At 35.5% G+C, this 72,089-nt stretch overlaps 2 protein-coding genes across 2 annotated transcripts; one reads left to right on the top strand and one right to left on the bottom strand.

The window, feature by feature from the left end:
* Nucleotides 1-32,796: 32,796 nt before the first annotated feature.
* LOC127083400 (DCD domain-containing protein NRP-A) lies at nt 32,797-35,599 on the top strand. The gene is made up of 5 exons (XM_051023713.1): nt 32,797-33,608; nt 34,565-34,665; nt 34,769-34,852; nt 35,055-35,165; nt 35,258-35,599. Exons 1-5 carry the CDS (start codon nt 32,987-32,989, stop codon nt 35,327-35,329), a joined length of 990 nt encoding a protein of 329 aa, XP_050879670.1. The 5' UTR covers nt 32,797-32,986; the 3' UTR covers nt 35,330-35,599.
* Nucleotides 35,600-58,379: 22,780 nt separating this feature from the next.
* On the bottom strand, nt 58,380-62,728 carry LOC127079960 (rRNA (cytosine-C(5))-methyltransferase NOP2C). Its single transcript, XM_051020308.1, has 9 exons — nt 62,567-62,728; nt 61,671-61,772; nt 60,668-60,808; nt 60,522-60,531; nt 60,216-60,244; nt 60,011-60,101; nt 58,995-59,192; nt 58,654-58,883; nt 58,380-58,563 (listed from the first exon to the last, which is right to left on the bottom strand). The coding sequence occupies exons 1-9, from the start codon at nt 62,726-62,728 to the stop codon at nt 58,402-58,404; spliced, it is 1,125 nt and encodes a 374-aa protein (XP_050876265.1). The 3' UTR covers nt 58,380-58,401.
* Nucleotides 62,729-72,089: the final 9,361 nt, after the last annotated feature.

Here is a 72,089-nt window from a genome sequence, read left to right as displayed (position 1 = left end):
TGCAACCAAATATAGGAATCTGAAACTTCTCATAATCAAACACCCAAATGCGCTCGATAACACCAAAATACGACAGATTTGCAAATTTGGGGTTTAAGTCCTTCACACTTGATATGTGCATTGCTTCAGCTACCACGGTGACACCACTATTCTGCATAGTACTTTTATCATCTTGTTCTTTGGTATAAAATGTGTATCCATTAATCGCGTATGCGCTATAAGAAAAAACATGGAAACTTGGACCATATGCTAAGCATCTCAACCTTTCTGTTATTGAAGCGGGATCTGAATAATACTTTGAATAAATATGATCCTTAAACCAAGGTATAAAACATCGATTGTGCTCTCGTACTATCCAATTTTCATTTCTATTGGAATTTAAACCTCGGAGAACATCCTTGTGAATTTCAACATACGGCTCAACCTCATTCTCATTGTGCAGAACATACAAATGCACTTGATCCCGTTCGACCCTTGATACTGCCACGATTTTATTTCCAATTATATTTTTTCCTTCTTTCTTTTCGACAAGCTGAGACTTGGGGAGTCCGATTGACTGAACATTAGACAAATATTCAGTACAAAACTCAATCGCTTCTTCAACAATGTATCTTTCAACCATACAACCTTCTGGTCGACTTCGGTTCTTCACGTACCCTTTTAATATTTTCATATAACGTTCAACAGGGTACATCCATCTCATATAAGCTGGTCCACACAATTGTGTCTCTTTCACAAGATGAACAACTAGATGTACCATTATGTCAAAAAATGATGGAGGAAAAAACATTTCAAGCTCACACAAAGTAATAACGATTTCTTTTTGCAACATTGGTAAGATCGCAGGATTGATCACCTTACTGCAAATTGACTTGAAGAAAGAACACAACTTAGTTATAGAGCTTCTTACTTTTTCTGGAAGAATAGAACGTATACCTATTGGGAGAAAATGTTCCATTATAACATGGCAATCATGGGTCTTTAAACTCTTTAACTTGAGGTCTTTCATAGACACAAGTCTTCTAATATCTGAAGAGTACCCTTCTGGAACTTTAACTTCACTTAGAAACTTACACAATGTTTTTTTCTCCTTTCTAGATAGAGTATAAGCAGCAGGCGGTAGATATGTTCGTTTTCCTTTCTTCAAGGGTCCTAATTCAGTTCTTATTCCCATCGCTATCAAGTCCTTTCTTGCCTTAAGGCCATCCTTAGACTTTCCTTGTATATTGAGTAACGTGCCAATAACACTTTCAAATACATTTTTTTCAATATGCATAACATCAAGAAAATGTCTCACATACAAGGACTTCCAATACGGCAATTCAAAAAAAACTGACCTCTTCTTCCACCCACTTTTGACAAGTGTGTGGGCAAAAGGCTTGCCAAACTGAGTATCCAAATCTTTCACCTTTTCAAAAATTTGATCACCCGTCAATATAGGTGGAGCTCTGCCTTGTTCTGTCTCTCCATTGAACCCCTTTCTCCATCCACGGTAGTGATGATTTGAATTTAAGAATCTCCGATGACCGAGAAAGACATTCTTCTGACCAAACTCCAAGCGCTTCCAATCTGTTTTATCTTCACAAATAGGACACGCACATTGACCTTTTATGCTATACCCTGATAGATTTCCGTATGCTGGAAAATCATTAATTGTGCCAAACAACATCGCCCTCAAGTTGAAACTTTCTTTCCTATATCCATCATAAACCTCCACACCGGTCTCCCACAAAATCTTTAAATCTTCGATTAAGGGCTTCAAGTACACGTCTATGTCATTCCCTGGTTGTTTAGGTCCAGAAATCAACATAGACAACATCATGTACTTACGCTTCATACATAGCCATGGAGGTAGGTTATAAATCATAATAATCACAGGCCATGTACTGTGTGAGATACTCTGGATACCGTGTGGGTTCATTCCATCAGTAGATAATGCCAAGCGAAGGTTTCTTGATTCTTCTCCAAATTCAGGATAATCATTATCAATTTTCAACCACTGTGGTGAATCTGCCGGATGTCGATACTTTCCATCTATAATTCTTTCATCTGCATGCCAGGTCAAGTGTCTTGAATCGGTTTCACTACGAAACATGCGTCTAAATCTCGGAATAACAGGAAAATACCACAAGACCTTTGCTGGAGACAACTTGTTCTTATATCGCGAGACACCGCATTTAGGACACTCATTTAACGATGCATACTCATTTCGAAACAAAACGCAATCGTTTGGACATGCATGTATCTTATCATAGCTCATGCCAATAGAGCACAACATCTTTTTGGTCTCATATGTTCGATTGGGAAGAACATTATCCTCAGGAAGCATATCTTTCAAAAGGGCTAATAACTCTGTGAAACTTTTATCCGACCACCCATTGCCCGCCTTTAAGTTGTACAACTTTAATACCGCAGACAATCTTGTGAATTTAGTGCAACCATCATACAAAGGTTTCTCTGCATCACTTACCAACCTCTCAAACATTTCGGGACAATCCTTAAGATCTCCTTCAAGTGCTTCTGCAATCTCTTCAACTCGATCACAATCGTATGTATCTGCGCCATTATAGTTTGAGGCATAGGTCGTACTATCCCCCGGTTCAACATTCTCGTTACTTTTCTCACCATGCAAATTCCAACATGTATAACTTCGATCAATTCCATGCCTCATTAGATGCGATGTCAACTGAACTGCGTCAACCCGTTTCCCATAACAACAACCCAAGCAAGGACATATCATTCTACTGGGGTCTTCGGCGTGCGCAACGGCAAACTTAACGAATTCTAATACCCCATTCTCGTACTCTCTCGACAATCGATTGGAAGACATCCATGTATTATCCATTACTAATTAGAATAAACAAAAAACAATTTCAGAAGAGTTCAAACACATTCGGACCTAGGTTTCTAATGATACTGGTGTTGACACAAAATCAGATATTCATAGGTCGTATAACCCTAACTACTGGGTAATGTAGTCCCATTGCATGCGCTATCATGGTCACTAAAAACCAACCGTCAATTGCCTAATAAACCCAAACAAACGTAGGGCTTGAAATTTAACGCATGCGCTATCAAATTTAAAATGACTATGAATATTGAAACTTTACAGGTTGAAACAAACGTAGCATAGACAACAATAACATAAAACTGAAATGGGGCAAAGCTAAAACAAAGCAAGAAATAGGGCAAAGCTAAAACGAAACAAACGTACCTTTGGTGCCAGAAGGAGGAAACGTCGTAGATCTAACAGAGGTGGAAGGAGAACGCCTTAGAACCCTAGCGTGAAAAAGAACGAAAATAACAGAGAGTGAAATAACAAAACGCGCAGTATGTTATAATTTTAATGTTTACTAAAGGGGACCTTAGAGGGCGCTTGTGGAAAAAAAGCGCCCTCTAAGGTGCGCTGTCTATTGCTCCTTATTTTTTCGCTTCACTTTAGACAGCGCTTTTGTAATAAAGCGCCCTCTAAAGTGCGCTGTTGTACATGGACTTAGAGAGCGCTTTCTTAGAAGCGCCCTCTAAGGATATCCTTAGAGGGCGCTTTCATAAACGCGCCCTCTATTGTTGTCCCTCCATTTCCTCATTATTTTTTCGCTTCACTTTAGAGGGCGCTTTTGTAATAAAGCGCCCTCTAAAGTGCGCTGTTGTACATGGACTTAGAGAGCGCTTTCTTAGAAGCGCCCTCTAAGGGTATCCTTAGAGGGCGCTTTCATAAACGCGCCCTCTATTGTTGTCCCTCCATTTCCTCATTATTTTTTTGCTTCACTTTAGAGGGCGCTTTGTTACAAAAGCGCTCTCTAAAGTGCGCTGTTGTACATGAACTTAGAGAGCGCTTTCTTAGAAGCGCCCTCTAAGGGTATCCTTAGAGGGCGCTTTCATAAACGCGCCCTCTATTGGTGTCCCTCCATTTCCTCATTATTTTTTTGCTTCACTTTAGAGGGCGCTTTGTTACAAAAGCGCCCTCTAAAGTGCGCTGTTTATTCCTCCTTATTTTTCTCTTCACTTTAGAGTGCGCTTCTTTAAGAAAGCGCCCTCTAAGGTGCGCTGTCTATTCCAGTTTTTGGCGTAGTGTAAGAGGAGGAAAGTCGATGGAGGGGACCAAAATCCCTCGTGAACCATTTTTTTCTTCCCCTGACTCGGTGAATTTGAAGAGGAGGGGAGGGAAGATTTTTCATTTTAATTATAATTATATTTACATATTTACCCTTATTTATTTATTTAAATATAAATTTAATTTTTAAAAATGTTAAGTTCTACTTTGAATAAATTTTATCTTCTTTTTATATTTCTTATACTTTTATATCTTCATTTTATTATCATTATAAGTGTTTAAAAAAACTTATTTAATTTTTTATATTTTAATGTTACATTTTGACTATCATAATGTTTTTGTTTATAATAACTTTTGTTAGATTGTATTATATTTGATAATTTTTTTAAAATTATATAATATAATCGTTATGTTTATATAAAAAAGATTCATGATGTTTTTTGATTGAATGTTTATATTTTGTCTGTATTTGAATTATAAACGTTAATATCATGAGTCTTATGATAAAATTAAAAGAATCAAAATATAAATTAATTTTAAAATATCTTCTCTCTTGTGAACCAAATACTTATTTGTAAATAAAATGTCTCCCATACTATTATATTATTAGAACACCCATAACCACAAAAATGTTGGTTGGTAATGGAAAATATTTAATGAACTGATTGAAAGGATGAAACTCCTCATTTTGCTTCTACCTCCCCGTTCTTCCTTTCATCTATAGAGAGAATACACATTAAATGTGATATTTTATTTTGTTGGCATAAAATAAATATGTATAACCGTTAATATTTACTCATAAATATTATATGTATAATCACATGGCAATAGCTAACTCATGTTAAGAATATATAGGACACAATATATATATATATATATATATATATATATATATATATATATATATATATATATATATATTCACACAAAATGTGATCCTACTAGTAATTATTAGGTTGGATAAAAAATGTATAAATCATGATGTATTTCATATTAGTAAAAAAAGTATGTGATATATGATGCTATTTAAATATTTTCTCATATTAGAATTTTGTATTGAATTTTCTTTGTTAACACTTATATTTGACATAAGTTTTTTAAAAATATATTACTTTTCATCTCAATTCTTTTACATCCTTTTTATTTATTATGAACTTTTGAGAAAAATATAGGAACTAGAAAATACCAATAATTTTTTTTATTATTATTTCTTTAATTTTATGCATTGCGGTGGAGGAGTGAGTAAAATAATTCATGATTTGATTGGTGTTTTATTCATTTTGAAATTAAAAATGAAAGTAATTAGTAATACAAAGTATTGTAAATCAGTCTCTTCTACTTTCAAAGCAAGAGGTTAGAAAAGATAATCAGAGTCTTGTTTTTATGATCATGTTCAGATTAAAAAGTCAAAACTCTTATTTAAATTTATAAAAACATAAGTTTTAGTGTAAATTAATCCTTAAAATACAACTTAAACTTACTAATAACAAATGAAAAGTGTCTTCCATAAATAACAATATTAATACCAGTTTGGTTTTATAATTTTTATTAGAAATAAATTTATTTATAATAATATTTTATATTTAATTTTACACTAAATTTTTGTTAAAATATTCAAATAATATATTAAATAAATTAAATTAGAGTCTAACTATATCCTTCTTATTTTCTATATCATATTATAAAATTCTTGTTCTATTTTAATTTTTAAAAATTATATAAAAAATTATTTTACATTATACAATATGTTTTACCGACTTTAAATCATAATTAAATTTTAAATCATACTATCTTTAACTTTCGAATAGAATAATTATTTAGAAGTTTGTTTGGTTTTTGGGTTTAGTCTAATTTGAACATGCCATTAAAAGTATATTGTTTTATTATTTTTTATATTTTATTACAATGAGAGTGGTTTGGTGATGTGGTTTTCTAACATAAATTTAAATAAATATTATAAATTTAAACAAATTCACTTAAAAGGAATTGATACACCCACCCATCATAACTAATTTCTTTTATCTTTTTTATATATTTATTTATGTAAAAACTCAAACACTTATTTTTAATATGATATTGGGTGGCTCATTAAATCGAATAATGTTTTATGTTGACATTAATACAAAAATTCTCAAGTTTCACTAAATTCAAATTATAAATAAGTGTTTATGCATAATTATGACATTTATAATACAAAATATCATTAGACTAATTGCAAAATATAAATAGATAAGTACATAAATCAAATCAATATGCGGAATTTTACTACTTCCTACCCACAGTATCTCAAATTCAAATTCACATAAAACAGCTTTTCCTTAGTGTGAAAATGAGATAAAAGAGAAAAAAAAGTAGTTGTTAAGAAATTAACACCGCTTTTTATTTGAAATTGAAAAAAAAATTGACAAATCTATGATAATATAAATTGTATAAGAATGATTTGAGTGAATAAAAAATAAGTTAATATATTAATTATTGAAATAAATCAGTGATATTATATATTGCAAATTTGAAAACGATGATAGTATTTTTGCTTTTGAGGTGGTTAGTTGATTGCCAAAAAAAACATTATCATATAAAATAATAATATGTTTCAATAATGACATTTCTTTGAAGTTGGTTATTCAACAAAACCAAAACTCATTTCATCAAATCATTCATTTACCCAAAATTGTACTGATACCTATAATTATTTTTTTTAACATTATTTACACTCTACCTATAAACATTGAGACTTTAAAAATCAAGAAATATTATAAGTATTAACTATTTAGTACATTAACAAATTAATAATAAAAATTTTATTTGAAATTGAAAAAAAATTGACAAATCTATGATAATATAAATTGTATAAGAATGATTTGAGTGAATAAAAAATAAGTTAATATATTAATTATTGAAATAAATCAGTGATATTATATATTGCAAATTTGAAAACGATGATAGCATTTTTGCTTTTGAGGTGGTTAGTTGATTGCCAAAAAAAACATTATCATATAAAATAATAATATGTTTCAATAATGACATTTCTTTGAAGTTGGTTATTCAACCAAACCAAAACTCATCTCATCAACTCATTCATTTACCCAAAATTGTACTGATACCTATAATTATTATTTTTAACATTATTTACACTCTACCTATAAACATTGAGACTAAATATTATAAGTATTAACTATTTAGTACATTAACAAATAATAATAAAAAAAAATTCATTCTTATAAAATTAATATTTCCTAACACCATATTACACCGAGCTTCTTATTAATTTAGATAATAACTCTTTTTTGAATGTTTTTTTTTGTATTAATAACCCATATTACGGTCATAGTTAACAAACCTTATTAAAATGTACCTAGAGTGAAGGAATTTGAATCACTTCACCAATAAGTTTTTTATTTATTGGGACATAATGAGTTTGACCTTTTATGTCACCATAATTCTTATAATCAACCGTGGTGTAAGATACAATCATTTCATCATAGTTCATATTATTAACTGTGGTGAAATGTGTTACATATTTATATATAAGCAAAATTATCTCTCACTTCAGTACATAACAATCGTCTCTCAAAACAAAACTCTAACATCTCTTTCACTTGTTTCTCTCAAAACAAAATCTTAACATCTCTGTCACTCGCCTAGCAAATTGCTACCTTAGAGGTTCGTCTTCACAATAGTTTATGTTTCAAAATTTGTTTATATATTATTCTTTATGTTTCATAATGATTGAACTTTTTGCTTGTTTTGACTTATAGGTAGGGATGGTGAATGAAAAAAATTAACGAGGATGAAGCTAAAGTGAGTGCTGCAAACTTGTGTGAATAATCTAGAATGACATTCATTCAAAATTAACACAAGTTTGCAGCTCTCACTTCAGCTTCATCCTCCTTTCATTGTGGATGCAGTTATTGGACATGTATGTTTCTGAAACATTCTATTAGTTGATATGTTGTTGTTGTTATTAATAAAAGTTATATATTGTATGCAATTTATGCTATGTTTTGATGGTTTTGTTGTTTTTAATAAGAGTTGTTTGTTATATCTTGTATGTTATTTAAGGTTTGTTGTTAATGTTTGTTGAAAAGATGAGTTTATTATATGTTATGTTATTTGAGTGGTTTTCCAACCCCTTATCAAATATATTACTTTTAAAATTGCATCAAAAAATTATAATATAATAAATAAAGTTATATTATGCATTAAATAATATCACAATGGTTGTTTGAAATAACCGTTGTGATGACTAGCGCGCTACATAGCTTATAATCACAGTCGCACGACCGTGGTGGAAAATATTATACATACAACCACCCCTTATCTCACAACAATTGATCATGCATGATGGTATCTCTTTTCCAACCATTGTGAAATGACTTTTACGCAGTAATATTTCGTTTAAAAAATCTTAAAATTTCAAACTTACCATCGTCATCACTTCTTATCATTTTCTTTCTAACACTTCACAATAAACAAATATGCATCGTAACATATCTGATTATCCACCATTATAAACATAATCAATGTTATAAACATCAAATTCCAAACACAAGTTATTGGATTTTGGTATGTTGGTATCTTCAAATTCAATGATAAACATATTGACATCCAAAGGTTTCAATGTCAATATATTTCTAAACTTTAATTACATGTTTCTATCAAATTAATAAACTAAAACTTTTTTCCTTTACCTTCTTGTGTCCTTCAAGTTGAGTCAATAAAGAAAAAGCATCCCCTTCTTATGTCCTTCATCCCCTGAATTGAAATTGGGATTGAAATGTGGTTATAGTAGCATGTTGACAAGAACTTTCGATTTTCTGTAAATCAAATATGGCACAATTTGTATTTGTTGTGAAAATTATATTGGAATTACAAAGTAGAATTGATTTCTTGGTAGATAAGAAACCCATAAGGGTAGAAAATGAGAAAACAATAAGAACACAATGAAATTGGTTATAAAATGTTATTCTTTACTCTCTCTCTCTAAAACAAGACTACAAGTGTTACAGGATAGCAAATAACATTTATCACCCTAATTAGGATTTTCCTTATTCAATCATGAAAGACTAGTATGATATTTATAAAAAAAAAACTAACATACTAAGCTAATGAGCATTTACACACAGACCCATTACGCAAGTTAACTTAGAGAACACGCTAACTTAAACAATTGGGCATAACGAACAGGTCCAATTCGACATGCTAACAATCCTAGCATACTTCGACTACAACATGTGAGCAGACTTTGACGACATGCTAAGGTCCTATCGAATTGTAGAACCAAGAAGCTACCATTCGATCATAATAGAGTTCGATCCAATATCTCACAAATCTCCACCTTGGAACAAACTCTATAATATCAAGGGAATAAACTAGATTTCTTCATGCAACTTTATCAACTACATACAGTGGATATCATGAAGTGACTTTATCTCATCATCCATGGCCTTTAACCATTCAGTCTTATTTCGACTCCTCATAACTTCCTTATAGTCTTTAGATTCTTCATCTAGAACCTCACTTGCAGAGATTAAGGCATAAGCAATGAGTCTGCTGACCCAAGTCTTTGAGGTGGCTTTATGACTCTTCTCGACCTATCTCTTGCCAATAGGTAGTCATTGACAGTTTCCTCATCTTCCTCAGTATCTTCAGCATCTTGTGCTTCTTCTTCAACTTGATCTAGGATATGTAATTCAGCACCGACATGCTCCACCTCAACAGGAATTTCTTCTTGCTCCATCTCTTCTTAAGACATTTGTGCACTTCGACTAACATCATCAGTTTTCTTGAAAGCCATCTTAGCCTCATTGAAAACTACATCTTGACTGGTGATACACCTCATGTGACCTAGATCTATGAACCATAACCTATAAGCTTTGACTCCTTCAGGGTATCCCATGAACATGTATCTCAGAGCTTTAGGTTCGACCTTGTCCTGCCTAATGTGAGCATAGGCTATGCAGCCAAATACTCTAAGTTTGTTGAGATCTGGTGGATGTCCTGACCAAATTTCTTCAGGTGTCTTCATATCTAACACAGTCGAAGGACATATGTTTATCAGATATGTTGATGTCGAAACAACCTTGCCCAAAACACCTTCTTTAACCCAACACTAGTCAACATACATCTAACTCTTTCTAAAATGGTTCGATTAAACCTTTCAGTCAAACCACTTTGTTGGGGAGAAGTTTCAGTAGTTATGTGGCTTGCAATACCAGAGGTTGCATAAAAATTGTCGAATGCGACATTGAAAAATTCAAAGCCATTGTCGGTTCTCAATCTCTTGACATTCCTGCCAGTCTGATTTTCGACCAGAGTCTTCCAACTTTTGAAGATCTCAAAAGTTTCATCCTTAGCTTTCTGGATGAATATCCATAACTTTATGGAATAATCATCAACTATGGATAGAAAATACCTTACTCCTGAATGTGATGGACACCTCGCAGGCCCCTAAAGATCAGCATGGATGTAATCAAGTGATCCATGTGTTCTTTATTTTCCTTTGTTGAACTTCACTCTGCAACATTTTCCAAGTACATAGGGTTCACAAAACTTCAGCTTTTCGACTTTGTCTCCACCAAGTAGATTTTTGATTCCCCAATTCGACCAAACCCATTTCACTAACATGGCCCAATCTCATGTGCCAAATTTCTGTCTTCGACAAAGGTTTTGTGGATGTAACATCTGCAGAACCACTGACAACTTCAGCCTCAAGGGTATACAAGCCTTGTTTCTTCACGCCTCTTAAGACTTCCTTCAACGCCTTCATGACTTTTAGAATACTTTTCTCTCCTAGGAAAACATATCCTTTCTTGTCGAATTCACCAAGAGAAAATTAAATTTCTCTTCAAATCAGATACATTCCTGACTTCAGTCAACAACCTTATTGACTAATCATGGAGCTTGAATCTCACAGATCCAACACCTACAATCTTCCAAGCTTTATTGTTTCCAAGCAATACAGATCCACCATCTTGATCACATAGTTCCTCGAACAAGTCTTTGTTTGGAGTCATGTGCCAAGTGCAACCCGAAACCATAATCCACTTTTTACTTGAGTCGCTGTTTTAAACCACAAGAACATCATATGAGTCAAAATCATCTTGAACAATGGTTGCATTGCCATTATCGTTACCTCTATGATCTTTCAAGCATTCAAGGCACACTTTTCTTGTATGACCCTCCTTCTTACAATGATAACACCGAATACCATATGCATCAGCACTATAAGACTTCTATTGACTTTTACCCTTCTTCTTTTCAAACTTCACATCTCTCTTTGTGAATTTCTCCTTAACCTACAGACCTTCACCCCTTGGAGATGGCATGTGCTCCTTTCGTTCTTTTAAATCCTTAGAGTACAAGGCTGATTGAAATTCTTCAAAGGTCAGAGACTTTCTGCCATACAAGAGAGTTTCTTTACAGTGAGTATGTGTTATGGGTAAAGCATACAACAGTAACAGTGCTTGATATTCATCCTTGCTTTTTACATCGATATTTTCAAGATCAAGAATCAACTTATTGAACATATCCAACTGCTCGGCCAAAACTTTTTCTTCACTCATCTTGAATGAATACATAGCTTGCTTCAGGTAGAGGCGATTGACCAATGATTTGGTCATGTATAAACTTTCAAGTTTCTCCCAAAGACCCGACGTCGCCGTCTCCTTCGAAACATGTCGAAGAACCTTATCACCAAGGCTCAATAAGATGGCATTGTAGGCTTTCTCTACCATAGTCAATTTTTCTTTATTCTTTAACGCAACGTCCATGGATGCGGCTCCCTTAAACGCTTCTGATCCGCTGTCGCGCGCGGATCAAAAACGAGTATTTTTGACAAAACGTAGTTAACGACAAATTGACTCGGATTATCGTTCTCACAAGGATTCTTGAATGAATTAACCAATGATAGTAACGATTAATGGGGTTTTGGTTGGTTTAGGATTCAATTAAAAAAATAGATTAAATTAAGTGATTATTGAAATAAGTTGTAGTAACAATTTACTGATTCGGTCTTTGCCTATCATCGACTATCTTAATTCCAACCGCAGATTAAATATTCCTATTCGATTATAATATCAACTGACAAGCGCAATTGATAGTATAAGTTGTATGTTCCTATCATCCGAATTAAGCAAACGGGATTAAGTTTCATGAATTAAGCAAACATGAATTAAACGGACTCGATAACGAATTAAGCAAACGAAATCGTGAATATAGTTAGGATCACACAATCAATCGGATTAAATCAATATAACATATGTAAATCGGATTAAGCAAACCAAATACATATATTAATATTGAAAGGAATAAAAAACCTGAATAAGAATTACTAAAATCTCAAGGTATCGGAACCCGAATACAGTAAATTGTTTGGATCGATTAGTTCTTCATGAGAATTCTTGCCAAAGCTTTCAAGTATTTCGTGAATATTCATTATCCTAATGTTATGCGGCTGCTAGGTATATGGAAAACAAGGAATTTGGTTTACAACCCAACTGGATCGAAAACATAACCCAAGCCCAAAACTAATGACCCAAAAATTAAATAAAACTAATGTTGCAACTTCAACGAATTTTCTGGCCCTGCTACTGTCTGATTCAGCTCTCGACTTCTGAACAAAAGTTGTAGATTTTTTTCTTCGCTTTCCATCGACTGGTAACACGTCTCAATTTGATACTCCTAGCTCAAGATATGATTTTTCTCACGAAAGCTGCTAATGCTGAAAATTAAATACGAAAATTAAATAAGTGCAAAAATAAAATAAATTATGAAAACACATCAAAACATAAAAATAATCAAAGCAAAGCGAAGAAATGCTTAAGTACACACATGGAAGAACGTGCATCAAAATGCACTGATCAAATTCCCCCACACTTGAACTTTTGCACTCCGAGCAAAATGAAAAACAAAACAAAACACAGACACATCAACGGTTACTCATTCTAGACTACAAGTCATCTTCAGTTAACTTTGCTTCGATAGGTACTAATCTTGCACACTAAGGACATTGTAAGAACACTAATCCACAGTTATGCAGACATAAACCTTCTGAATACACAAATCAACTCGAATCATGTTATTATATTAAAGCCTAACTTACTCATCCTTCTTTGGCTCTTTTTCATTCAGGCGCAATCACATTAAACCTGTTATCTCCACACACTCATAGCAAGACGACCGGTTAGTGACTCTGATCCTTTTCTGCACGGGGTTCTAGTACTTAAGTGGCATAACCCTTTGCTTATTCAGTTGTAGTTGCGGGGGATCGGACCGTAATCCGCCCTACCAAGTTCAGTACCAGAAACCGCTGAACCAACTGACAACTAGTCTTATTTTCAAATTTTTTTGAAGGTTCTACATCCGTTGGGTTAAGTGACCGGGTGAGGGTCACCAAACTTAGAAGGTGCATTCCTTTATTTTTTTTCTTTTTTTTTCTTTTTCGGAGCACTCACTTATATTCCTCGGCTTCCCTGTGTAGAGTATGTGTGAGATGGTGCTGACTGCTGAAATAAACTACTCAAGAGCTATAAGAAAAATGAGAACTCAAGGCTATGTCATAACAAGTATTCAAAATGATTTTCATATTCAGGAGATTTAAGGTGTTAAAACGATACCGATCTTGTGAACTTTTCCCAAGTCTCTACAAACCAACCTCAAATTATTCTATAGCCTAAAACTTTCAACAAAAATGCAATTTTTTTTAGAAAGAAAACAAAAACAAAACAAAACAAAGAACAGAAACAAAGAAAATAAAGTATTCCCTCCCCCACACTTAAAATATGCATTGTCCTCAATGAAAGAAACAAACATAAAATAAGAGAGAGAAGAGAGAGGAAAGAACACACCCGAGTGGTCAAGGAGGATAGGTGATCACATAAGCAGCCTTTCCCAAAGAGATATATTCTACATTTTCTTCTTCCAAAGTGGGGCTGTCATGGAATAGCTTTGGGTAATGTCCATTGAACTTGAAATTTTTATTAGTATCTTCGCCTTTTATTCCAGGATCAAAGAATCTTCTAAAAGTAAAAGTGTCAAATGGACATGTGAAGGTGATCTGATCTGGAATGTCAGCCAATGTCCAACCAAATGCCTTTTTATGCTTCCTTAAAACCTGCAAAAGCTTATTTTCTTGATCGAAATCAAGGTTAGAAGAAATTATAGCCGGTAGTTTTTCATTCATCTCTAAATAAGCATATTTCATATTTTCAGGAAGTTGCTTCAGCTCGAGGGAAGGTGGCTGCTCAATAGAAGGAGTATTTGGGGCATTCGGGATGTCAAGAGCTTTATCTACATGAACAACTTTATTTGCAACCTCATCTGCAGTAAGAATATCAACTTGCAAGGCAACCTCAATTTCAGCACAAACAGAGCAAATTTTAGTTTTAGTACAAATATCACAAGAATAAACATCATCAAAACCAGACAATGATGGAAAATCAGATGCAAACAAATCACTACAAGTATCATCAACAATTTCAGAAATCAAATCTATTTGAAAAACAGAATGTTCTTCCAAGGGTTGTTGGTTTGATCCTTGAGCTTGCTGCATGACATTCACCAAAGTGGCAAGCTGCTCAATCTGTGTTTGCAAAGTCTTTAAGGTAGAATCTACTTGTTGTTGAAACTGGAGATTATTTGCAGCCATTTGTTTGACAATATCTTCTAGTGAAGGTCCAGAAGGTGCAGAGCACACAACCTCAAATTCCTTCATATGCTCATGCGGATCCTCACCTGCAAGACCACTAAACCTTGGAAACAAGTGTATTAAACCAGATTTCAATTCAAAAGAAACTGAAACATCAGAATATTCAATATAAAAGTCATTATAATTAACATCAGGAGCAGCAAACTGCCTTAATGTTCTTTGATCCTCCATGTAATAAAAAAAACCACAGAAATACCAACTATGTCCGAAATAGACAAAAACAAATAGAAAGAAGAAAAACGATTAAAATAAATTCAGAAAAATACAAAAGCACCAAACTTAATCTAATGACGTGAAATAAAAATTTTGAGATTTTTTTTGGATTTTTTCGACACTATGAAAACAGTAAAAAATTAATTAAAATTAGAAAAACAGGGAATTTGGCAAATTTGGCGTCAGAGTCCCCTACTCTTTTAGAGTAAGGTAGTATTGATCGCACGATTTTTATGCTTCCAGTAGGCAAAAAACTTATACAATCAAACACAAATTTTCCAAAAACCGATTTTTTCTGACTCTAGACGCAACTCCGAACGCGAAACTGTAGAAAAATTCGGAAAAATAATAGGAAATTGCAGAACAACAAAACACACAATACTTAAAACTAAACTATTGGCTAATTCGACAAGAATCCCGGCAACGACGCCAATTTTGATCCGCTGTCGCGCGCGGATCAAAAACGAGTATTTTTGACAAAACGTAGTTAACGACAAATTGACTCGGATTATCGTTCTCACAAGGATTCTTGAATGAATTAACCAATGATAGTAATGATTAATGGGGTTTTGGTTGGTTTAGGATTCAATTAAAAAAAATAGATTAAAATAAGTGATTATTGAAATAAGCTGTAGTAACAATTTACTGATTCGGTCTTTGCCTATCATCGACTATCGTAATTCCAACCGCAGATTAACTATTCCTATTCGATTATAATATCAACTAACAAGCGCAATTGATAGTATAAGTTGTATGTTCCTATCATCCAAATTAAGTAAACGGGATTAAGTTTCATGAATTAAGCAAACATGAATTAAACAGACTCGATAACGAATTAAGCAAACGAAATCGTGACTATAGTTAGGATCACACAATCAATCGGATTAAATCAATATAACATATGTAAATCGGATTAAGCAAACAAAATACATATATTAATGTTGAAAGGAATAAAAAACCTGAATAAGAATTACTAAAATCTCATGGTATCGGAACCCGAATATAGTAAATTGTTTGGATCGATTAGTTCTTCATGAGAATTCTTGCCAAAGCTTTCAAGTATTTCGTGAATAGTCATCATCCTAATGTTATGCGGCTGCTAGGTATATGGAAAACAAAGAATTTGGTTTACAACCCAACTGGATCGAAAACATAACTCAAGCCCAAAATTAATGACCCAAAACTTAAATAAAACTAATGTTGCAACTTCAACGAATTTTCTGGCCCTGCTACCGTCTGATTCAACTCTCGACTTCTGAACAAAAGTTGTAGATGTTTTTCTTAGCTTTCCATCGACTGGTAGCACGTCTCAATTCGATACTCCTAGCTCAAGATATGATTTTTCTCACGAAAGCTATTAATGCTGAAAATTAAATACGAAAATTAAATAAGTGTAAAAATAAAATAAATTATGAAAACACATCAAAACATAAAAATAATCAAAGCAAAGCGAAGAAATGCTTAAGTACACACATGGAAGAACGTGCATCAATATTTCTTTATTCTTTAACGCAACATCCATGGATGCGGCTCCCTTAAGCGCTTCTAAACAACCTTGTTGAACCCGTAGGGCTTTCATCTTCAAGCGCCACATACCAAAATCATTCACTCCGATTAACTTTCCAATCTCATATTTGTTGACGGCATCTTCTCCAAGCTCACCATACCATTTTGTTGTGAAAATGATGTTAGAATTACAATGTACAATTGATTTCTTGATAGGTAAGAAACCCACAAAGTTATAAAAGGAGAAAATAATAAGAACATAACAAAATTGATTATAAACTGATATTCTTTACTTTCTCTTTGAAACAAGATTACAAGTGTTACAAAATAGCAAATAACCTCTCTCACCCTATTTAGGATTTTCCTTTTTCAATGATAAGAGACTAGTATGATATTTATAAGAAAACTAACATATTAAACTAATGGGCTTTTACACACATGCCTATTACACAAGTTAACTTAGAGAACAAGCTAACCTAAACAATTGGGCATACCAAACATACCCAATTCGACATGCTAATAATCCTAGCATACTTCGACTATATCATGTGAACAGACTTCGACGACATGCTATGGTCCTGTCGAATTGTCGAACCATAGAAACTAATCTTTGACCATACTAGAATTTGATCAAATATATCACAGTATCAAATATGGAATTTGAGTAAACAAACAAAGATTATGAAAAAAAAATATTTTCCATGGATTTAAAAAATGAAACTTATATAAAGTGAATGAAAATAAATATAATAAAAAGTGTGACCTAACCAAAAATCCTTGAAACACATCAACAAGAATTCACATAGGGCATCAAGTATTGCAATTACATATGTGCATTTATTAAGTAAAACATAATTCTTATTGCTTAGGACGAAAAGCAGACGTCTGTTTCATTGACACCGAGAAAGGCCAACTCCAATATATCTCCTTGTCTTTTCATTCAAATTTTTGGACAAACATCCATTAATTAAAATACTACTACAGAAAACATATAATGACGATTTCACGTCTGTTGTTAGGTAGCGTCTGATTGTATGTATGATGGTTTTCACAATGGACGAGTAGTCGTGGTTATAAGTTAGGTAGCGCGCTACTTATAACAACGGGTAAAGAAAACAATGATTGTCAAATATTTTATAGGTCCTGGGTTCAAATTCCAACAACACCATTCTTGCGTTTTATTATTCTGGATAGTACTCTACTTATAACAACGGTTGAATTAAAAATTATTGTGATATTATTTATTTTTTTAATATATATTTTTCAATTTTACAATATTTCCAAAATTTTAACCTGAATATTTTTGAATCGCATCAGACCTGAAACCACAATACAACCATTTATGAATTGATTTAGATAAAAAAAAGTGTATTACATCAATGACACAATTTCATTAGGAACCAAAAATTGTATATTACATTAAAACCAAAATGGCACAAAACAACTTACAATGTACACATCGTTACATTAAATAATAGTATCTTGTTATCTTGGTGTTATGACTTTAAACACCTATAACTTTAAATAATAATAGTTGTTAAAAAATAACATCATTAGAAATTATAACATACAATAAATTATGAATGCAGAATATAAAATACTTACTTGTTAATTTTCCCATATGCCTTCTTGATGATCGTTATCTCTATCAACTTCTTCATGTGATGTAAGCACTTGTGTTTCATAAGAATGAGTGTAAGGGATATTAAAATTTTCATCATCACCATTGTTGCTACCGAGGTTTCGGGTAACAACCGGATGAACTGAAAAAAAGAATGCCTTCTCTCAAAGAGAAGAGAGAAGAAGGAAAAACAGAAGAGTCACCACCAAATTTTATTTTATCCCAAAGAACGAAAGGGGAAATAATCGATAAAACCCTTAAGAAAAAGGAATGCACAAAGAGTGGGTATATGGATATGGATTGCTCTTGCAACAAAGAATGGATTCGGAAGTCGATTACGCAAGTGGGAGGTATTATCACCCCTCACGTCCATGGTACTCCATGGGAACCATTTAAGTTTTCAGCGTATGTGGGTATTTATCTATAAATTTGCTTTATTTTCAAAAGAGTGAGAAAAAGTTTGAGATTTGGGGTTTTTTTATTATTATGCTCGCCAAGGATTGTGGTCTTTGTGCCTACGTATCATTCATCGGGTGATGAAGAATAAGAGTTCCGTAGTTCGACGTAGAAAATGTTTGTGGGTTTGATTGATTTTACCTTTGAAAAAAGGGTTTTTTGTGTGAAGCCCTAAGGCGTAAAAGAATAGGTTTTATGAGTTGATGTTGATTTTACCTTGAAAAGGGGTTTATAAAAAGATTGTTTGTGATTAGATTGTACTAAAGACTTGTGGGCGGAGGCGAATATTTTAGACAAACAAGCCAAGCATCTTGTGTCCAAAATAATCAGAGTAAGGGTAGGACAGTTCCATCCTTACTCATTCCCCCACCAATTAAGGCTCGTGGCGCACAATACTAATCATTTTTTTTAGTTTTATTATGAAAATGCCGTTTGACGTTATATAGGGTTTATTGCTTGATTATGAAATGGTGACGTACAATGAATATACAAAGTAACCAAGCAAGAAAATAAAGGGTCTCATTGTAAGGTAGCCCAAAAGAAAGTTTTGTGTGTGCAAAAGTGACCTAAGCTAACGATGGATAATGGGCTTACAGACATGTCTCCCTGTGGTAGTGCCATGATGCCATTCTTACAATATGATTGTAAGTTACAGATGAAATTTGAGTTAGCGTCAAGTGTCAAAAGATTAGGGTAAGGTCTCCAATCAAGGGTCCTAAATGAAATCCTCTAAGTCCAATGGTTGGTTACAAATGAAATGCATCTTTTTGGTCTTATAATTTTATCATGTTTTTGTCGTTTTTGATTGTATGATGACAATAAATAAATGACAATGATAAATATGCATGAGAGATATATACAATGATGATGATGATTACTTGAAAGTAAATCACAATGCAAAATAGTTGACATAAAACAAATTACAAGATGATAAACAAGAATTAACAATAACAAAGGTTAACAATGTATAGTTAGTGGTTAGTTAAATGTACAAAGTAACCAATTAGATATTATTTATACATAGGTCAAAAGACTCAAAATATGGTGCATCAAGGGATAACTTATCATTGATGCAAAGTATTGATGATGATCCATGATCATCTAAAAATAGATTTGAACCAATGAAAGTTATACAACCCCAAGTCCATCTATCATTGATTTAAAAAATGGAAGATTGTATCACCCAAAGATTACAGGTTTAAGATTGAATAGTGTACAAGTTAAGCAATGAAGCATAAGTGTTAGAGGGTTAGTAGTTAATGCAAGTAACACAAGTCAAATGGATCAATAAGATAGGATCACAAATATAGTTTCATTAACGCATCAAATAAACTAAGTCTGGTTAAATAGAGGCAACCTATCAATGCCTCAAAGTATCATGAATGATCCATTGATCATTCATTGATAGATTTAAAGTATTGAAGGTTTTTTCAACCCTAGGAAACCAAATTGATGATCAAATAGACTTCATCAACCATTATTAACAAAGGCATGAAAAGTGAACAAAAATAGTCAAGATTAAATAATCAAAGTGAAGAAGAAAATATAAGATTAAAAAATAATCAAGGTTTATTTACATAAAATTATGATTAAAAAAAATGAGTGGTGAAATAAGTTTAAATAAAAATAGGTAAAAATGAGAAAATAAGAGAAAAAAAATAAAAGAGAAAGAAATAAAATCAGAGTGAGGGCGTTGGGGGTTGAACCCCTGGCCTTGGGGTCAACCCCCATCCACTAAGCCAAGCTCCTTGTGGCGATAGCTAGCGCATTTAGCAAATAAAATATTAAGATTCAATTAAAAATAAAACATGCGTGTGAAACAACCAATCATAATATTGAATTTTGACTTTTGCAACTCATGTTTTTGGAGGAATCAAACATGGATTCAAACTCTAAACACATCATCGTTGTCTTCTCCACATTCATGAGTCATTGATTGGCTCTGACTATGGAGTATTTCTCAAGAACCCAGATATGAACTTAAAACTAAAATTTAAATTAAATGATGAATAATGCACAATCGAGGCTTAGACCATATGGATTAGCATCAGATAGGAAAATCGAGTAGGATGGTAACTTGTTTGAGTGAAAATGGTGAGTGTAACTACCTTATAAGAATCGATTTTTGATGAAGGTTCCAACGAGTATGGATAGCTCAGGGAAGGTGGTTTCAACTAGTTTCAGTGTTTCAGAAAGCTTGAAGGAGGTTGTGTGAAGGTTTCTGGGTGGTTAACTAAGGTTGATATGGCTTGAAAATTAGAACTCGAAACTCTGTTTTAGGGGAGGAAAATCGGATTTGCATTAGGGTTTTCTTGGCTTGAAAATCTTGGATTTCTAATGGGACACCTTCCCCTATTTATAGGGAATGTGTTGGGATGGATTGGTAGGAGAATGGAAGAGGAATTCTCAGAAAAGTGAAAAGCTCGAAATGTGTCCAAATTGAGAAACTTAGTGGACAAGGGCGGTTTGTGTCTGACCTGGTATTCTCCTCAATCAGTTGGTTTTAAAAGTTAACATCAAATAGGTGAAGCAAGGGGCCTCAATCAGTGCTGAGCTGTTTTTGGCTTTTGTCCATTTTTGAAAAAAAAAACACCTTTTTTACTTTGGTTCGAAATGGCTCACAATGCGACTTGGTATGCTCATTCTGACTTTAATTGGTGTCTTGAAGTGTTTTACATCATGTTTGGGACCAAATGGTATTGAAACAAACAAGTTTATATGCTTAATGAGTGATTAGGCAAATTCTGACTGATGTTGGTCTGAGGTGTGCACCATGATGAATCACCAACGTTGAACTTGGGCCAAATAAAATTGGCTCGTGCATTTCGCATGAAACTTAGGCCATTTTATCTTTGCCATTCCCTTAATCATTTTCAAAAATCTATAGATCAAAAGGACTTGTGGTGTGGAAATGGAATTGAGGTAAAGTGGAGGTTATGGACATGTTTCTAGGTCTGGCTAGGCATCTTGACCAATTCAAAGTTTGAGGTCCTTACTCAATGAATTAGCTATTGGACCTTGAAACAAAGCTGAAGAAGGATTGAATTAGGAAATTTGGATCAAATAAGATCCTCAAAAGGTATAAAGGTGAAAATGTTATGGGGTTTAGAACAAATGGTAGGCCAAACTTGCCAAAACATGACCAACCAACATGCCATTTTGAGTTTTCTTGATTTTCAAGGCACCGTGATGGATGTTTGAAGCTTGAATGATCATATCTTGATGGAAAATAAGCCTTTAAGCTTTGTGTGATAATTATAGGTCAAGTTCATGGGTGGAACCAATGCATTGAAAGTTCGAAGTTCAAGACCAAACCTCCATTTGTACCATGGATGAAATGGATGTTTGCTTGATGAATTATGGTTGAAAATGACTTGAATTTAATGTTAATTAAGTGATGAGTAATGAGGTGATCAAGTGAGGCAAGTCCATGAAGCAAAGGGATGCACAAATTAGGGTTTCTTGTACCACAAGTTTCATCAAGAGCCATAGTCACACAAACTAGGGTTTTGGGGTGTAAGAGGTGTTTTGAAATGATTCACAAGGTTGTGGTATGAAAAAAGTTTGGATATTAGGGTTCCTCAATGGTTAGGCCAAGGCACAAAATGGATCATGACTTGTACAAACCACTGAGGATCAAGAACTAGGGTTGGGGTCCTATGGATGACCCAGATGAATCTTTAAAGTCTTCAATGAGGGCTCACCATCCAATTAGGGTTTTGGAGGTGACTGAGATGTCTTGACTGATCCTCCAAGGTCAAGGATGTTTGAGGATGAAGATTAGGGTTAAGGTGGCTTAGGCACAATTCAACATGATCAAAGGCTCTTGATGTTCCTCAGATGAACACCATGCCTTGAGTTTGAATATCCTTGTTTATCATGAGTGTAGATTAAAATGAAATGGTGTATAAAGGATATATGCTTAATGGATTAGGGTTATGGAAGGTGATATGAGGGTAGGGTGAATTTGAGGGTATGACAGCTATGAGGAATGTTTTTTCCTTTGAGAATAATTGACCACCTCCTCGATAAGTCTGTAGGGTGTGTCACATAAAAAACTATTTGCTTGAGTAGCCATGATGAATGGTTTGATGTTATAATTTTTCTTGCCTAGGTCAATTCGTGTGAATCCTAACTCATCAGTTTTTACACCATTGATATTGGAAACCCACTTGCATTTAAATAAATGCACTTTGAAAATAACATCATCAATCTCCAAAATATCCTCAATGATAACATAGAATGTGGTGGTTGCCAAAATAAGATTCTTATATCTCGAACTAGAGAAACACATGGATACAGCCTCAACCATAACCCAACTATTTTGCATTATACTATGATCATCTTTTGCTTTTGTATAAAAGGAATAATTAGAAATGTTGTATGTCGTCCAAGTTATCACAATGAATTTTGGTATGTACGATAACCATTTAATATTCTCAGATGCACCATCATCATTAGAAATCCTATTATTAAACCAACCTATGAATTCCTCATTATGTCGTGTCAACAACCGCTTGTCATTCATTTGTGGATATTTTTTTGTTATAATTATTTTATGAGTAGCTATATAAGGTTCAACTACACTAAGATTATTCAATATATAGAAATGTGCTTCAAGTACTACATCCCAATCTATTGACTTAACATTTAAACCTTGAGTAACTTTACATTCAAATTTGTCAACATGACGAGGCAAATAACAACCAAAATGGTTCCCGTCGAGTACGATGGGTGTGAGGAATGATAATACCTTCCCCTCGCATAATCGACTCCTTTACCTGTTGCTATTTCCCTTGGGTTTTATTGATATTTTCCATTTCCTTTTTGAATAAATAAAGTTCAGTGGAGACTATGTTGTATCATCGAGCGTGCAATGCACTAGAGTATTTTTTGCGCCGCAACAATTTACAAATAATATCCGCCTCGAAAATCCACTTAAACTAAATAAATCTATTATTACCGAACCTTTGACCTAAATTTGTTACAATATGAAAATGCTGATGAATGACCTAAATGCATGGTCAAATAGACAAATGTATGCAAATGAAAAAAACCATAAACCAGACGAATTGAATGAAGAGGTAGGGAAAATTTTGGAGTATGAAAATACCAATATACCAATCTTGTTATACTAACATCTCACATATTTCTCAACTTTGACAAATTCATCTGACATAGATCCTTAACTTCTGACTTCTCTAACACTACAATATTGCTCAAACCATGTGTCACCCTGTACTCCCACACTACCTATGACATAACTCCCACTTCAACTTCAACCGAGCTCACCAGTTCTCTTTACTTTCTAACTCTTGACTTGAACCTAACCTCAAAACATAAGCTTTACTCAAACTTCGGAGTCCTCGTGGTTACTCAACTATAATCCTAACCACAACACATTTAGAATTAGGTTGATCATGCATAATACTTTATAATGTGATATTAAGAATTATGTTAGCTAAACCCACATATGAGGTAGGAATTGATTTACTTATGATGTTTCAAGGCTAGGTCGAGAATCGACATGCTCTGATACCAATTGTAGCACCCCATATAATATACATCTAGAAAATACATTACACACAATCATTATATATATGTCCATAAGATAAAATACAAAGTATGGCACATGACATACAATAGTTCCTAAATAAAAAGTAAGATCTAGTTACAATATCTTCATTACACACAATCCACGACGGAAGATCAAAATAGTCGAAAATCTTTGAAATATCTATTGAAAACTTCTCTTGCATCTAACCAGCAAATAAAACCTGAAAAACAATAATAATATTGGGGTGCGATAATAATCTCACTGATTTCCCATATCCTATGGATTCACTCAGCTCTACAGGGGTTCTAGTTGATTTCTCAACTTATGTTATTCAAGAGAATAGAGAATTAATCATTTAGAAGATTTTCCAATTGTATGGAAACATGTACTCTTGAGTTCACTAACTCAATTAAGTCACTAATCAAAAACCGTATCAAGGCATCTTTTCTCGGCTAACCCTGCATCTAGAATTATCGACACGGGTCACAAATCCTTATATCATGCTTCGACTATCTGGTGGATTTTGGATTCTCCATGGAACTTGTATCCGTTTCAAGAATCGTTGCTCCATATGGGACTTAAACCCATTTTAAGCCTTTCCTCATATGGGATTCTAACCCATATTGAGGTCAACCCTGTGGATTGTGGATTCTCCATTGGATTTTAACCCATTTCAAGAATCGTGGCTCCATATGGGACTCAAACACATTTTGATCATTTTCTTCGTATGGGACTCTAACCCACTTTGAGGTCCACGTCATCTATGGGTCTCTAACCCATTTGGTTAATACGGAGAAATAATGCATGTATTATAATTCTTACATTTCATAAGCATCGTAATTTAGGACGAGTACAATAGTGGGGTTGTTTTCGAATACATGATTAGTTCATTAATCGCAATGTGATTGTACTTATAAATCAGTAGGTTATCATATTCACCAAGTCTCATAAGCTTAGACTAGTCAGAGGCTTACCCAACCTGAAGTTCACTTCAGATGCTCTTTGTGAAGCATGTCATAAAGGTAAGTTTTCTAAAACATATTTCAAACCGAAAACTGTTATGTCTACCTCTAGATCGTTAGAACTTCTACACATTGATTTATTTGGGCCAGTGAAAACTGCCTCTATCAATGGTAAGAAGTATGGATTAGTCATCATTGAACATGGGTAAAGTTATTGAAACACAAGGATGAGTCACATTTTGTATTCTCTGCCTTCTACTCACTAGTGAAAACTAAAATGAATTGCAAAATAATCAGAGTCAGAAGTGATCATGGTGACGAATTTGAAAAATAAACATTTTGAAAATCTTTTTTGATGTAAATGGAATTTCCCATGATTTCTCATGTCCTAGAACTCAACAGCAAAATAGGGTTATAGAAAGGAAGAATAGGACTTTGTAAGAAATGACTTGCACCATGATCCAAGAAACTGATATCGCTAAGCATTTCTGGGCAGAAGTAGTTAACACAGCTTGTTATATTTAGAACAAGATTTTTATTAGACTTATTCTGGGTAAGACTCCCTATGAATTATGGAAGAACAAAAAGCCCAATATTTCTTATTTTCATCCTTTTGGTTGTGAGTGTTTTATGTTGAACACTAAAGAGAATCTTGGCAAGTTTGATTCTAAAGCACAAAAATCTTATTGTTAGGATTTTCTGAATGCTTTAAAGGCTACAGAGTTTTCAACACTGAGACACGAATTGTCGAAGAATCAATTCATGTTAGATTCAATGATAACTTGACCTTGAAAAGTTAAAGCTAGTTGAGAAATTTTTAAATTTGAAGATCAATCTTTCAAAATACAAGGATAATGATTATGGAGAAAAAGACTATGCAGACAAATCTAAATACATTGAAGCAAAAGACTAAGAAGCAACTCAACCAGAAGTTGTCGTTGGTCTAACTCATTAGAAGAAGAGTAGACCAAGAACTTTTATTCTGAAAAAATGATTCTAGGAGATAAAGACACATCAATCAGAACTAGATCTTCATTCAAACCTTCTAAAGAGACTCTTTTGGGTTTGGTGTCTTTGACAAAGGCCATATCTATTGATGAAGCTCTTCTGGATAATGACTGGATTCTGGCTATGCAAGAAGAACTGAATCAATTCACCATAAACGACACTTGGGATCTTATTTAGAAACCAAAGGGTTTCCATGTAATTGGAACCGAATGGGTCTTCAGAAACAAGCTCAATGAGAAGGGTGAAGTCGTCAGAACTAAGGCTCGGCTGGTAGCACAAGGTTATAGTTAACAAGAAGGTATAGACTATACATAAAAAAATTCTCTAGTTGCCAAGTTAGAGTCTATTCATCTTTTAATTTCGTTTGCATCCAATCATAACATCATTTTTCTATCAGATGGATGTTAAGAGTGCATTCTTAAATGGATACATTTCTGAAGAAGTGTATGTGCACCAACCTCATGGTTTTGAAAGTTCTCAAAATACAGATTTTGTTTTCAAACTGAAAAAATCATTATATGGTCCAAAACAAGCTCCTAGAGCTTGGTATGATAGACTAAGTAACTTCCTTTTGGAAAATGATTTTACCAGAGGGAAAGTGGATACAAATCTCTTTTTCAAAACCTTTAAGAATGATATTTTGGTTGTGCAAATTTATCTTGATGATATTATTTTTGGCTCTGCTAATGCTTTGTTGCGCAAGGATTTTGCTAAGTCGGTGCAGGCAGAGTTTGAAATGAGTCTGATGGGAGAATTCAAGTTCTTTATGGGAATCCAGGTTGATCAATGTTAAGAAGGAATGTACATTCATCATAGCAAGTATACAAGGGAACTTCTGAAGAAATTTAACTTGTCAGAATACAAGTCAACAAAGACTCTAATGCATCCTACATTCATTTTGGAGAAAGAAGACGTAAGCAGTAAGATAAATCAGAAGTTATTCAGAGGTATGATAGGCTCTCTCCTTTATCTAACCACTTATAGACCTGATATTTTATTCAGTGTCTGCTTATATGCTCGCTTTCAATAAGATCTTAGGGAGACTCACTTAACTATTGTTAAAAGAATATTTAGGTATCTGAAAGGTACTACTAACCTTGGTTTGTTTTATAGAAAATCAAGTGAATATAAATTAGTAGGCTATTATGATGTTAATTATGCTGGAGATAAAATAGAAAGGAAAAGTACTTTTGGAAGTTGTCAATTTCTGGGAGACAATCTGATCTCATGGTCCAGCAAGAGACAACCAACAATTGCGCTTTCAATAACCGAATCTGAGTATATTCCAGCTTCTGGATGCATCACTCAGATACTCTGGATGAAGAGCCAGCTGGAAGATTATCAGATATTCGAGAGTAACATTCCTATTCTCTGTGATAATACTTCTGTTATTTGTTTATCTAAGAATCCTATCTTGCATTCTAGGGCTAAGCATATTGAAATTAAACATCACTTTTTATGTGACTATGTTTAGAAGGGTATTTTTCACTTCAAATTTGTTGATACAGACCATCAATGGGATGATATCTTTACAAAACCCCTTGCTGAAGATAAATTTGTTTTCATTATGAAAAACTTATTTATGAAATTTTGTCCATAATGAAAAGATGAATTTCAGAATGTTAAGTCTTCAGAATTCTAGATTAGGTTCTGAGAATTTATTTGTTGATTCTGAGATATGAGCTTTCTGAAGTGAGAAAGTTTCATGAATCAGAAAGATTCTGATCAGAAGCAATCTTATCGATTTTATTCTTGATTCTGAACAGTTGTTGCATTAAATGATTATCTTATTGTTTGATATCTTGTGGTTCTTGGTGGTGACAATTGTCCCACTTTCTGAGCATGCATGATGTTAGCGTGACACATTGGGTTTCACATCTCTTGGAATTAGGTTAAAATATCTTATGCGTCCCCTCTTTTTTGCGTGTTTGTTAGCCTTTCATCATTACATTTTTTTATATAAACCCATTTTACTCACATTTTCACACTACACTTACATTTACTTCCACATCTTTCTCTCTTTCAAACCTTCAAACACCTTCTCTGCAATTTTTCTACTTCATCTTCAACATTTCTCAAATGGTTGATAAAAAATAATAACGACAACAAGCTCAACCCCAACCTCAACCTTCTCATCAGTCAGCCGCTCATAAGAATCCAAGGGAGAAACTAACGTTAATAGTATCACACCGGACTACCTTATATTCACCAAGACCGATCCTCCGGAAGTCTTGGCTTACTACTTGGGAATTTGCCTCGAAGATAATATTGATTCGTTGGTGAATCCCTTAAATCTTTCTGATGACTACCCAACTATTCTGCCACCTCCTCCTCCACCATAAAACCATAAGCTTTCAAAATTGTTTAAGTACTTTTGTATTTTTTATTTTGTTATTTAAAGTACCTTTGTATTCTTATTTTGTTTAAGTATGTTTTTTTGTTTCTGTAACATGATTGTACTCTTTTCAGCCTTATCGAAATATTTAACGAAAATCATGTTTGTTTCTTTCCATCACTTTTACTTTATTTGTCTATGTCTTTTTGATTGATGACAAAGGGGGAGAAACGTATTTAGGGTGAGAATCGTAATTGATTTTGATATAGCTATATTCATGAATCAAAACCTAAACATTTTTTAATGTCTTTGATAACAACTACTTCGAAGAATAGTTTGTTAAGTGTCTTGCAGGGATAAGTTTGGACATCATAAGCTCTTGAAGTCTTTCAGATCAAAACTTAAGTTCTGAGTTTCTAAAGAAATGGTCTACTCTCTGAGTCTGAATATTTAACGTTGTTATTTGAGAAAGATCTCAACCAGGAATCAGAACTTGGCATCAAGTTTTGAAGAACTGAAAATTTGGCATCAAGTTATGAGGAATTGTAAATTCTATGGTAATCAGACTTGACATTCAAGCTCTTTAAGAAGAATTCATAACAAGGGTCTGAAATCTCTTTCAGATATTCATAAAGAATTTCAAAGAGAACTAGACTCTGAATCTTCTTCAAAAGAGTTCAATCAAGCTTCTGAAGTGAAGTTCATCAGAATGTCGATGTTAATAGCCAGTGCTCTGGACAACATCAAGCAACTTCTGAAGATAAACCATATTTTGATGGAAGATCATTCAGGTACTTTAAAAAGGTTAATCATAAAAATTCTCTTTCATTTTGATTTTATCTTTTTAAGATTATACATCTCAGGGGGGAGCTTTGTGCTTCTGTAAGATGTATATTTCCGTGATTACCCTGTACAAAACTGTTCATCAAAATACATGTTTTTGTCATCATCAAAAAAGGGGAGATTGTTAGAACAAGATTTGGTTATGCATTTATACCTTGAGTTTTGATGATAGCAATGTTGTATTTGTGTGAGAACAATTTTGGTACCCTAATGGTTTATTATTGTGTAGGTTTAATAACTAGTTTGGATTCTGAGTTTATGACGTGCAATGTCACCAATTTCTGAACATTGTGTTCCAATTCCTCTTATGCGCTAATCATGAAAAGTTCTGAAAGATGTTCAAGTTGTTGCTGCAGTGATATTTCTACTTCTATTATAACTCACTCCAGAGAAGCTTCTTAGGAGACGTTATGTTTCTGCTACAATGTTCTCTTGGTTTGTGCTTCTAGACTTGAATCTGATCATCAAGCTTCTGAATAATGGCAAGCTTCTGAAATTTTGTTACTTAGATGAAGATTTTGAAGATCTCAAGCCAGACTTTGATGTTATCAAGGTTCTGACTAAAGAGTCTGAAGATTCTGAAGACACTGAAGATCTCAAGCCAGACTGTTGACAATGTCAAGGTTCTAATTGAATATTCCGAAGTTTCTGAATCTAGCTATATGTTTCTTCATTTCATGTTTCATCAACTTTCATCAGAACCAATGAATTTTAAGATAAGATTAAAATGGACACGTGATCAAATAGTACATAGTAAAAAATCAAATATTCCTTCCACTACCTGATATCATGGGAAAAGAATGTACTATACGTCACACCTGTCACTGAAATTGTGGCAAAGGATAGTACTATGTGTCACTCCTTTCACCAACCCAACAATGAACATCTGCTCTATTTGGTATCCCCATTTTCCCTCCAACGGTTTCTTTTCTTATGGTATATAAGTGAGACTTGGAGACTTGAAGAAATGTTAAAGTTGTGTGAAGTATAACAATTTGACAAGTCTATTTTTTTTATGAAAAGCTATCATTTTTTTACCCAGTTTTTCTTTAAGTGTTTGTTTATCGTTTGTGTAAAATATGCTTGTGTATAAGCATCTTGTAAACATAAAACTTTGATTCAAACTGTTTGCTTGTAATTCTTTAAGGAGACTAGGGTATAGTTGAATCCTTGAAACACAAAGAAAATTGTTCTTTGTGATTCCTTAAGGAGACTAGGGTATAGTCGGATCCTTGAGAAGACAAAGAAAGTTGTTCTTTGTGATTCCTTAAGGAGACTAGGGTATAGTCGGATCCTTGAGAAGACAAAGAAGGTTATTCTTTGTAATTATTCTAATCAATTGATTATAGTTGATTAAGGTCTTGTGTATAAGACAAAATTACCTTGGCGGGTGGACTAAGGTAGCTTTGAGTTTCAAGCGAACCAGGATAAAAATACTTGTGTTTTTATCTCTTTTTTATTAACATTTAAGTGGTGTTTTTGAGTTGGTAAAAAACTTTTGTTTTTAAAACCCAATTCAAACCCACATTTCTTGTGTTTTTCACACCTTCAAAGAGAACCCTAATAAAGAACTACAAACACAAAGATGAACACATTTTTTTGTTGTGCCAAGGAATAGAATACAAACACAACTAATACATTAATATATAAAACACAAATACAAAACCGAAATATACAATTTCTACCAAGGAAGAAAACATTACCTGCACTTGGATAAAGAAGATGAATAGTTATGTCCACAATAAACTTGTTCGAAAACCAATCAAGAAAATGAACTGTAGCATGAATCCTAAACATGAACCTTAATAAAAAATTCATAAAATACTTAATAAATAATAATCAAATAGCTGAGAAGAAACTCAAATGGTGGAAGGTGATACACAAACCCATTTCTGAAAATGGACGAAGAGTGAGAGAGATTGCAAAAGGAAGCCGAATACATAAGAGAAGAATGAAAGATGATTTGGATTTGTTTTTGGAAGATATTTGTAAGTCTCATTACGGTTTATAAACCGATGTCACATATCAGAGAAGCCCTAACCGGGAGAAGGAAGAAGATGAACAAATAACAAAGAAAAAGAGGAAGAAGGAAGAAGAGGAAGATGAAGCATCAGGAGAGAGAAAAGAGGACAAGAATATGGAGAAGTTTGATAGAAGAGAGAAAAAGAATAATACAAAATAAAAATGAAGGTAAGAAAAAGTAATTGCAAGTGAACCATGTGACATCATCAATTGAACCAAACCTAACAAGCAAAGGCATAATACAATAAATATGTAGTTGGATTTGAACAATGTGACATCATTAGTTGAAAAAGTAATTTTTGGACCAAAGTTGTCCTCACTTTGGTGAGGTGGAAGATTTAGAGTAAATTGTAAAATAGAATTTTCCACAACATCTAATTTTCTTATTTATAAGTGACTTCACTTGCAACAAGTTTTTTCAATTCATTTTTAGGCTCAACAAGTTTTTCAAACAAGGTTGATACATCCTAAGATTTTAGATCGTGCGATTTCTTAATGGTGGTTACCTTAGGTTGTTATTCTCTGCACATTGATCTCAAAATTTGTTAGCACAATTCTGGTTAGATATAAATTTACTTAAATTTTTTAGCTTGTTGATTAAGTGGAGAAAGTGCATATGCATGGATACTATGGTTTTATTGGGTCCCTTACGGAATAGTTTATACTCCTCAATCAACATGTTAATTTTAGATTTCTTTACCTCTTCACTATCCTCATAAAAGACTTGAAGAACATTTCATATTGATTGTGCAATCTTATGATGCGAAATCGAGTCATACACTTTCGCTTAATACAAAAATGAAATTGTTTCTCGACTTCAAGTCATAAGATGTCTTTTTAGTTTTGTTTTCAGACCAAACCTTTTGAAAATTTATAATGGATACGTCATTGACATCACTTTTATGATTAAAAGATCCACCCATAATATCAACCTAAAATATTTTGTCTAATGATTAAGTGACCGTACATATTAACCTTCTAATAAACGCCTTTAAAAATCATGGATGTATTATACACTCCTTTCAAATCATCATTCCTCATATTTTCAAAAACTATATTTAAAGAGAATTTTATATTTTTAAAATATATTTCATATTTAATATATGAAAGTATTTCTAAGCGAGTTATTTCATGTGATAAAAAATTATGCAAAAAAAATTAAAAAAACATCAGAAGCTATATTCTTTGACTCTAAAAAGGACTAAAGAAGTTAATATTATACAATATTAAATAAATTAAAATTTTGCTAATTCCTTCTTAAAATGGTAACTTATAAGTACAACTTGACTCAATCAAAGTCTTCTAGAATGTATGACTATAAGAACTATCAAAGGATACAAATTCATACCCATAAATTACTACCAACTGCCCAATCGGTCCCACAGATTACTTTCACATGTCGGTCTCACCTTTTCTAGACGCGTTTTGCACTAATTGTCATTCGTCTCTACCTAACTAGAAGAAAATTACTCACAATATCTTTGAATCACTAAATCATATAATATTAATCACAATCCACATAGTATAATAATATATACATATGAATGACAAATTCCATTTCAACCTTTGACAATTACACACGCTATACCCTTCACCTTCCACGAACCTTCATTCAACTTTACCAATCTTTATTTAACTTGTATTGTTTTTTCACAATATTATCACCTACTTAATTTTCTCAAACAATTTCTTAGAGTAACCATGAACATGAACATGATGAACAACGATAACAATGAACAATCCTTCTGGCAATTCAGTGACCAACTAAGACACCAAGCATCAAACTTAGCAAACCTGTCACTAAATGATTCAATTTGGAGCAACAACAAAAGACCTGATCAAAGGAGAAACTTTGATGTCAAAACCAATGGAGTTTCTGATATTAACAACTCAAAGCCTAGTGATTTCAATGATGGGTGGAAGATGATGAACAATTCTAATGGATCAGTTTTTTCCATGCCGCATAATAATTCATTTGCTGGATTTAATAAAGGGCTTTATTCTTCTCCTTATCTTAACAACAACAACAACAACCTTAACCACAACAACGTTAACAACATCAATCTTAATGGTTACAAATCAGGTTTTAAGGTTGGTGATGAGTTTCAATTACCTAACAAAGGTGTTAAGAAGAATCTCAACAACAACAACAGTAGCAACAAGAAGCATGGAGATAACACTGATGTCGGTAAAACTTCTGTGGACAAGAAGTTCAAAACTCTGCCACCGTCTGAATCACTGCCTAGAAATGAAACTATTGGTGGGTATATCTTTGTTTGCAACAATGATACCATGGCGGAGAATCTCAAGAGGCAGATCTTTGGTGAGTTTCTTCTATCCTTTTTTGTTTTTCTCTATATGATATTGTTATTATTATTGCTATAATATTTTTTATCTATTTATCTGTTTTTTAGCTATAGTGATTGGGAACTTTATTGCAATAGGTTTTCTTGTTTTCAATTTCATATTTGTGGTGCTGAACATGATTGTCAAATCGAGATTCAAACTGTGATTTGAAAGATCTGTCTTTTGAACTGTGAATTGAATCTTGTTATGAATAGTTGATAGATACATGAAGTTTTAGGCAATAGTTCGTTAGAAAGAATCAGGATTCATTGAAGGAAATAAAGATTCACTCTAATGAATCATTATTCAAGATAAAATTCATGTCTTAGTGTTCAAATTTGGCTAGGTGTTAATGATTTCTATATTGGGCCTGTCTTAGAGCCGTCTTGAGTTTCTGAAAGACTTGTGTAGGTTTATCACAATTCAACCATGATAAAACAACCAGAGTCTTTATCTAAAACCATTGTCTACCAGTGACATTTTATGAGGTCCTAATTAACTAAGAATTAACTGTGACAAATTTTAAACTCTATGCGGTAGCCCGCCTTATCTTTGTCTGTCTATATAGAACTTTGCTCTGTCTTTAAACGGCCTCTCACAAGTAGATGGTGTGATTGATCTTTTTCAGATTAGACGGTCTTGTACCCGATATTGAGTTTTTAAAATAAAAATGCATGTCCAATATAGACACACACTAAAAATTGGTATGAACTGGGTTCAAATTTGTATTGAATCAAAGTATGACTCACATGTATCATAAGATGCTTAGATTTTGCAGAACAAGTTAACTGAATCACCAATAGTCTTTGGTGTTAGTGTTGATTATTAGAGGAAGACACTTAAATTTTTCTTAGTATTTGTCCTTTTTTTTCTATGAAATTGAACTGTTTAATTTGGTCTCTAAATTATATGTTTTGTTGGTAAATATTATAGGTCTGCCTCCAAGATACAGAGATTCAGTTAGAACAATAACTCCAGGGTTACCCCTTTTTCTGTACAACTATTCCACCCACCAACTCCATGGTATTTTTGAGGTATGTATCATTTTTAGAATCAATCTTCTCTCATCAAGTTTTTGATTAATCCATCACTTGTTACATGCATGAGCTAATACTTGGTTTTGTTTTGGATTTTTAGGCTGCAAGTTTTGGAGGAAGTAATATTGATCCAACAGCTTGGGAGGATAAGAAATGTCCCGGCGAATCTCGTTTCCCTGCTCAGGTATAATAATCACCAATCCGATTATATTATCATTCTGATTAGATTTAATTATTTGAGCTTATTTACAATAACACTTATTTGACCTCCTCTCAAGGTCTCAGGTCGAATTCCGTTAAATGCAAACAACTTTTGTGTTGTGTCAGTCCATACAGAGATTTTTGCTTAGTCAAAACTTATGAATTTTTATACATGATGTTATCAGGTACAGGTGATCAATAGAAAAGTTTGTGAGCCACTAGAAGAGGATTCCTTTAGACCAATTCTTCACCACTACGACGGTCCTAAGTTTCGTCTTGAACTGAGTGTGTCTGAGGTAACATCATCCTCAACTTGCACAACATTGATTTTTCTATGTATTGTTTTTTAAGCGCTCTGAATTAAACTGTGTTTTTATTTTGATTTCAGGCACTGTCTCTTCTGGATATTTTTGCAGATCAGAATAGTTTCAATGATATTTTCAAGGCTATACCAGCATAAAATGGTAGAAATAAAAGAGAATACAAGAACCTTAAGTTATGAAGAAAAATAGAAAATGAATACTGTGGACTTGTAAAGAAGGTCCTAATATATGACAATGAATATGGTGGAGGAAGATTGAATATTCAGCCTATATATGTATAAGTATATGAGTTTTGATGTTATTTGTATATAGAGGCTGTTATGCCTAATTTCCTCCCTTTTTATTGTGAGTGTATATCAACCTATAAAAGAATACAATAAGAATGAACTAATTTATCTTATAGCCAATTATTATGTACTATAATTTATCTTCTTAGCTTGTTGATTAACCTAGCCAAAAAGCATATGTTCACATGCGTTTTTTTTCCAACGTAATACTCATGATAGTGTATCTGGGTCTTTGGATTCTCGTTTAGAGCATTAATTTATTTTGGTGGTTCCTTCAATGGGTTTGCCAGCATGGCAACCATCTTTTCACTTTTTCTAATTTCAAACATATGTCAACGTGGATAACAGTGTAATGTGAAGCAACGGTTCCTGAAATGAGTTTTAATTAATATAAAATTTAATTAATATAAATACTAAAATTAGAGTTGTGAGATTATTATTTTAATTAATATAAAATTTAATATGAATAAAATATTAATATATAAAATAAAGATGTGAGATCCAATCTGAGTTCTTCAGAGTTGCACCATTGGAGTGAAAAAGTAGTTGAGTTGCTTCAAGCTGACGTGGTTTAATAGGTCCCACAAAGAACTCAAAAATGGGTTCACGGTTGAAGATGCTATTGATTTTGGATCTTTAATCGCTATGAGTATAATTAATTATGCTTTTTAAAATAGATTTTATTTGAAGTTATGATTTGTGACTTTTAAGTTTAAATATGATTTTTACATTAAAATTATAGTTCAACTCATATTTTTGTAAGAATTTATCTAAATATAAATTACTTTATATTTTAATCATTTTTAGGAAGAATCAATTTTAAATAATCAATTCACTTAAAAAAAATTATTGTATAATCGAACACATATTTTTTATAAAACAAACACGGATTTATTTTTACTTTTAAAATCTTTTAAGACTCATAAGCTAATATTTGCAACTTAAAAAAAACATCTATAAAAGTATATTAGAATGCCAGAAAAAGTATGAAAACAACCCACTAACCAAATCATATATTCCCTCGTCATCAACCATTAGATCTAATTAGTTGATCTCTAATTAGTTGATCTCCCGTATTCTGCATTGCATCAAGCAGAAACGGTTATAACCATTCATTCTATATAAGCTCATTCAGACGCCATGATAGATATTATTCCATTCATTCTTACAAAATACAACTCTTTAGCGTCACTGACTCAGACGTTAAAGTGTGAATCTTGTAGTGAAATGAAAATTGAACACAAGGACACCATACTTAAATATCACCACACTAGGAGCGTAGTGAAATGAAAATTGATCGTCTTCACCCTTAAGATAGCCCACATGAAGTGGTTTAAACCCCTATCTGACGACTCCATCACTCATGGAATAAGTTGTGTGATGAATTCACAACCCAATTCACGGCACAGAAGAGGCAACCAAAGAAAATAGTCGTCCTTAACAATATGAACTAAAGCATACCCTCAAATGTTGTTTGGAATATTCGCAAAGAAAATGATGTGCTTTGACTACAAGCAAAGTTAGAAAGATCACACCATTTTTGTTAAAATTTCATTAGGAGGATAATGTACTATTATTTTTGTTAATGTTGAGGATACTATTGTTATAGGAGATGATTTGATACAAAAACAATTGCTCAAGAAGAAGTTGTTTGAGGAATTTGAATTTAAGGACTCTTACCAACTTAAGTATACTTAGGGAATTTATGTGGCCAACTCAAAGAAAGAGACTTTTAATATTAATATGATTGATTCGTAACACTCCCCCTCAAGATGGGTAATATATGTCATATGAGCCGAACTTGAGAATCCCTAAGTGACTTAGTGAACATAATAGTCAATTAGTCTTCAGATTTGACAAAATATGTGATGATTTCTCCTGAAAGTACCTTGCCCCTTACATGATGACTTTCTATTTATATGTATTTGATCCATTCGTGGAAAACCAGATTAGATGTAATGTGGGGTTCCACTTGATTTTCGCATATGAGTTTTATGGTATGAAGATCTCGCAACCTTTAGTCAGAATTCTCAAGAAGTCATTAGTAATTAGTCTTTGAGTTGTAATTCCTTGAGAGACTAGGATATAGTCAGAATTTCTCAATAAGTCTTAAACTGTGTGTCTTTGAGTTTGTTGTATTCAGTTTGATTATTGGATTAAGTCCTTATTGAGAAGGCAAAATCACTAAGACGGGTGGAGTGGATGTAGCTTATTAACAGCGAACCAGAACAAAAATACTTGTTTATCATCTTTATCATTATCTTTGTTGTTTTAGTTATTGGGTTACAAAAAATTTTTAAGTTCAGAACTCAATTCAAACCCCTCTTTCTTGTGTTTCATGCACCTTCAGAAGTCGGTTATTCAACCCATCTGATTAGCTAATAGTTCATAACTTTGGTTGGTGTTCTGAATTAGGGAATTGAACACCGTACCAGTCTGTTAGGTCAACATGTTAACCATTTCTTGGTCACTTTCGTCCATTTGCGGTCTCATAGACATAAGGGGTGGTGTATTCAAAGTCGACATCGTTTGAAGGGCATAATTTGATCCTCTCGATAGTGGCTCCGTTTGACTGGCGTTATTTTTTATCATACTTGAGGCCGGATATGGATTATATAATGGCACAACAGTCATTGTGTTATCATCATAAGTCAACGTATTTAAGTGAAGGCATGCCATCATCGTTGTTAGCATACTATATGGGTGTTCTCGGTTTCCCATAGGAAGTGTAAAACTTGGAAGGAATGGTAACTTAAGGTCTCGCAAAGTTGGTCTTATGACCGAGGGGTTAAATGGGAAACTCCCTGGTTGTGGAGAAATTGGCCCTTGTGTCGGTGTCGACAAAATTGGTGTCGATGACGCCATAGGAGCAGTCGTTCTAACAGGATTTAAGACATCTGCATCCCTAGAGCTTTTGAGAATTTTTATGTGAGTTAGAAGTTAGGTTATTCGTAGATGGACGTGTCATCTTAGGCAGAGTTTTTCCACTTCTTAACGCATACACAGATAAATACCAAGAACATTTCATGCATCAAGAACGATTCATAAAAGAAAAACACAATAATTGTAAATTTAAATTTTTTACACAAAGGTCCCACTGGACGTGCCAATTTGTTTACCCCTACTTTTGATAAACAACCGCTAGTCTCTTAGAAAAGTTACTTGCAGGATTAATTAGTGAATCTTAGGATATATGTTCATAAATTCTTAAAAGATTGTTTCATTTTTTGTTTTAAATGTAGAAATAGATTCTAACTTTGTAAGGAAATAAAGACAATAACTTGTAAAGAAAATAAAGGGATTTCAATAGTGTTGAGATCCTTTTAAAATGTAAGATGTAAGACAAGTAAATTGATGAAATGAGTGTGAAAAGTAAGAAAAAGTACTTTTCTTAAATATGTAAAGAATGGTGTGCAAGATCATACATGTTTTCTCATTGACTCGTGTCTCACTCTTGTTTGGGTACTTTGAGTTTTTGCAGTTTTTGTAATGATATTGCCACCTTGAATCCTAACACTGGAATCTGTATACATACTAAAACATAAAACTGCCTACAACAGTTTTATTCCTAGCGATCGAGACATATCTAGTTGCATGATTTCCACCCTTCTATCTTACTTTCATATGTCTTCAATGCATGGATAAGATCAAAAAACAATTACTCAATATGATCTCATCGCTTCGCTCTAACTGCCACTGTCGATCAGTAGTTGTTAGATGCCCAAAAGTGCTTCTTTGAGCTATCATATGTGGGCATCTTTCACTCTTATTCCTTGCTAATGTGGTCAAAACCACATTCATTTTACATAGAATGCATCACATTGATAAGCAAGCTTGGTGCCTTTGATTTGTGTGTTATTGTGCAGGAAAAGGCATGAACTAATTGAAAATGAAGACACAAGAAAATTGGCAAAGGAACCAAGTTCACAAGCATTCTATCTGCCAGCTCGCTAGGCGAGGATGTGGCGAAGCAAAACCTTCGCTAGGCGAGCTCCTGGCGAAAGGCTCCAGTAAATTGGTTAATTAATTCGCTAGGCGAACTGAAGGCGAAGTGGCAGCGAATTCAGTCTGCTTTGGTGAAAAGAGCAGCCAGCACTAGCTCGCTAGGCGAGGCTCTAGCGAGTCCCCAGCGAGCATTCCAGTAGCAAAACCTCTCAACCACGCTGGGGCGAAGGTTGAAGCGAGTTCTTCGCTAGGCGAAGGTCTGTTCGCTAGGCGAACATGACAGTTCCACAGGCCCAGTTTTCTCTGGGCGCAGGGGCATTTTGTGCCCATTTTTGGCCTTCGCTAGGCGAGCCATTCTGCTCGCCTAGCGAACGTGACAGTTCTGCACTTGTCTATAAGTAGCAGGTGCCACTTTTTGAGCCCATACCACTTTTTACCAACTTTTCCATTTTTTGTACTTTCTCTTAGATATTTTACAGCATTGTTTGGAGGGATTTTTGATGCCCTAATTTCATTTCTCTTCATCTAGCAACCATCTTCCACAAAAAGAAGGTGGATTCCCATCCAACTTCGATCATTCGACTTGGATGTTGATCAACCCTCTTTTCTTACTTGCCGACCAAGCTACCATGAAAATGAGTAGCTAAGTCTCCATTTGTCAAGGTTAGATGTAGGTGATTTCCAAGCTTTGTGTGTAAATGTAAGGATCCTCATTTGTAAACTCTTTAACGGTAAATATATGATGAAAACTTTGTTTCTATTTAAAACTCTTTGTGTTGGTATTTGATCGAGAGATGTTTACCGATTCTTGACCTAGGTTTTCATCCAAACTTGTTTGTTAGCTAGAGATAGTAACGAATGATTTTGTTCACCATAAGGTTGAACCAAAAAGTTGTCATTTTGATAGATTGTGTTCGAGAGAAACAATGGATCAAAATGACAAAACTCACAATGGGTGTTCGAGAGAAACGCATTGAGAGGACTTTGTGAAATTATTTATCATCTAAAGGAGTTTATAAGATTGTTGACCGAGCAAATACATGCAAAGCAAATGTAATCATTGAAACCTAACTTTGACAATATTTCTCATATTAATCAAAACATAACTTTTACCGCAATTAATTACTTTGTATGCAAGATAACTTGATTAAAACCAAAACCCTAGTGTTACATTAAGTTAAGATTAATTCAACCATTGAACGGCAGTGATATCTTACAATCTCTGTGGATACGATAACAAAACCCGACACTTAAAAACTGTTTCAACAAAATGGCGCCGTTGCCGGGGATTGTAAATTGATATTGCGAGCATCGCATTGGTTGTTTAAGTTTTAGCTTGTGAATTTTTGACTTGTGCTTGTAATTCGTTTGGTTTAGTGTGCAGCTTACGTTTTATGCGAGGGAAAATCCCTGTGGACGAACTTCTTTTTGATCCGGAGATCGAGAGAACCGCAAGGAGGCTCAATAGCAAAACAAGACGTAGGAGGCAACAGGCTAGGCAACGCCAAGAGCAAGGAGAAAGTTCTTCAACCACAAATCCACACCCATTCGTACCAAACATGGAGCCACAACCACCACCACCGATTTCTACTCCATGTATCAACAGTCCAAGGAACACCGCTCAGTTTGCTAACCACACAGGAAGGCAAGCTGAGATGAAGACGGGAACTCTGAATTTATTGTATGGGAGTCCATTCACCGGAATGGACCATGAAGACCCATTTGCTTTTCTCACAAAATTCTATGAGATAGCATTGGCTGCCGGAGTGGATCAGGCTCAGGAGCTTCCGTTGTTCAGACGTTTATTTCCTCACGCTTTGCTCGGTAAAGCAAAGGATTGGTATCTCGATCAAACACCTGCCGTAATGACAGATTGGAATGTGTTAGAGGAGAAATTCATTGAAAGATTTTTCTCTCATAACCGATTCATGGAATCAAAGACGGCCATCTCGGTGTTTTCTCAAGGAACCAGTGAATCGTTGAATGAAGCGTGGGAGAGATTCAAGTCCATGCTAAGGAAATGTAAAGGGCATGGATTTGATGAATTAACTCAAATCCATATCTTCAGAAATGGACTTCAACCAAACTGTAAGACGTTGTTGGATGCCACCTCGGGTGGCTCGTTGATGTCAAAGAGTGCCGAAGAAGCCACCAACATTATCAACCGTATGGCTTTGAATGATCTTCAAAGTCAAAGTCGTGGAAGTTCTTTAAAGAAGGCGGGAGTGCTTGAGTTAGGGACGAATGATGCCATACTTGCCCAAAACAAGCTCATCTCACAACAAGTGGAACTTTTAACGCAACAAATCAAAGAGTTAAGAGAACCGTCAAAAGTTAAACAAATAGCTTGTTGTGAACTTTGTAAAGGTGAACATGACACCGGATTTTGTCCACCTCCCGGCTTTGACGAAGTGAACTATATGGCCAATCAACGGGACTATCAACCAAGACAACAACAACCTTATCAACCGCACCCTCAACAACAACAACAACAACAACAATTCCAAGGGAACCAAGGGTTCCAACCTAGAAGCAACTATTATCATAACCAAGGTTATGGAGGTGGTTCTTCTAGCCGTCAAAATCCTCCCCAAAATCCGTATCAATCTCAACAACCGCCGGTAGTCAATTCTAAATTGGAAGAGACATTGACGCAATTCATGCAGATGTCAATGGCCAATCAAAAGAGTAATGACGCGGCCATAAAAAATCTTGAAACTCAAGTTGGGCAACTTGCCAAGCAACTAGCTGAACAACAAACCGGTCCTTCTTTCTCGGCCAATACGCAAACAAATCCTAAGGAGCATTGTAAGGCGATTGTGACGAGAAGTGGAAGGGAGTTGGGTAGTGAAAACGAAAAAAGAGTGGAGAGTGAAAAAAGAGAGAAAGAGAAGGAGATTGAGGAGGAGATAGTGGAAGAAAATGTTGATGGTGAAGTAGGAGTGTGGAGTGATGAGGAAGTAGTTGAAAAGAATAAAAATAATGGTGAAGTTGAAAATGAAAAAAATGTGGAGATTGAGGAGAATAAAAATGATGAGGTAATAAGGGAGGTAGTGAAGAAGCCGAGATGGAAAAGCGCTAGAGTAGCGAAAGGGAAGGAGGTAGTGAGCGCTACTCCTGTCCAAAACCTTCCTTACCCTCATGCCCCTTCCAAAAGGGAAAATGAACGGCATTACGCCCGGTTCATGGATATTTTTAAGCAATTACAAATAAACATTCCGTTTGCTGAAGCTTTGGAACAAATGCCAAAGTATGCCAAGTTCATGAAGGACATACTAACCAAAAAGCGGAGGTATACGGAACCGGAGACCATCGTCCTTGACGCGAGCTGTAGTGCCATCATTCAAAGGACGCTTCCTAAGAAAGAGGTTGATCCGGGAAGAGTTACATTGCCGGTTAAAATTGGTGATGTGTATGTCGGAAAGGGACTTATTGACTTGGGGTCGAGCATAAATCTTATACCTTTGTCAATTATCAAGAGGCTTGGCAACATCGAGATTAAGTCCATCCGAATGACATTACAATTGGCGGATAAGTCGACGACCCATCCTCATGGCGTAGCCCAAGATGTGTTGGTGAAGGTCGACAAATTCTTTTTCCCGGTGGATTTTATTGTAATTGATATGGAGGAAGATGATGATGCTCCGCTCATATTGGGCCGACCATTCATGAAGACCGCAAGAATGATGATTGATGTTGATGACGGTTTAATGAAGGTGCGTGTTCAAAATGAGGAGGTCACCTTTGATCTATTCGAGGCGATGAAGCATTCCAAATATAGACATGATAGCTTTCGAATCGATGTGATCGAAGACGCTATTATGGAAGTTTCAAAGCATATTCACGAGATATCTCCTATGGAGTTAGCTCTCGACGACTCATTGGAGGTTTTCACTGTTGAAGAGGAGCTAGCTCTTGAGGAATGCTTGAAGGAACTTGATAGCTTGGAAGACCTACAACCGTGGGAAGTAGAGGAAGAAAATTTGAAGAAGGAGGTAATTGACGAGAAAGCGTCAATTGAATTAAAAGAGTTACCTTCGACTTTGAAATATGTATTCCTTGATGATACCGAGGGCAAGCCGGTTATCATAAGCAACCTTTTGACAATTGAAGAAGAAGCCCGTCTCATATTTGTGCTAAAGACCAATCAAGAAGCTATGGGTTGGACTCTTTCCGATCTTAAAGGAATTAGTCCATCCTATTGTATGCACAAGATTTTGATGGAGGAGGATTTCAAGCCGGTGGCTCAACCACAACGCCGCTTAAATCCTACAATGAAAGAGGTTGTAAGAAAGGAGGTGGTGAAGCTTTTGGATGCGGGAATGATTTACCCGATCTCGGATAGTCCGTGGGTTAGTCCCGTGCACGTGGTTCCGAAGAAGGGTGGAATGACCGTAATCCGTAATGACAAAGACGAATTGATCCCGACTAAAGTTGCCACGGGATGGAGAATGTGTATAGATTATAGACGGTTGAATACCGCGACTCGTAAGGACCATTTTCCACTCCCATTTATGGATCAAATGCTTGAAAGACTATCGGGCCAACAATACTACTGTTTTTTAGACGGCTACTCCGGGTACAACCAAATTGCGGTTGACCCGGTTGATCATGAGAAGACGGCTTTCACGTGTCCGTTTGGAGTGTTCGCATACAGAAAAATGCCTTTTGGGCTTTGCAATGCGCCGGCGACATTCCAACGATGTGTCCAAGCTATTTTTGCCGATCTAATAGAGAAAACAATGGAAGTCTTCATGGATGACTTCTCGGTGTTTGGTGGGACGTTTAGTCTATGCTTGGCAAATTTGAAGACGGTGTTGGAAAGGTGTGTGAAGACTAATTTGGTGCTAAATTGGGAAAAGTGTCACTTTATGGTGACCGAGGGGATTGTGCTAGGCCACAAAGTCTCTAAAAGGGGGCTTGAAGTGGATAGAGCTAAGGTTGATGTAATTGAAAAATTACCCCCTCCGGTCAATGTGAAGGGCATCCGTAGTTTTTTGGGGCACGCGGGGTTCTACCGGCGCTTCATCAAGGACTTCTCAAAGGTGGCTAAACCTTTGAGCAATTTACTCGCCAAAGATCAGGTATTTCTCTTCACCGACGATTGTTTGCAAGCTTTCGAGGTTTTAAAAGAAAAATTGGTTACCGCTCCAATAATAGTCGCTCCCGATTGGAATGAAAATTTTGAACTAATGTGTGACGCGAGTGACTATGCCGTTGGAGCGGTACTTGGCCAAAGAAAGGACAAAACTTTTCATGCTATACATTATGCGAGCAAGGTTCTTAACGAGGCTCAAATAAATTATGCCACAACGGAAAAAGAACTACTCGCAATAGTGTATGCTCTAGAAAAGTTTAGGTCCTATCTTATAGGGTCTAAAGTCGTGGTGTACACCGACCACGCGGCGATTAAATATCTGCTGACCAAGCCGGATTCGAAGCAAAGGCTCATCCGTTGGATCCTCTTGTTACAAGAATTCGATGTCGAAATTAAAGACAAGAAGGGGTCGGAAAACTTGGTAGCGGATCATTTATCCCGCTTGGTGAATGTCGAGGTTACCGCATCTAAAAAGGAAATCCGGGAAGAATTTCCTGATGAAAAATTGTTTAAGGTTCAAGTTAGGCCGTGGTTTGCAGACTTTGCAAACCACAAGGCTAGTGGTTGTGTGCCGGCCGATCTAACTTCGAACCAAAAGAGGAAGTTCCTTTCGGATGCGAAGTATTATGTTTGGGATGACCCATACTTGTTTAAGTTGGGTAGCGATAACCTGTTAAGGAGATGCGTAACTGGTGATGAAGCCCAGAGCATCCTTTGGCATTGTCACAACTCGCCTTATGGCGGTCATTATAATGGGGTTAGAACGGCCACTAAAATTCTTCAATCGGGATTTTATTGGCCAACTATTTTTAAAGACGCACATACCCATGCGCAAAGTTGTGACAGTTGCCAAAGAAGTGGTGGGATAGGTAAGAGAGATGAGATGCCTCTCCAAAATATCCAAGAAGTGGAAGTGTTCGATTGTTGGGGCATAGATTTTGTTGGACCTTTCCCACCCTCTTACGGGAATGAGTACATGCTTGTAGCTGTTGATTATGTCTCTAAGTGGGTTGAGGCGATTGCCTCACCTCGGGCGGATGCCAAAACGGTGATAAAATTTTTAAAGAAAAACATCTTTTCCCGTTTTGGAACACCCCGAGTGTTGATAAGTGACGGAGGGTCACACTTTTGCAATGCACCTTTGGAAACAATTCTAAAACATTATGGTGTGTCGCATAGGGTGACAACTCCGTACCACCCTCAGGCTAACGGGCAAGCGGAGGTCTCTAATCGAGAGATTAAGAGAATCCTAGAAAAAACCGTGTCTAATTCTAAAAAGAGTGGTCCCAAAAATTGGACGAAGCATTGTGGGCCTACCGTACGGCCTTTAAAGCTCCAATTGGCCTAACTCCATTTCAATTGGTATTTGGTAAAACTTGCCATTTGCCGGTTGAATTGGAGCACAAAGCCTTGTGGGCCCTAAAATTTCTAAATTTTGAACATGAGTTGGCCGGTAACAAAAGGAAAGTACAACTACTTGAGTTGGAGGAGATGCGCAATGCCGCATACCACTCAAGTTGGTTGTACAAGGAAAAAGCAAAGAAATATCATGACAAGAAGATCCGAACCAAAGAATTCATGCCCGGACAATTGGTCTTATTGTTCAACTCCCGGTTGAAGTTGTTTCCCGGGAAGTTGAAATCAAAATGGTCCGGGTCATTTCGGGTGAAAGAAGTAAAAGAATACGGGGCCATTATCATTGAAGACATGGACGAGAAAGACAGTTGGACCGTGAACGGCCAACGATTGAAAGTGTATCTCGGCGGTCATGTGGATCGCGAGAGTTGTGCTCAGCCGCTCGATGCTCCTCTGTGAGCATCGCACCGTCGAGCTTAGCCGACGTTAAACAAGCGCTAGTTGGGAGGCACCCCAACATTGTAAGTATTTCCTGTTTTATGTTTGATGTTGTATGAGTATTGTGTGCTTTTTCAGGCTGGATGACATGCAAGTGCTGCATTTGCAAAAGCACTTGCTGTCATGCTCGCTTGCAGCTCGCTAGGCGAGGCTGCAGCGAGCGCGCTCGCTGGCTGCTCGCTAGGCGAGGCAGTAGCGAGCGCACCAGTACTGTTCTATTTAAACAGTTCAGCAGGGCAGTTTTGCCCTTACCCTAAAAATTCTTCTAAACTGCTCTGCTGAAGAGTGCGATTTGCCTTCTCAAATTCTCTGCTGTGCATCCATATCAACAACATTTGTGTGTCGGTCAATTGCAAACACTTCCCACTTCTCCTTTCCAAATCCGTTTACCTCAAGGTTTGCCCTATTGCATGTTTCTTTTGTTGCATTATTTATTTCCAAATTTGAATGGTAAATAGGATAGGTGTGATAGGAACCTTGAGGTTGCATGCAATTTCGGGAGTTTGCAATGTTGTGCATTTAGGTTTTTAAATTGGGGATTTACTCTTACTTAGGTTTTCCATGAAATTAGGTATCCCCAATAGCATAGAACAATTCATAGTCATGAGAAATCATTGGGTTTTGCTGTGGAAACCTTGTATGTACGGGTTTTGGGGGAAACAATTTTGAAAATGCAGAAAACCCCAAAACCCGTAAGGTTCGCTAGCACTCGCTAGGCGAACCTGGGGCGAGCATTCGCTGCCACTTCGCTAGGCGAAGCAGCAGCGAGCAAACCAGTCCCTTATAAAAACTGTTTTGGTTCTAATCTGTTTGTTTCGTGTTTGTTGCTTTATCTCTTGTTTTGCAGAATGGAGTCAAGATCTAGTGCTGGCAAGAAAAGAAAGGGTGCGGCAACTACTTCACGAACCGTGCCGATCCAATTCGATACCGACAAGTTTGTCGGTGCAAAGCAAGCGGCACGGTACATCGCTTTGGAGAAGCGAAAATTTTGCCTGAGAAGCGTTTTCTGATCAACCCACAGGGCACGTATAGGAGTTTTGCCGGGTTGATCGATACAAAGAAATGGGATAGGTTGATAAATCCCTTGGAACACTATGACATCGCTACAGTGCGGGAGTTCTACGCTAACGCATTGCCAGATGATGATGAGCCCTTCACTTGGGTCTCTAGAGTGGCCGGTCGGCCAGTTCCTTTTGACAGGGATACGATCAACCAAATCCTCGGGGAGCCGCTTCAGCTGGGTGCTGACCAAAGAGACCAGTACCATATTGACCTCCGGCTGCACAAGGATGTCCCAGCAATTACGGCCGCCCTGCTTTTACCTGGGAAATCAGTTGAGCCGAATCCATCTGGGGTTCCTGTGAGATATCATCGGGAGGACATGACTCCCATGGCTCAGCTGATTCTACTTCTGGTTTTGACCAACATACAACCCAAATCCCACACATCTACTGTGCCGATCCCAGTGGCACATTTAGTACATTCCATCCTCGCCAATGTCGAGATTGATGTGGCGAGGATCATTGCCAATGAGCTGAAGACGGTAATAGAGAGCGGACTGAAGTCGGGGGCTCGGGTGAATTGCCCCCTTGCATTCCCTTGTTTGATTATGAGTCTGTGCATTAAGGCACGAGTGCGACTTCCGTCTCGGGGTCAGGTTAGGATCCCGGCTCCTATTGATGACCGGTATGTGGCAAAATACTGCAGAGCTAAGGCCACCGGCAGCAGTGCAGCCTCAGGTAGTACTAGGGTTTCTGATGGTCCTAGTGCTTCTACTCCCAGGGTCGATCCATACCTGCGGGCTGCGTGTGAATTCAATTTCGAGTGGATGGCAGCATCGCAGAGGGCTATGATTGACATGCACGACTCGATGCAGCGTTTGCAGCTGCAGGGTAGTGGTGCACATGCTTTGATGACACGGGAGCAGTTTCTGACTAATGCAAATTGGCCCGTGGACGTGCCAGTCTATTCTGAGGGGGTGGGAGCTGATGATGATGATGAGGATGATGATGAGGCGACCGGTTCTGAGGCCGGTAGTGAGGAGGAGTCTTGAGCCCTTTGTGGGTTAAGTTTTTGTTTTTGTATTTCAGTTTTTTTATTATGGCATTTTTATTTGTACTTTTGAATTTTGTATTTTGACCATGGGTTGTACTATTGGGGTGTTTTGTCCCCCACGAACAAAATTTTACTTTTCAGTTAATGATATTTATGTTTGTTTTTAATTTTGTGTGTTTAATAAATTTTTGGTTGAATAAGTGGCAAACCCTTCTAGATTGGTTGCTCCTCAAGAAGTACCCAATGAAGGTGCATCCGAGCTTGGATGGCAATGATAAGAATAACAAGTGAATGAAGCTAAGGTACATGGTTACCGTCGGCTAGAATTTTAGAATGCATTAGGAACTTTACTCTTTTTGGTAAATAGAATATTGTCTTTTTGCAACATAATTGAATGAATGTTTCATCTAGAACTGAGAACCATATATTGTGAGGAAACCTCCATTGTACACTTAAATGCTGGAGTCTAATAAGTTTTGTTGATTCATTTGATTCATTATTTGTCTGTTATTATTGTGAAATTGTGGAAGCAATTAGAAATGATCAAGGCACTTGTTTTCTTTCGAGCACAACTACATCCAAAAACAACTTACCTGTGAGCTGAGAGAGTATTTGTTAACCCCTTTGAGCCTAAACAGTTGAATCTCGGCTTGAAATAAAGCGAGATCTCAAAAAAAAATTTTACAACCCGGAAAATATTGATTATTGTTCTTTTGCCGTAAAAAGGTAAGAGCATTCACTTAGGGTGTGGAAGAATTAAGTTGGGGAGAACGAAAAAGAATCGGTAAATTCCACAACTCTTGAAAAAGAAAAGAAAAACCGAACAAGCATAGAAAAATATATGTATAGAAAATGTAGAAAATAAACATCTGTTTTGTATATTTGATGTGAAAGAAAAGAACAAAAATAGAAAATGAATGCTTGCTTGGAAGAAAAATAGTGAAAAATAAAAGTGGAGTTGTGGAAAATGTGTTGTGAAGGTTACAAATAAGAAACAAAGGAAACAAAGTCGAGTAGTGTGAATAATACTGTGAATGTCTCTTTTGCATCGGCACTTTCGTTTCAATGGCCTTAGAAATGTCCCTTGTTTGTTAACCCGACCAAGTTTCAACCGAAAAGCCCTTAGTGATCTGTATGCTTCCACAGTACCATTTATGATTGATTAGACATTGTATGAATCTGTTTGATTTCTTCATTATTTGTTAGAGAGTGAGATTAGTCCCGCGGTTGCAAACGCGCAAAATCTTCATTCCTTATTCGAAGAGGAGAGATAGGATGATTCATTCAGAATAGCATTGTTGTAGATAGATAAATATTTTGCATTGCTATTTAAGTTTTAGTTCTTATGTATTATTTTATTCAAAACCGTTGGAAACGTGTATTTGCGGATTTCGCTTGTGTTTGAGCCGTTTATCCAACTTCGGAGAAACCGTTTTCTTAAAAGCAAATCCTCTTGTTCTTCAAAGAGGCATACTTTGCTTGAGGACAAGCAAGAATCTAGTTGGGGAGAGTTATTAGATGCCCAAAAGTGCTTCTTTGAGCTATCATATGTGGGCATCTTTCACTCTTATTCCTTGCTAATGTGGTCAAAACCACATTCATTTTACATAGAATGCATCACATTGATAAGCAAGCTTGGTGCCTTTGATTTGTGTGTTATTGTGCAGGAAAAGGCATGAACTAATTGAAAATGAAGACACAAGAAAATTGGCAAAGGAACCAAGTTCACAAGCATTCTATCTGCCAGCTCGCTAGGCGAGGATGTGGCGAAGCAAAACCTTCGCTAGGCGAGCTCCTGGCGAAAGGCTCCAGTAAATTGGTTAATTAATTCGCTAGGCGAACTGAAGGCGAAGTGGCAGCGAATTCAGTCTGCTTTGGTGAAAAGAGCAGCCAGCACTAGCTCGCTAGGCGAGGCTCTAGCGAGTCCCCAGCGAGCATTCCAGTAGCAAAACCTCTCAACCTCGCTGGGGCGAAGGTTGAAGCGAGTTCTTCGCTAGGCGAACATGACAGTTCCACAGGCCCAGTTTTCTCTGGGCGCAGGGGCATTTTGTGCCCATTTTTGGCCTTCGCTAGGCGAGCCATTCTGCTCGCCTAGCGAACGTGACAGTTCTGCACTTGTCTATAAGTAGCAGGTGCCACTTTTTGAGCCCATACCACTTTTTACCAACTTTTCCATTTTTTGTACTTTCTCTTAGATATTTTACAGCATTGTTTGGAGGGATTTTTGATGCCCTAATTTCATTTCTCTTCATCTAGCAACCATCTTCCACAAAAAGAAGGTGGATTCCCATCCAACTTCGATCATTCGACTTGGATGTTGATCAACCCTCTTTTCTTACTTGCCGACCAAGCTACCATGAAAATGAGTAGCTAAGTCTCCATTTGTCAAGGTTAGATGTAGGTGATTTCCAAGCTTTGTGTGTAAATGTAAGGATCCTCATTTGTAAACTCTTTAACGGTAAATATATGATGAAAACTTTGTTTCTATTTAAAACTCTTTGTGTTGGTATTTGATCGAGAGATGTTTACCGATTCTTGACCTAGGTTTTCATCCAAACTTGTTTGTTAGCTAGAGATAGTAACGAATGATTTTGTTCACCATAAGGTTGAACCAAAAAGTTGTCATTTTGATAGATTGTGTTCGAGAGAAACAATGGATCAAAATGACAAAACTCACAATGGGTGTTCGAGAGAAACGCATTGAGAGGACTTTGTGAAATTATTTATCATCTAAAGGAGTTTATAAGATTGTTGACCGAGCAAATACATGCAAAGCAAATGTAATCATTGAAACCTAACTTTGACAATATTTCTCATATTAATCAAAACATAACTTTTACCGCAATTAATTACTTTGTATGCAAGATAACTTGATTAAAACCAAAACCCTAGTGTTACATTAAGTTAAGATTAATTCAACCATTGAACGGCAGTGATATCTTACAATCTCTGTGGATACGATAACAAAACCCGACACTTAAAAACTGTTTCAACAGTAGTCATTGTCGAATTCCTGAGAATGTTATCCTTCATAGTCTTGAGAAAACATGCTAAGTTCCCATCTTCAAGTTTAACATAACTTCTTCAGCGCCCTTGGCTAAGGATCCTTCTTGTTGAAATGCTATCACACATCATTATTTTATTAAGTATTTTCTAAATTCACTTTCCCTGTGTCAAGCTCATGATGTCTAAATTACATGTCAACAGTAGTAGGTGTTGTATTGAGGAAAAAGAATGATAGAAATATGAATATTAAGGTTATAATAGAGTCAAATGATATTGACTTTCATGAAACCAAATTCCCGTTTAAACCTAGAAATTATGGGGGCACCAAATCAAGTAACATTCACATGATCAGGAGTAATGAAAGCAACAATTAAGAATAAGCGGAATCACATATAAGCAAGAAAACAATAATTTATAAAGACTATGGACCCTACTTTGCAACCTATACCATATTGAAGGATCTGACAAACTCTCAAGAAGTTATTTCTTCACTGGATGTTGACTTATGGTATGAGGCCATTAACAACGAGATGGATTCTCTAGAATCTATCAAACCTGGAGATTAATAGACTTACCTCTTGGGTGAAAATCTATAGGTTGTAAATTGAAGAAAAAAACTTATACTTGATATAACCGTTGAAAAATACATGGGTCGCCTTGTAGTCAAGGATTTTACACAATGAGATAATCTAAATTTCTTCAACACATTCTCACCTTTTACTAGAATAACGTCCATTAGAATACTCATTTCACTTGTAGCAATTTGTAACTTAGAAGCACATTAAATGGACGTTAAAATTGTTTTATTAATATTAATTTAGAAGAAAAATAAATATGGAACAATCGGAAGGATTTGTGGTTCATGGAAAAGAGAATAAGGTCAATAAGTTAGATAAACTCATGTATGATCTAAAACAATTTCTAAACAATGACATGAAAGTTTGACAATCTAATTGTCTAGAATGAGTTTAAAGTGAATGAAAGTGATAAAGTTATTTATTACAAATATGTAAGTGACATTTATGTTGTTAATAATGTGAAATCATTGTTGTGTAAGAGATTTAATTTGAAAGACCTCAGAGAAGTAAGTGTGATCTTCGGTATTAAAATTATTAGGTCATATAAGGGATTTTTTGGGATTCATCTCACAACGTTGAGAAGAACTTAAAGTAATATAATTATTTTGATTGTAAACCTACACCGACCATATATGATCCAAATGTTAAGATCTTCAAGAACACCGGTGATAGAATAATACAATTTGAATATGTGAATATCATTGATAGCCTTAGATATGCTAATGATTGTATGAGACCTAATATTTATTATGTTGTGGGACTATTGTGCAAGTTTATCAATAGCCATAGTATTGAGCATTGTCACGCTATTGAAAGAGTTATGAGGTACCATAAAAGGACTATGAATCTAAAGTTAAAATTTCAAGAGTTTCTTGTTGTCCTAGAGGGATACAATAATATTGATAGGAACACATTGTTGGATGATTTTGAATCGACAAGTAATTGCATATTTAGCATAGCTGGAGGAAAAGTCTCTTAGCAGTATAAGAAATCGCCGACTCTCGCACAATTATCTAAGGAATTAGAAATGGTAGCTCTTGCAACCTCTATTGAAGAAGCAAGTTGGTTGAGATGTTTTCTGGCGGAGATTCCCATGTAGGAAAAACAAGGCATGTTGTTTTGATCCACTATGTTAGTATTGTGACTATTTCAAAAAATTGATCATCGTTAGTACAATGGTAAGAGACGACAAATTTGTTAAGCGTTGTATTGTTAGAAAGTTACTTTTTAAATGAGTTGTTAGAGTGGATGTACGCGCTAATGAAAACTTAGTTGACTCTAACAAAATGATTAGCTCGGGAGAAATTCCAAAATACATCCAAAAGGATGTGACTAGTGTTGATAGATCAATGAATCACTCATAGTGACAACTCTTTCTAAAAGAACGAAGATTCCAAGAATTAGATTCAATGAGTAATAACAAGTTTTGAAGTGATGTGAGAATGGACATGCTAGTGAGCATGATTCATAAAGTGATTAGAGGTTGAGTTAATAGAAATCACAGGTTGCCCCCACTTATAAACTCATGTTCAGGCCATATATTGTCCAATGTGGGACTCTTAACACACTCCCTCACGTCCAGGACTGGACATCTGGAGCGTGGAAATAAATGGTGGGTGGTCCGATAGCGGAAACCATAGTAGGTGACCCACCGGATCTTAAACGAGACTCTGATACCATGTTGATAATGCGTGAATAGGCCACAAACTCCATGGAAAAGTTGTAGTAATACAAGAAGAAGAAGAGGAAGAAAGTAAAGATTAAAGATGTGATTATTGTTCTTATTAGTAAAGTGGTTACACTCTATGCTATATATACACAAAGGGTAATAATAGAAATAACTGATAGATAGAAGGATGTAACTAACTAGCCACGTGTCAAGCACAGATAGGCTAAATATGTACAAGCCTAAAATGGCTAATATTGACAATAATCTATATTTTAAAAATCTGTTTTGCTAAATAAAAATAATTGTGATATACTTTTTGAAAATATAAAAATTCAACTAATATACATTTAAGTTCATTAAAATATTTTTAATAATTAATGATAAAATATATAATTCACTTAATTAATAAAAATTATATTTAAGTGTTGGTTTGAATAATTAATGAATATATATATATATATATATATATATATATATATATATATATATATATATATATATATATATATATATATATATATATATATATATATATATATATATATAATTCATTTAATGTATAAAATATATGAGGATTAATTAGAGAGAGAGAGTAATTGATAGTGAAAATTTTAATTTTCATTAACATATTGCAATTAAAAAATATTGTAAGTAAGTACTATAATACAATTAATAAAACCGTGTTTTTTTCCCGCTTATTTGAATTGAAAATTGAAAAGTAAAACTAAAAATTGAAAATCAAAACATATTTTTAGTTTCAGTTTTTTAAATTTTAATACACTGAATTTTAAAAGTGTTTTTAGAAATAGTTTTAAGAAACAAATCTATCTAACAAGTTCTTTGTTTTTTAATTTTTAAAAATTATAAAACAGTTTCAAAGAGGCTCATTTGTATCTCTTTCTAGACCTATATTCTCCAAAATTTTGATAATAAATACTCTATTTTTTCTCAATAGTGTCTCTATCTATGGAACTCCTTAAGCTGTGTGTGTTTTGTGGCATCCCTTCTCAAGTATTGTTGTTGCAGCTTTGAATAAAATACATAGATGACACTGATCATGCCTATGTATGATTCTATTTTGTTTGTTGAGTTGTTCTTCTATGTGGTTTTCTTATGTTCTATCTTCAATTACACATGCATAGATGAACATTAGATTATTTATGTGATTGTCCTTTGTTAGTGTCTTGACACAATCAAACTGTATTAGCAATTTGGCATCATATCAACATCACCAATATATGAGATATCAACATATTATCATTAAAAACAAGACCATCTCCACCTATCCACATTATATAGTATTCAACTTATTACATTGAAGAAAAATACCTACATAAAATGTACTGCAAAAACAAAGCATCATTAATGAAGACACATTCAAATTATGCCATGTATGAGAAAATCCTCTACGCCATCTCCGAGACATTAGAAACACGCATCCAAGACACAACAGCAACATATTGCAGCACAGCTGCATGAAATAAATTGGCAGAAAAATTACTAGATTGTACTAAGTCATGGACAAAGTCATAAAAAAAATTAACATAATTACCATCCCTTCCAGAATCCATCACCCTTGGAGTTTGTTTCCACTGCATGGTTTTGTTGATTGTCTTGTTTAGTAGGATAACCAAGAGGAGGGGGTGGTGCAGTTGCAGGTGGAGGATACACTGTGGACTGGGCTGAATTCATCTTGAAATACTAATAAAAAGAAATTGGATCTACGAATAAAGGCTTGAATTAAGATAGGTTGAAGTAGGAGAATGAAAAATATGTAGACTATATAGAGAGAGCATAGAAGCGAAGATAACAAGAGGTTAGTTAATTAGGAGATTAAATTATGTTACTTGGAAGGTAATGGAATTGGAAACAAACAAACAAACAACGTTGGACGGCACACAAAGATCAGCCACAGGGGCGGCAACTATGCCATATGGTAAACTATTATGTAAGTTTATTTTTGCTTATTTGAAAAAAATGCATTTTGTTTACAAGTTGTGGAACAAATTAGTGATTAATTAGTGATAATTACATTTACAAGTGACTGTTTAGATTTGGAAATAGAGCGTGTGTTGTTTGTGACTCTTGGTCGTCCTTTTCTCTAACCAAATCCCATGCTCTCACTTTATGTTTATTTTAACGAAATCCTAATGTCATTTAACAAAAATTGTTGACATGTCATTGATGATGTTAATTTCCACTCACATGATTGTTATGAGACTAAATCGAACTCCAATATTTTCATTAGCATCCATAATTTCATTTATACCGAAATACAATTGAGTAAGGAAGACTCGGTGGGGGAAGAATAGGGTTAGACATTATAAGAAAATTTTCTCTCAGCGTCATAACGTTGTGATATGAAAATCACATGATAAGAAAAAGGCTATTGCGACGTAATATTCACATCGTTAAAGTTTTTTAATAATTAAATAAAAAACTCAACTTTTTAGATGGTGGGGCGTTATAAAATTAAAAAATATATATATATTGTGTCGTGTTAAACACGTCACAACATATATTTCCAAATAAAAAAAAGGCGTCAGTGTTTTCACACGAGAGAGATTCAAATTTTAAAAAAATTAAGTTGTGAGGTGTAAAACACGCTGCAAAATGCTTTTCATAAAAAAGGGAGTCTTGACTGACTTTAATTGATGGTTAGGCAAGCATTATGACCGTTCTGACATCTCAATTTTACCGACGTGTAAATCATGTCGCAAAGTAACGGTTACTTTTGTTAGAACAAACAACCACAAGATTGGTGAAACAATAATTGAGTAATTTTGGATATGGAGAGTGAAATAGGAGAATTGAGGGAGAACGAAAGAGAGAGGATTGAGGGTGAGATGCTATATTTTTATTAACTAGGGTGAGAGTGTATTCTAAACACTTATATACATGTTACATAATGATTGGAATGCAATTTGACCAAATACAATAGCAAAAAATACAAAAACTCGGGCTTGTAACAGGTTACACCAAAACGTGTAACCGGTTACACCTGAGACTGAAAAACTAAGAAATTAATTCAGCTTCAGTGGTAACTGATTACACCATTTCTAATAATCAGTACACCTTCGAAAACTTCAGATTTCTGCTACTGTAAAGCATATCATCATCAGCTGTAACTGGTTGCACACCCGTGGTAACCAGTTACAACATTTGAATTACTTCACAAACTTTAACACACCACCTTAATTCAAGTGTTTCAAGTCCACCATGTTCATGTTCATCTTCAACCTCTTGAATACATCATTTGTGACTCCCTTAGTCAGCAAATCAACAATTTGATCCTCACTCCTGCAATATCTCAATCGTAACCTCCATTCGCTAATAAGTTCCCTTAAATAATGGAACCTCATCTCAATGTGCTTGCTCCTCCTATATGCAATTGGGTTCTTAGCAAGATTAATTGCATAAACATTGTCAACTAAGAGTGTGATATCCTCACCCTCACTGATGTCCAGCTCCTCCAATAGATTCATAAACCATACGACTTGACACAGACATAACGAAGCGGCAATGCACTCGGCCTCACAAGATGAGAGTGCAACTATCACTACAACAAACAAGACCTTAGACAGCGCTTTTTTTAGCCTTAGACAGCGCTTTAAAGCGTTGTCTAAACCTCCGCTGCTATAGGTTTAGACAGCGCTTTTTTAAATCTTAAAAGCGCTGTCTAAGCCCCCCCCCCCCCCCCTTAGACAGCGCTTTGGCCAAAAGCGCTTTATAAGACCCTCTTATTTTAAATTTTTTAGGTATATCTTAGACAGCGCTTTTGAAAAGCGCTGTCTAAGCCCCACCCCCTTAGACAGCGCTTTGGCCAAAAGCGCTTTCTAAGACCCTCCTATTTTAATTTTTTTAGGTATACCTTAGACAGCGCTTTTCAAAAAGCGCTGTCTAAGCCCCCCCCCCCCCCCCCCTTAGACAGCGCTTTTGCCTAAAGCGCTTTCTAATCCCCCCTTAGACAACGCTTTTTACAAAAGCGCTGTCTAAGGTATACGAAAATTTTTGAAGCTTTTGTTTTAAACCACATTTTTTTCAGGTTTATAAACCAGAATTTCTACCTGTTTTCAACCAGATTTTGACAGACAATTATCACATTTTATATATGCCATTTTGGCCTTTTTTCTACCAATTTTTGGCTAACAAATATATATATATACCAATTCAAACCAATTTTGCCTTAAATGTATCAAAATATATACAAATTTATGTACACATTTACAAGTCATAACATATACTACAAATGTACACATTAATTACACAAATTTATGAACAAACATTGAGCTTTATCATGAATTGACACCACTCCTCTTTGATTTCGTCCACTTGATCCTTTGTATAAAATGCACACTTGAATTCATCAAAGTACTACATAATAATATAACATATTTTGAATTAATTCCAACTATTTAATTATATGAGATATGTGTAAATATAAAAATAACTCATAAGTTAGAAATACATACATCGGTGGGAATCTTTAATCGGCCCAAAGCAAGAGTATCTCGCATAAACCTCAACATGAAATACCCGCAATCTATTTGATTACGTTGTTGAGGACACTACACCTGCAAGTGCTATAGACGAGTGATCCTCCAACTTTTAGTAGTCTGAAACCGTTGGCGAGAAGATTCAGCTGTAGTGAGATACAAAAGGTATGTGTGTGAGTTAAAAACAAAATGATATTTAAGACTAAAGGTATGCATGTAAATTATAGATCAAGAGAATAACAAGTCTTTGCCTGAAGAGCATGTAAATTATCCGTCCTCTCAGCATCCAGCACACGACGTTGAAGAGTTACCCAGCCCCAATGTTCAAACTTTTGAATATGTTTAACTGAACCATCATGAGTACATTCTGCATCCACAAGGACCTGAATCAAATCCCAACAAATGATAACTTTTTAAGGGTAAATGACAATGAAGAACTGTGCAAAATGAATTCAAAGTAATACAGTAGTTACTTTGTCATAGCCATAGCCTGCAATCTCATTTTCAGCTACAGTCTTATATAATTCTCCTTTAGTAAGACCAATAACTCCAGAATGTTGTCCATAATATATGAGTTCAGGAGGGTGAGACTTAGACACCACTTGTGGAGTGGCACACTTCTTTGCTTTTTTCCTTTCTTTCCATGGTCTTCTAGATGTCCACTCCTTGAACACGTCCATTCTTTCTTCCGATCTAGACTCGTCTGTTTAATACTTGATAGAATGAAAACATTTCAAAATTGGGTAATAATGATTAATGAATAAGCATGATATTAAAATTTCAATATTACATTCCAAGATTAAACATCACTAACATGATTCAGAATCAGAACGAAACCCCTCAGGAATAACTGAAAATGTTGTTCCATCAGCAACAAAAAGTCGGCATCTATCACCCAGTTTATACTTCTGCAGCATTGTTCTACACGCTGCCAACCGATGCCTTGCAGCATCAACTCCAGTTACAGAGCCCGAATCACCAAGAAGGTCTAATATCATACAAAGTTTAGCACCTAAACATTACATTTGAAAGAAAACCATTATAATCATGTGATTTGTTTAGCAAACTGAAATAATTATATAGAAAGCTGCTCTTTGAACTAAAAGCATCCCTGAAAAATGTTCTTATTTAGAATAAAAAGTTTTCTATATGTTTTCCCTGAAATAAATCAAGTCTTAATCTCAAAAACAATTTTTATAACATCATTATAAACAATAACAGGACAGACTATGAAGCATGTATACTTCAAATATGTCAAAGTATCAGTGTCCAACATGTATCCAAAACTAATGTGTTTGATACTTTCCCGATACGTACCCAAAAAGTATCCAATAATTTTATTAATTCACTTTAAAAAATTCCACCAATACGTCTAAGATACGACATCGATAATTCCTCCCAACAATATACACATGTTGTGTTGATACGATACATCTTTGCAATATGTATATCTTGGTTACATCATATTAACTACAAACACAAAATTGTGTTTTTTATGTCACATTCATAGTAGAAAGAATAACGTTTATATAGGCGAGGTAGCTATAAGTATGTTTGGAACCGTATCCAATAGGACTTTGAACACGCAGCCATTGTGAAAGTACTACTTGAAGCATCATGTTAACAACATGTTTATTTATGTACTTATAAAGAATTAACAATGTGAACGTCTCTTCACAGACTTGTTAACCTATCTTGGCCATATCGAATCTTAATTTCTTAAAATTACTAGAATTCATGTATTTGAATCATACTATCATCTGTGTGCTATGTATCCAAGCTTCTTAGAGGACAGATACTATAAACATGATTAAGCAAAGAAATATCTACCAGGTGCGGCACATAGGTCCAACACATGATCCCCCGGTGATATGCCTAAAGCCATAACAGCAGCTCCAGAAGATGCATCAATACCATATATCTGATACAAAACAATCAACCATAATCAATAACACAAAAAAATCCAAAATATCAAAGCAAAAAATAACGGAAATATAAAAAGAATTCAAATTCCAATGCAAAGAAACTCACTAACCTTTCCTTCTCGGTATGCATTAGTGGGCACTTTCCATTAACCCGGAAGAAAAACAATACTGACAAAGTTCTGCTTTTTTGCTACGAAATTATAACATTATTTTTCAAGTTCTGCTTACGTAATTGTGGACCAAGTTAATAGGTATGAAAGTGTCTTTTTGACAAAGTCCTACGAAATTATAACATATCTATATGAGAACTAGCACCATAGGATATTTCTTACTTAGTTCTTTTGAGCTTTCTAATAGAATAATATACTAGAGTTGAAGTTGAATATGTCTTCCAATACAACAGGCATAACGGTTACCAAATACATACTAAGAACATTCATCCATATAAGAGTAACACATTGCATCAAAAGGAATTTAGCTAGTTGAAAAGCAAATTATCATTCCCTACAGACTAGTGACCAACCATCAAGTAAATAGTGAATTGGATTATAGGATCATATACCTTAAGTTGCTTCCTTATGACATAAGCATTCTCCTCCTCAGCATCATTGTTGTACCGTAATTTCTTTGTGAAGAAATGAAAAGTTGCAGTGTTGCTCTTGGGGACATGCACTGCCATGTACTCAAAATTAAACTCTTCCGACTAACACAATAAAAATACACATAATTAGAATAGAATACTAAACCCAAGAACATGTGATCAATAAATAGAATCTAAAAAATGCACTACCATGTACTTAGTACCAAAGACCTCTTATGGGTATCAACCACGCTGAGGGAAGTGATAGTAGCATGACACTTACACAATAAAACTAGAGCAGTCCCAAATTTATTTATTCCTATAAGACCAAGGGCAAGCATTCAGCCGTTATTGACATTAAAAATCAAAATTTAATTATACACAATATTTGAAACACATTATTTTAAAAACAAATAAGCCATCATGACTCTAATGAACTCCTCATAGTTGATATGACCATCACCGTCAACATCAACTTCGCGAATCATCTCGTCAACCTCTTCATATTTCAGCTTTTAGCTGAGATTTGTCATAACATGACAGAGCTCAGCTGCAGTGATGAAACCATTTTGATCCTTGTCGAACACACAGATTAGTATCATGTCATAAGAAATACCAAAAGCTTCTCATCTTGGCATTCTATATAATGAAAACCTCTAACCACCCAAATTTAAAACCAATTTAACACTCATTTTATGTTTCATCCCCTGCATTCAAAACGAAAATATCATGGAAAGAATAGGGAAAGTAGTACCAATTAGCAAGGTAGAGCAAAATTTAAAATAGAAGAAGAAAAATTTATTAAATAAGAAACTAGAGTAGAAATAACCATTTTTTGTTAGGAATAACATTACCGAATGGAAAAAAATAACTTACTAGTAATGAAAGGTTCAAAAATTCTTTGAGGTTTGAGAAATTTTGAACAAACAAAGTCTTTAATAGTTAGGGTTTAAGACCTGCGAAAAAGAAAGGGTTAGATTCATACAGAGAGAACAAATAAAGTTGAAGGAGAGTTTTTACAAGTTGAAGGAAGCTCGTCCGGGGAAGGAGAGCTCGTAATAGAAGGAAGCATGTTTATGAAGCGAGCCTGCACGGATCCAATCAGTAGTGAAAAACCACACAGGATAAGAATCATACATATAATGGGGGAAAGGGTTAGGGTTTAGGGGAAGAATCTTTCACACAGGATAAACAAGCTCTGATTGAGGGTTGGAAGAAGGGGGAGTGGATTTGGGAGAAAGAGAAGCAAGCTCTGATTGAGGGTTTGGGAGAAGAATGTAGGATTTTTAGGATTTGGGAGGGAATAACTTTTTTTTCGTGACATGGAGGGAATAAAGACTTTAGACAGCGCTTTTGGTTTTAATTTTTTTTTTAATCTAAAGACTTTAGACAGTGCTTTATCAAAAGCGCTGACTAAGGTCTATATTTAAAAGCGCTTTCTAAAAGCGCTGTCTAAGGGGGGGTCTTAGACAGCGCTTTTAGAAAGCGCTGTCTAAGACCCCCCCTTAGACAGCGCTTTCATTATTTTTTTGGAACATTTTCCGTGTTTTATTTTAATTTTAACCTTAGACAGCGCTTTCTTTTAAAAGCGCTGTCTAAGATGCGCTGTTAAAAGTCATTTTTGGCGTAGTGTATCGGTTCCTTCTTCGAACACCAACAGATTGGTGTCGCACCAAACATGAATATCTATCCATGTCTAGACTTTCGATCATTTTTATCTCTGCACCAGTCAGAATCGATAAAATTGAGCAAACTGCATTTTTTATCAGTATCCGCTGCGGGAAAGAGAATTATGCAGCCAGCAAAACCTTTGACATAGCGTAAGATCCTCTTGATTGCTGCCATATGAGACACCTTCGGTCTCTCCATGAATCTACTCACAATAGTGACACTAAACGCTAAGTTCGGTCGCGTATTGCACAAGTAACGTAAAGATTCAATCAACCTCCTATATTGAGTTGGATCAGCATCTTCTTCATCCTCATTCTTATACAATTGCAACCTTGGTTCAGCTAGAGAAATGGCAGCATTGCAATGCTCCATTCACACCTTTTCAATATCTCAAGAGCATATCTCCTTTGATGCACGAGCAGTCCCATTTTAGACTTGTGGAACTCAATGCAAAGAAAATAAGTCATGAGACCAAGGTCTATCATCTCAAAATCATCCATAAGTTCACTCTTGAACTTTGAAATCACTCATCATTGTTGCCCGTGATCAACAAATCACGGAGATACAGACAAAGGATGATTACTCCTTCACTAGCATTCGTCTTCATATATATTCCATGTTCTGATACACATTTCTTAAAGCCAATGTCCTTTAGGAAATCATCAAATCTTCCAGTCCAAGCTCTTGGAGCTTGCTTCAAACTATATAGAGCTTTCTTCAACTTGTAGAATTCCAGCTCTTGGTTTTTCACAACAAAACCAGGGAGTTTTCCTACATATACCTCATCTTTAAGTAGTCCATTCAAAAGCGCGGATTTGACATCCATTGCTAAATAGGCCAATTATTGCAATACCAACAACGTGCCTAATGGTTTCAATCCTTGCAACCGGTGCAAATACCTCCTTAAAGTTTATACCTTCTCTTTGCAAAAATCCCTTAGCCACTAATCGAGCCTTATTCTTGATTATCTCACCCTTAGGATTTGCCTTCACTTTGAACACCCACTTCACACCAATTGCCTTCTTCACTTTTGGTAGATCAAATAGCTCCCATATACTGTTTTTCTCAATGGTATCCAGCTCCTCTTTCATATCACAAATCCACTTTGGATCACTTAAGGCTTCTTCCGCACTAACGGGTTCGGATTCGGCCATAAGTGCAAAATGGATGAAATCACCATCATCATTGACTTCATTGTCACGAAACATCTTACAATCTTGGAGTCTCTCAGACAACCCTCTTTGCCTTGTTGACCTCCAGTTATTTCCTTAATTTTAGGCTTCAACAACATGTTCTGTCCTTCCTGCTTCCTCAAAACCAGAAAATTTTGAACCTGTAACTGGTTATAGGATTTTGGTTACTGGTTATAGCCTGCATGTAACCGGTTACAGACTACTGTCAACCGGTTACACCCTGCTACAACTACTTTAATTCATCGATTACAACATCATGACTGATCACGATCCTCCTGTTCACATCACCAAAAAGTTTGTAACCACCAGTAGAGTGATATCAAACAAGAATCATCACCTCTCCCTTGTCATCCAACTTCTTCCTAAGTTGACCCGGAACATATCGGTATGCAATGGAACCAAAAACTTTCAAGTGGTTCAGATTTGGCTCGAACTCTTACCATGCTTCCTTCGGTGTTACATTTCCAAGCTCTTTTTAGGGTACTTATTCAACAAATAGGCATTTGTGGATATCGTTTTTCCCTATAGCTCCTTTGGAAAGTTCTTCCCCTTCAACATGCTTCTCACCATTTTCATAATCGATTGATTCTTCCTTTCTGCCATGCCATTTTATTGTGATGTATAGGGTGGTACTACTTCACATATAATCCCTTCTTGATCACAAAACTTCCCAAATTCATTTGAGACATATTCACCTCCACCATCAGTTTTGAGCACTTTGAGCTTGTGACCACTTTACCTCTTCACCATGGACTTGAACTTTGTTAATTCTCTATATTAGTGATTGGCAGTAATTTTGGTAAAACTAACTTAGCAATAACATATTGAACAAGATATCCTAACATGTGGATCCAACATCTTGTCTGATACTGGTCTACTCTTGGTAACGGTTGGTTGATTAACAGATTACTGAATATTCTAGGAATATTAAGTAATCCTATGTGGCATCCAAGATTGAGGAATCAGAGATTCTAATTGAGTTTAAATTTATTCTATTTTTCTAAATGTTGAGACATTTTAGGAAACTCTTGATTGAGGACCTAATTTTATGTTGACTTTTGGTTGTTGTCTTGCTGCGTGTATGAAGCCCAAATCCAGTCCAGACTTTGGTTATAAATAGAATGCCTCAAACCTAGTTGAAGCACGAATCAAATATTGTTTTACCGAGGTGTTAGGGTTTGTGTGTTCTTGTTAATTATGAGCCTCTATAATATCATCTTGAAGATGAATGTGACCTGGATACAGATGAAGGGGTGTCTAATGTTATTGTATTACTTGGAAGACATATCAACAAAGTGATAAAGAAGAAGGACTGAAAGACAAGATCAAATGTCAAGAACATGTCATTCGACATCAACAAAAATCAGGATTTTGGAAGAAGGCCCAAAATTGAAGAAAATACTAACTAAGGAGAAGGAATCCAATGTCATGGATGTGAAGGGTTTGGACACATAAGAGTTGAGTGTCCCACTTATCTTAAGAAGCAGAAGAAGGGTTTGTTTGTGTCATGGTCAGAAGATGATTCTGAAAGTGATCCTGAAGTGGAACCTGCCAAATAAGTTACTGCCTTGACTGGAATTTGTGGTTCTGATGAAGAATCAGATTGTGAGGAACTCACTTTTGAGGAACTTATTGATTCTTACAAGGAGTTATGCGTCAGAAGAGAAGAAGTGTGTCAACTGGGAAAAGATCAAAATAAAGTTATTGCTCAACTACAGGCTGAAAAAGTGGAGCATCTGTCTATCATCTCTGATATGAAGGATGAAGTTGTATTGCTCAATTCAAAACTTGACAATATAACTAAGTCTGTAAGAATGCTTAACAGTAGTTCTGATGTGCTGGAAGAGATTCTTCAAACTGGTAAGAATACTGGAAATGTTCAAGGTCTTGGTTATGATAACCAAGTTGTGATGAACAAAGGAAAAGGGTCTGCAATGAATTTTATTCAACCTAAAATAAAACAAGAACAAAATGTGTCAAATCAAATGTCCTAACATCGGCAAAGAAATCAAAATGATTACTTAGGAAGCAAGATCTAACGATGGAAATGTCATCATTGTGGGAGGTTTGGTCACATAAAAATTATATCGCTATTACAAACCTGTTTCACAGCCCAGAAGAAAACAGACTATTGTTAAAGCAAAGAAAAAGTGGATTCCCATAAATGTCATTTCTGGACTCATAGCTCACACCTCCCTTAGAGCGTTTGCTAGAGAGAATTGGTATTTCAATAGTGGTTGTTCTAGACACAAGACCGATGTCAAGAAATTCTTGGTGGATATTAAATCATATCCCACTAGCTACGTCACCTTTGGAGATGGATCAAAAGGAGATATAAAGGGTGTTGGAAAGCTGGATTATCCTAGACTCCCTAGTGTTGATGATGTATTGTTTGTTAAAGGGATGACTGCTAATTTGATAAGTATTAGTCAAATATGTGACCAAGGTCTCAAAGTTAACTTTAGTAAATCTGAATGCATGGTAACAAATGAGATGAATGAAATTATCTTGAAGGGATCCAAATCAAAAGATAACTTCTATCTGTGGACTCCTCAAGAAACATATTATTTCTCCACATGATTTATGTCAAAAGAAGATGAGGCTAAGTTATGGCATCAAAAGCTTTGTCACTTATATCTGAAAGGTATGAAGAAAGTTTTGTCAAAGGAAGCAGTCAGAGGTATTCCCAAGCTGAAAATTGATGAAGGAAGAATCTATGGTGAATGTCAAATTGGGAAGCAAACAAAGATGTCACATAAGAAGCTCCAACATCTAACCACTTCAAAAGTTCTAGTGCTACTTCATAGGGACTTGATGGGACCCATGCAAGTTGAAAGTCTTGGAGGAAAGAGGTATACATATGTTATTGTTGATGACTTCTCAAGGTTCACTTGGGTGGATTTCATCAAAGAAAAGTCTGAAATGTTTGAAGTATTTAAAGAACTCTGTCAAAATATTCAAAGAGAGAAGGATTGTAGTATTGTCAGAATTAGAAGTGACCATGGGAAGGAATTTGAAAATAGCAAGTTTGATGAATTCTGCACTTCTGAAGGGATTAGTCATGAGTTCTCTTCACCCATCACCCTTCAATAGAATGGTGTGGTTGAGCGCAAGAATAAGGCTATTCAAGAATGTGCCAGGGTCATGCTTCATGCTAAGAAACTACCATATCATTTATGGGTTAAACCCGTGAACACTGCCTAATATATCCTTAATAGAGTGACTATCTGATTCGGTACATCGGCTACACTTTATGAACTGTGGAAAGGAAGAAAGCCAACGGGTAAATATTTCCATGTATTTGGAAGTAGATGTTATATTTTGGCAGATCGTGAGCAGAGGAGAAAAATGGATCCTAAAAGTGATGAGAGAATTTTTCTAGGATACTCAACAAATAGTAAAGCATACAGAGTATTCAACTTCAGAACCAAGGTGATGATGGAATCCATAAACATTGTTGTGGATGACTCAACTAAAGAAGTTGATGTCACAGATGATGTTGAAACATCTATGAATGTATTTCTGAAGATGCTATAGACTCAAGTGCTAATACTGAACCTGTAGAGACTGAGTCAACTGACAAAGGACCTTCCATCAAAATTCAGAAAGATCATTCTAAGGAGCTTATAATAGGAAATCTAAATAAAGGGATAATTACCATATCAAGGGAATTTGTGTCAAATGCATGTTTTGTTTCTAAATTTGAACCACAGAATATCAAGGAGGCCTTGACTGATGAGTTCTGGATAAATGTTATACAAGATGAGCTTGGACAATTCAAAAGAAATGAGGTTTCGGACTTGATACCAAGACTTGAAGGGACAAATGTTATTGTTACTAGATGGTTGTATAAGAACAAGTCATATGAACAATGGGTTGTTACCAGAAACAAAGACATACTTGTTGCTCAAGAATACACTCAAATGGAAGGAGTTGACTTTGTTGATGAAGGAGAATTGCCATCCAAGGCGCAACGGAATTTAAAAATTTCTCCATTCCTTGACTGATGAGTTCTGGATAAATGTTATACAAGATGAGCTTGGACAATTCAAAAGAAATGAGGTTTCGGACTTGATACCAAGACTTGAAGGGACAAATGTTATTGTTACTAGATGGTTGTATAAGAACAAGTCATATGAACAATGGGTTGTTACCAGAAACAAAGACATACTTGTTGCTCAAGAATACACTCAAATGGAAGGAGTTGACTTTGTTGATGAAGGAGAATTGCCATCCAAGGCGCAACGGAATTTAAAAATTTCTCCATTTAGTGATCCTTACGAATGGGCATGATCAGTGATAGAATCGTTACCTCTTGTGGCGATCACGAACGTTGAACGATGACAACGTCTCTACTCAGTCCACACGAACGGATTCCTTCAATCTCAGTGCTAGCTGCTACGAATGAAGGCTTTGAGTGAGAGAGGGAGAAACGAAATTGCAAGCAAGAGTTACAATGCTTCTACCCAAGGGTTCTATTTATAGAACCACTTGTGTGGGCTTCAAGCTAAAAAGCCCACTTAAGTGTATCTGGCCCATACCTCATAATATGCCAAAATCACTTAAGTATTTGGTACCTTACCATATTTCGTATTCTACTTAAGTACACCGTACCTTACGATGTTCTATAATTCACTTAAGGAAACCGTACATTACAGTATTCCTTAATTACTCTATCTCTCATCAATCCGTCCTTTGTGTGTGACCCTATAGGTTTTCGCGGCGTTGACAATCATATTAAATCACGTATTTAATATAATAAACAGTGAGCAGTATCTAGCAACACATCACTGCTGCCCAAGACACGAAAATGTCATGTGATCTGACAAGTCCTTCTGTGATAATAATTATGTGTATAATTACCCCTTTGCCCTTATGTCTATATTGAACACAAGGTATAGACCGTGTCATCCTTGTCCAGTTCAATATTGGGCCCATAGACATTTATCCTGTTACGTAGGATGGGCAAATTTCATCTAGGTCACTCATGTCCCTCAGCATGCTTTGTGGAGTACCCATCAACTGTCTTTATGGTTATCCAGTTACGGACAATGTTGGATCAGCAATAAAGCACTCGACTCTACATCTAGGGTCCATGGTGGTTTCAGGTCGAAGAGTGGTACACACCATTATCACCATGAGAATAACTTATAACACTTTGCATAACTTTCTATATAGTATTCTCATAGCGGGTCAATCCGGTATAAATATTACTCTTAATATTCATACCTATGTTTAAGACTTGATAACTCTTTATCCATGATCCATGAGATGTGATCATCAGTCTACAAACATAATAGTCTCAATGCTTTAATGTTATCCCACCTCACAATAAATCTCGACTACGGATACTTTAAGAATAGTGTCCTTATGTTTAATGTGATCTCATGATTAAGTCATACTTGATACATTAAACGGACTAGCTATTCTAGGGACTTTATTAATCAAACATAATAAAGAAAAAGCCTTAAATAATTCGATACAAGTAACAAAAGTATTGGCCTCTAGGGCTTACACCAACAATCTCCCACTAGCACTAGAGCCAATCAAGCATATCCCTAATGCGCATAGATCTAGTATGGCCATCATGCTTCTGCTGCGCAAGAGGCTTTGTCGGTGGGTCAGCAGTATTGTCAAGTGTAGGTACTTTGCATATTTTCACATATCCTCTATCTATTATCTCTTGAATGAGGTGATAATGCCTAAGTATGTGTTTGGATCGTTGGTGAGATCTAGGTTCCCTAGCTTGTGCGATAGCACCATTGTTATCACAATAGAGACCAATGGGATCCACTATGCTAGGAACTATGTCAAGTTCACTAATGAACTTTTTGATCCAAACAGCTTCCTTTGCTGCACTTGAGGCAGCAATATACTCGGCTTTGATTGTAGAATCAGCAATTGTATCTTGCTTTGAACTTTTCCAGCTCACAGTGCCACCGTTTAAGCAAAAACACATAACCATTGGAATCATGCATATTAAAGCATCTCAGCACTTTGTCTATGTATGTACTCTGACTTAGGCCAAGCAGTTTTGTGATCTATCTCTATAGATTCTGATTCCTAATATATAGGCTTCTTCACTTAGGTCCTTCATAGAAAAGCATTTCCCCAACCAAGACTTTACTTGTTGCAGGGTAGGGATATCGTTTCCAATGAGTAATATGTCATCTACATATAATACCAGGAAAACGATCATGCTCCCACTAACCTTCTTGTAGACACAAGGCTCATGTTCGTTCTTGATCCACGAGTGATACATCACCTTGATCAGTTATGAGATATCAATATCTCTCAGGTAGGTGATGTATCCTGCCTGACCTACACTGGTCTTGTTCTACTTAAGCAGGTTGCTCTTACACAACTACTTGTGTTTCCTGCTCCAATTCCTCCATAGGTGTATCGATGCTTTGTGATTCTTGATTTTTTTTTTCAAGCTCTACTTTCCTCCCACTGATTCCTTTGGAAATAAAATCCTTTTCTAGGAAAACTCCAGTTCGAGCGGCAAACACTTTGCCCTCAGAAGGATTGTTAGAAGTAATACCCTCTCGTTTCTTTAGGATATCCCACAAATAAGCATTTGTCAGATTTTGGGCTCAAGCTTAGTTGAAATTTGTCGTTTCACATAAACTTCGCAACCCCAAATCTTCATGTAAGACATATGTGGTTTCTTACCACTCCATATCTCATATGGTGTCTTCTCAACCTTTTGGATGGAACACGGTTAAGTGTATAAGTTGATGTCAATAGTGCATGTCCTCAAAAGGAGTTTGGAAGATCGGCGTGACTCATCATGGATCGGGCCATGTCTAACAGGGTTCGATTTCTTCTCTCAGATACACCATTCCATTTGGGTGTTCCAGGAGGAGTGAGTTGGGATAGGATCCCACACTCTTTCAGATGGTCATCAAACTCTAGGCTTAAATACTCACCACCTCGATCTGATCGAAGAGTTTTAATATTCTTACCTAGTTGGTTTTGTACTTCATTCTTGAATTCCTTGAACTTTTCAAAGGACTCTAATTTGTGTTTCATACACATAACCATATCTACTGAAATCATCAGTAAATGTGATGAAGTACTGAAAACCTCCTCTGGCTGGTATGTTCAGTGGTCCACATACATCAGTATGTATGAGGGCCAAAAGATCATTAGCTCTTTCACCTTTTCCTACGAATGGAGACTTTGTCATCTTTCCAATTAAACAAGATTTGCATGTCTCATATGATTTATAATCAAAAGAGTCCAAGAGTCCATCTTTTTGGAAATGTGTTTCTCATTTATGTGGCCTAATCGACAATGCCAAAGGTAAGTTGGATTTAACTCATTGGGTTTCATCCTTTTAGTATTAATGTTATAAATAGGCATTTCAAGATCAAGGACATATAGTCCATTGTTCATTTGTGCAGTAGAATATCATTCAAATAAATTGAGCAATAATTGTTCTTTATTATAAATGAAAAACCAAACTTGTCCAAACAAGAAACGGAAATACTATTCGTGCTAATTGCAGGTACATAATAACAGTTCTCTAACTGAATTATTAAACCACTAGGTAAAGTCAATACATAAGTCCCTACGGCTAAAGCAGCAACCTTTGCTCCATTGCCAGCTCGTAGGTCAACTTCACCTTTTGCCAAATCTCTACTCCTTTTCAGCCCCTGCACATTTGTATAAATGTGAGAACCGCATCCAGTATCTAATACCCATGATGCAGAAGTAGATAAATTAATTTTAATAACAAAAATACCTGAAGTTGAAGTCTCTACTCCATTCTTCTTATCTTCCAGGTACTTTGGGCAGTTTCTCTTCCAGTATCCGGTCTTACCGCAATGGAAGCAGGTGCCTTCTTTTGCTATGCCTCCACTAGGCTTTAAAGCAGCAACGGTGGGTTTGGGTTTGGCAACTTCCTTGCCTTTCCCTTTATCACCTTGCTTAGTGGGCCTTTTGTTCTGTCTCTTTCCATTTCCGATCATCAGAATGGACTTCCCTTTTGACTTCAGATTCTGCTCGGCAGTTCTTAACATGGCGAGCAGTTCAGGAAGAGATTTGTCCATATCGTTCATATTGAAATTTAGGACAAAGTGACTGAATCTATCTGGCAACGATTGCAAGATCAAATCAGTCGCAAGTTCCTTTCCAAGGGGAAAACCCAATCTCTCAAGGTTTTCCACATACCCAATCATCTTTAGCACATGGGGACCTACAGGAGCTCCCTCAGCTAACTTGCCTTGAAAAAGGGCTTTTGAAACTTCAAACCTCTCATGCCTTGCTTGCTCTTGATAGAGCATCTTCAGGTGTTCGATCATATCGAACACTGACATGTTCTCATGTTGCTTTTGCAATTCTGAGTTTATGGTAGCTAGCATGAGACAAGCATTTTCATTGGCATCATCGACATGCTTCTTATAAGCATCTCTTTCTGCCTTAGGTGCAGAACTAGGAGGTTCCTCTTCAGGAACAGGTGTCTCCAAGACATACAACTTTTTATCATGTTTGAGGACAATCCTCAGGTTTCGGTGTCAATCCAGAAAAGTTGT

The sequence above is a fragment of the Lathyrus oleraceus genome, chromosome 5 (genome assembly GCF_024323335.1).
Source record: "Lathyrus oleraceus cultivar Zhongwan6 chromosome 5, CAAS_Psat_ZW6_1.0, whole genome shotgun sequence".
In the NCBI taxonomy this organism is placed as follows: domain Eukaryota; kingdom Viridiplantae; phylum Streptophyta; class Magnoliopsida; order Fabales; family Fabaceae; genus Lathyrus; species Lathyrus oleraceus.
The sequence above is the reverse complement of the archived record's forward strand: the minus strand, read 5'-3'. Positions and strand labels throughout refer to the sequence as shown.

Coding starts and splice junctions, on each gene's coding strand:
- LOC127083400 (XM_051023713.1), top strand. CDS start 32,987: ATGAACATGAACATGATGAACAACGATAACAATGAACAATCCTTCTGG. Junction 33,609..34,564: donor TCTCAAGAGGCAGATCTTTG/GTGAGTTTCTTC, acceptor TAAATATTATAG/GTCTGCCTCCAAGATACAGA. Junction 35,166..35,257: donor TTGAACTGAGTGTGTCTGAG/GTAACATCATCC, acceptor TTTTGATTTCAG/GCACTGTCTCTTCTGGATAT.
- LOC127079960 (XM_051020308.1), bottom strand. CDS start 62,728: ATGGAGCATTGCAATGCTGCCATTTCTCTAGCTGAACCAAGGTTGCAA. Junction 61,773..62,566: donor TAGCGTTTAGTGTCACTATT/GTGAGTAGATTC, acceptor GGATCCGTGCAG/GCTCGCTTCATAAACATGCT. Junction 58,564..58,653: donor CAGGCTATGGCTATGACAAA/GTAACTACTGTA, acceptor GATTTGATTCAG/GTCCTTGTGGATGCAGAATG.